The sequence below is a fragment of the Neophocaena asiaeorientalis genome, unplaced genomic scaffold, assembly GCF_003031525.2.
Source record: "Neophocaena asiaeorientalis asiaeorientalis breed wild unplaced genomic scaffold, Neophocaena_asiaeorientalis_V1.1 scaffold89, whole genome shotgun sequence".
NCBI lineage: Eukaryota > Metazoa > Chordata > Mammalia > Artiodactyla > Phocoenidae > Neophocaena > Neophocaena asiaeorientalis.
In genome coordinates, this window is record NW_020172592.1 from 4,772,315 (window position 1) to 4,844,403 (window position 72,089).

The window sequence follows — 72,089 nt, forward strand, 5'->3', positions numbered from 1 at the left end:
CAGAAAGACAGAGGTTGCACAAAAATTTACTTTTGGTAGGCAACTAACATTCTATGCCATTTCTACTTCTTTGCTTACCAAATATTGAGACCCCACTATGTGCCATGTTCTATTCTAGGTGCTAGGGATATAGCAGCAAACAAATCAACTAGGTCCTTCCCCTTACGGTAAGAAAGCCAGGAAAATGGGGAGGGTTGAAAGAGGGAGCAGGAATAGTGAGGGAGAATTAATTGGCATTTGTTGAGGTCCAAAGGCAAGAGAGGGTATGACTCTAAGAAACTAATGTGATCCTTTTGGAATTTATTACTAAAACCTCTTCTCATTTCACTTCACCTTCTCTAGTTGATCCTATCTATTCTAGATAAGATCTATTTGATCTTATCTCCTCCCTGGAACCTGAAGTCAGGGTAGTAAATAAGATAATTAAGAGAAGTTGTGGTGAAGTAAAACGAGAAACTATATTAGTTATAAATTACAAATGGAACAAAATATAAAACTGTAAACCAAAATATACCAAAAGATAAAGAAGATGTGGTATATATACATATAAACATACACACACACACACACACACACACACACACACACACACAGGAATACTACTTGGCCATAAAAAAGAATGAAATTTTGCCATGTGCAGCAACATGAATAGACTTGGAGGGCATTATTCTAAGTCGAATAAGTCAGACAGAAAAAGACAAATACTATACGATATCACTTACAGGTGGAATCTAAAAAATACAACAAAATAATGAATATAACAAAAAAGCAGCAGACTCACAGATATAGAGAACAAACTAGGGGTTGCCAGTTGAGGGGAGGGGTAACATAGGGATGGGGGAGTGGGAAGTACAAATTATTGAGTATAAGATAGTCTACAAGGATGTATTGTACAACACAGGGAATATAGCCAATATTTTATAATAACTAAATGCAGTGTAACCTTTAAAATTGTATAAAAAATAATTAATTTTTTAAATTAAAAAATAAAAACTATGTTTTCTAACAAACAAATAAATAAATAAGAATAAAAACATATACCAAAGGAAACCTTAGGAAAATATTTTTTTCCAATCTCAAGACAGAAAAAGACTTTGTTAAGTATGAAATAAAACTCAAAAGGCATTTTTAAAAGTCAATGATTTGATTAATAAAATTCAAAACTTCTGCATGGCAAGGATGGTCATAAGCAAAGTCAAAAGACAAATGAAAACTCAGGGGAAAATATCTACAACTAATATCACAGATAAAATTTCCCTAAAATATAAAGTGCCTATAAATCAATGTGGAAAAGATCAATACTCCAACAGAAAAATGGGCTAAAGGAAACACAAATGGTTATTTAAAATATGAAAAGATGCTTTACCGCACTCATAAGAAAAATGCTAATTTAAAGAACAATACACGATATTTAAAGGACAATACACCATTATCTGTTTGGAAAGACGGAAAATTTGATAACACACAAGGCAGTGAAGCTGGGAGCAAACTGGGGCTTAGTCTTCAGAGACCTACTAGACTCCTAACAGCACACCACTCAACCATTCCTAGGGCATGGCCTTTATCTTCATGGTCCAGAACAGTTGTGATCCAGTTATTTCAGATCCAAGAAACATATCGATACTTCCCTTTTAGCGAGACTTCCCAGAAGTACCACACAACACTTCTGCTTACATCTCAAATATCAAATTATTAGTCATAGAGCCACACCTAACTGCCAAGGAGTCTGGGAGCCTTTTAGCTTGATTGCAATAGGAGCAGCTAAATAGCACAATTTGGGAAACAGAAAATGGATTTTTGATAGGCAACTAACATTTTCTGACATGTCTACTTTTTGCTGACCAAATATTCATACACACTAATTCTCAAGTCTCATCTAGATATTGCATCCAGGTCATAGTTCCGGAATTCTGGGAAATGTGCACCTCCCATTTGGACTGGATGCCTCTCCAGGGTCCAGCAATCTAAGAACTTAAAGACAAGTTAACTGCTCCCAATTTACCCAATATACAAAGGTAAAACAGGAGCAAGATAACCACATTTAACACTGCCATTCAGAAAAGGGGAGAGAGGAAAACCTGCAGTGGTCACTGGTCTATAGCAATACAGATTTACATGGGGCAGAAACAGAGACTTACTTTCCTGGCAGTATCCGGTGCTTTCAGTTCTGCTTTCATGGAAACTCCTGGGCCCTCTAATTTTGCTCTCTAGGAGTTTCTTTCTTGCCCATGGCCTCATCCTCAGTAGGCATTAGGGAACATCAGGGAGCTAGTGACATCTCTTAGCTCACTTACTGTTAGTGGCACAGTTTTCTTCAGGAAAAAAATGTATTTCTCCCTCTCTGTCTCCATGCCCTTTTCCTTACTTCCTCTTCTGGACTGTCCTTGACATAAGAGGAAAGAAAATGCTGCAGTACCTTTTTTTCATCATTCCAGTTATTATTATTTAACTTTTAATATCTTTGCTTCTTACAGGAAAGAGAACATCAACTCAAATTTCCCAGTACAGTTTCTGTCAACCTCAAAAGTTTTTTACATTTAATTCAAAAGCATTTGTTGAACACCTACCATGTATGATGCACTAAGGATCCCAAGTTGGAGATCCTGGTCCCTATCTTGGCATGGTGGTTACAAGGCATAAACAACTGGCAGCACTCATCAAACTGTCTGCTTAAGATCTGCTCATTTTACTTTATATAAAATATACCTCGATAGAAACGTAGGCTATTCAAGATAAAAAAAAATGTTTAGTTTACTGTAGCTGGCATAATAATTTCAAGCAAGTTAAATTTACAATGTGAATTTGACTACTCTATGTGCTATTGTGTATAGAGCCCTGGATACTGGATAAAGTAGTTGGGCCCTCTCTATGGAACTTGAAATGTTAATATTTTGTAGTGTTGCAAACATCCATTATACCATTTCATTCGTTGTATAAATTACTTTTAAATGTGGCATGTATCAGTAATAACATCATATGCTTTTAGTTAGCAGACATGGGTTCAAATCCAAGTTTTCTCTGTGATCTGGGGAAAATGACCCAAGCCTCTGTTTTATCTGTAAAATGGAGATAATGTCCTACTTCACAGCATCGTCGTGGTAACTAAATGAAAAAAGTGCCAAGTCAGGGCAAACATTCCCTTTCCCACATTATCTCCTCCCAACATCTTCTGATGTCATCTTTCAGCCAGGATTCATTTACCAATTATGACTAACACAGAAAAATACTGGCCCTTTACAATGACTCATGTTATAAAAGTTTACAGTTCTCAAAGCATTTCACACTTAACACATATAATCATATAACTCACCCATTCATTCTTATTGAACATCTACTATGTCAGTACCTGTGCTAGCCTCTAAAAATACAGTCCTGTGTTTATGGAGCTTGCATTCTAAAGGTGAGAAAAAATTATTTATATACATATAGAAAACCAGGTGGGTGAAAGTTTTTTGAAGAAAAATAAGACAAGGTTAAAGGAGAGAATGGGCTGAAGAAGACATACAGATGTCCAACAGGCCCCATGAAAAGATACTCAACATCACTAATCATCAGGAAATGCAAATCAAAACTACAATGAGGTATCACCTCACACCAGTCAGAATGGCTATCATCAAAAAGTCTATAAATAATAAATGCTGGAGAGGGTGTGACGAAAAGGGAAGCCTCCTATGCTGCTGATGGGAATGTAAATTGGTGCAGCTACTATGGAGAACAGTACGGAGATTCCTTAAAAAAATAAAACTAGAGCTACCATATGATCCAGCACTCTCACTCCTGAGCATGTATCTGGAAAAGATGAAAACTCTAATTCAAAAAAATACATGCACCCCAATGTTCACAGCAGCACTATTTACATTAGCCAAGACATGGAAGTAACCTAAATGTCCATTGACAGATGAATGGATGAAGCAGATGTGGTATATATATACAATGGAATATTACTCAGCCATAAAAAAGAATGAAATTTTGCCATTTGCAGCAACATGGATGGACCTAGAGATTATCATACTAAGTGAAGTATGTCAGACAGAGAAAGACAACTATCATATGATACCAGTAACATGGGGAGTCTAAAAAGATGATACAAATGAACTTATTTACAAAACAGAAAAAGACTTTAAAAACAAACTTACGGTTGCCAAAGGGGAAAGGTGGTGGGATGAGGGATAAATTAGGAGTTTGGGATTAACAGATACATGCTACTATATATAAAATAAACAAGGACCTACTGTATAGCACAGAGAAACTATATTCAATATCTTGTTATAACCTATAAAGGAAAAGAATTCAAAAAAAATATATATGTATACTGAACCACTTTGCTGTATACCTGAAACTAACACAATATTGTAAATCAACTATACTTCAATTTTAAAAAAATAAAATTAAAAAAGAATGGAGATAAGACTGGTGTAGGGTTTGCTGTTTTACATAAGGATCAGAGAAGCCATCTCTATCAAGATGGCATTTGGGCAGAGAACAGAATAAAGCCATGCATATGGATATCTGGGAAAAAGAGTTCCAGGAGAGAAAACAGCTAACTCAGACTCAAAAGTGAGAACATGCCTGGCCTTTCTGAAGGACAAGAGATCAAAACAGCAAGAGTGCAAGTGAACATGGATGAAGAATCCTAGGTGAGGAAGAGATCAAAGGCACATAAACCAGATTACAGTTCTGTAGGTCATAGAAAGGATTTGGGCATTTACCCTCAGTGAAATAGGAAACCACTGGAAAGTTTTGATTAGGGTGTAAGGAGATCTTGCTTTTAAAAGGATGTGGAAAAGACTTTAATGCATATGGGAAAGCAAGAGGGCTACTGCAAGTCTAGGACAGTATTCTCAAATCTGAGTTGTATCCGCCACATACAGGACTTTCTAAAACAGATTGATCACACAAAAAGAAGTTCACAAATGTTCACAGCACCTTTATTCATAACAGCTAAAAACTGGGAACAACTCAAATGTCCTCTAAGTACATCCATACCATGGACTACTCAGCAATAAAAAGGAATAAACTGGATAAACACACAACCTCAATTGATCTACAGAGAATTACGGTGAGTTAAAAAAGCCAGTCCCAAAAGGTTACTCCCTGTATGATTCCATTTATATAACTTTTTAAAAATTAATTTATTTTTGGCTGTGTTGGGTTTTTTTCTGCTGCGCACCGGCCCTCTCTAGTTGCGTTGAGCGGGGTCCACTCCTCGTTGCGGTGTGCGGGCCTCTCATTGCGGTGGCCTCTCCCGTTGCGGAGCATGGGCCCCAGGCACGCGGACTTCAGCAGTCGTGTCTCCTGGGCTCCAGAGCACAGGCTCAGCAGCTGTGGCACACGGGCCCAGCTTTTCCGTGGCACGCAGGATCCTCCCAGACAAGGGATCGAAACCGCGTCCCCTACATCGGCAGGCGGACTCTCAACCGCTGTGCCACGAGGGAAGCCCTATATAACTTTCTTGAAATGAGAAAATCATAGATGGACAACAGATTACTAGTTGCCAGGGGTTAGGGACAGGGATGGGGTGTGAGGGAGGAAGGTTGGCTATTAAAAGGGCAACCTGAGGGATCCTTGAGGTGATGGAAAAGTTCTGACTGTATCAAGGTCAATATCCTGATATTGTATACAGACTTACAAGATGTTACCATTGGAGGAGACTAGGTAAAGTTTACAGGGATCTTTCTGTATGGGTTCTTACACTGCATTCAACTCTACAACTAACTCAAAACAACTAGTTTAATTCGAAACAATGGTTGAAGTAATTAAATCACACACACAGACCATTGGGGCTCATCCCCAGTTTCTGATTCAAGAAGACCTCAACACATGCATTGTTAACAAGCTTCTAGGTGATGCTAGTCTGGGATCAGCTATGACAGCCACTGGTTTAGTGAATAACACATTGGGGCAAATATTATTCCTATTTTGTGGAAGAAACTCAAGTCTATAGAGTAAGTGACTTCTTTACCAAGGGTAGTAGGAACTAAGCGGCAGGGCCAGGATTCAAATCAGGTCCTATCAGCTCAGTGTTTGCCTAAGCAAAATCAAGGTCAGAAATAATCTTATTTGTAAGGACTCTCTAGTACCTAGCACAGAACAGAGACCAATGCTTGCTAAACTGGATTGCACTGCCCTGAAATCTAAAATTCAATACAACGTAGGAGCTTAGTTATAAACATTTCACAAACCTTCAGAGATACAGACATTAAAATGGTACTAGTCTCAGCTCTTATCCTATGCCTTGAACAAATGCTTAAACTCTGTTCCTCAGCTTCCTCAGATGTGAGAAAAAGGAACTGCTCCCTTTCCACTTAATTCTAGATTTCTTCCTTTAAAATGTTCTGGGGTTTTATAAACAGCTACAAGTTAGCTCCTGAAAGAAAAAAAAAGTTACATTTCCTATCCATGTTAGTATTTTATCAAAGCGGACACTTGCCATAGCTCTATTTCAATTTCTGGAAACCCTAAATAAAGAAAAATGTGCACCAAAATACTAACTAAACAAAAATTCACTGACAACACGTTTAGGAGAAAGGATGAGGGCGTGGGGGAAAAGGCCACAACCTTAAAACAGTTCTACGGGGATTTAAAAGCTGCTCAGAGCTTTTAGCAAAATCATACCTGTACCAATTCACGGAAATGTTAAAGCAATTACATTAAGTGCATACCAAAAATGGTTTCCCTGCAGTTAGCTCTCCAGAATTCCACTTTAAAACCCCCTTATGCAATAAGCCTCCACAATAGTCTTGTCTCCTTGTCTCCTAAGCAAAGGTAACAAAACTTGAGGAAATAGTCTTAAATAGCTAGGACGGTTTTACATTAGAAATAAGGTATTTCTGGAATGATAGCTCCAGTTACCGGAGATTACATTCATGATCATTCTCTAACACTGGATGTTAGAAACATTCAATCCAATGGGCACCTCCCAAACCGTGTCATACCTTGTTTCAGGCCTACCTTCCTATAATTAATTACAATTCCCAAAACTAACTAAATAGATCTATTTTGTTAGAATTACAAAAAAAACTAAGTTTAAAGAGGGGGGGGGGCCTTCAAATACTGATAAAGGTCCCAGGAAACCAGGATGCGGAACTGAAAACTAGTTCCATTAAATGCCTTTTCTTCTATCAGAAAATAGGTAGGGTTACTATTCTGTGTAGCTCACTATGGGCTCTTGCCCAGCCACCTCTAGCTTCCTAACAGTACTGAGGGAAATCTTAGACTCACGTTTAACTCACAAATCATACACACAACTCGCCAATGCCACGCCCATTCCCTACCAACACAGCCAAAGAACTCTATTTCTTTTAATGAGAATGTTACTCCAGTGCAGTACAGGAAGTAAGGACTCAGTTTGTCACAGAGAGCTGTCTCTACTTTTACTACTTCAGAACATCTCAGAAGGAGTTATTAATTCACTGCAAAGGGAAACTGGAATCCATTTGTTAAGTGAATGGACAGGAATTAACTTGGAAATTTTCTTATTTTTTTAAAGTAGCATCTAGGCACATACATAGATTCCCTGTTTTGAAAAAGTACCAAAAGGCTAAATTTTTACCTAACAGTCCTATCATGTTCAATTCAAGAAGGACTCAAGGCATAACATTGTTAAAAAAAACATTTATTTTAATACAGTCTATCATAAATAAGTCAGTAGAGGTTCCACTCTGCCACAGACGCATCTGAGAAGTAAGAGCCCTGTGCCATCCAACTGGTGAACGTCTGAACGATGTCCCATCTCTTATCCCAGCCAGAGTGCACACCTTCCATGTTGTTCCTCTGCATTGATTGCTTCCAAAACCAGATGACCAAATAGTCCTTTATCCCCAAAGTAAGCTAAAATGTTTGTGAAGAGGAAAAATAAATTAAACCCCAAAGTAAAAACTTCTTAAACATAGCTTAAGAATTAGAAGATTTTATACATTTATGTTTGTGTTTACTCATCTATCAAATTCAGTTAGCAGAAGGATCAATCTCATTGGGCAAAAAAAAAACAAACATAGAGACCTATTTAAAGAAACATAGTTTTATTACTTTTTATTGTAGTTACCTATTATAAACAAAAAGGAAAACATAAATTGAGGTCAACCAAAATATTGATATGAAGGACTGATGAACCCAGAAAATAAAGCTGTATCATTATTAGATCCAGGAAAGAGACAAGAAAGAGGTGTTTTACTTCTAAGTCCTGTTGATTAAAAATGTAGTTTCTAGTAGTATGTCAACTTAAATAAAATTGCATTACAAAATGACAATCTGAGCATTGTTAATTTTTAGAAATTATTTTCCCTCTGCATATAAAACAAACCAACATGCATCTATTCCCAGTTTTCAAAAGTGTATTAAAATCTCACAATAAACCCCAAGTATTTTTGCATACAGTTAAGCTATGAAAACAAATTATTCATTTATCGAAGTCTCTTCCTCACTGGTAATGAGCATCTAATAAGATAAAGAGAAAAGAAAATCTTCCTTGGCTTTATAAAGATAATGGGAACAATCATTCTCTCAGTTACTTAGTATTCATATATTTTGCCTAAATAATGTTTTACTAAGATATTGTCCCTTATTCATTAAATTCTGCATTTTAAATAAGGCATTCATATCAACCAACCACGTACAATGCACCATCCTGAGTGAAAGAGGAGGACACTAAGACAAATGGGGACCTAATCCCAAGGAATCTAACAACTTAACAAGGGAAACAGACCAGTAAATCATGAACCATATTATCTCTACAAGTGTGATATATATAAATTTAGATATAAACAATAAACTTTATATTGCTAAATAAGTTTTATATTAATAAAACATTTACATTACTGAAAAGCCTGGCAGATACAAGTCTATTCCTTTCAGGGTACAGACCAGGTAACCCAGGAAGACCACTTAGTCAAGTCTCTCCAGTGCAAGCAGCACAGTATATGAAATTCTGTAACAGGATAACTCTTAACAGCATTCCTCAATCCCTTCCTAAATCACAAATATCCCTGGAAAGAAATCAGAAAATGTCCCTAATGACAGAAAAGAATGATCATCAGCACCAGCAATGACAAGAGCACTGAGATGACAGTAAGGTGAAGAAACAAAAAGCAGGGGGGTGGCTGCTTCATCCAGTCTGCAACTTTCAAGGGTCAACTCTTGGTGGGATAACTGAAGCCAGTACAACAAAAGGGTACATCTAGCACCACCTCTGGATCCTGGATCACCTGGGGCTCAAAAAACACTATTTCTCAGGATGCAGGTCTAGTCTAAAAACTGTACAGGAGGAAATGCTGTATCAGTTCCTGTTCCAAGACCACCAAGAGGTTAGGATCATTTAATTAAGTTAATTCAACATTTAAAAAGTGTTGCCAAAGTAGTTGGCAGCTACTTTAGGTACTTGCAGGACAACATAGAATGCAAATAAGCAACAAGCATAATACAAAGCAAAGAATGACAGACACAAAAGAATACTATAGGAACACAAAAAATGGTGCAATTTCAGTTAGGAGAAGGGGGAAAAGATTTAGGGAAGAGGTGACATTTGAGATTGGGCTTTTCTAGACAAGTGAAAACTGAATGGAAGAAGCATTCCAGGCTGAGGGAGAATAAGCATACAAAGGCATGAAAAAATACAGTTTATTCTGGGATTAGCATGCAGTGTCATGTAGCTAGAGCATAGTTCTCACAGGAGAAAAAAGTGGGGTAAATGAGGTGACATCGAAAAGATTAAAAATTATTATTAACAGTTTACTGCTCAAACATTACTTGTCAAGCACCGTTAATACTTTACACACAATATTCTTATTCAATCCTCATCGCAATCTTATAAAGTAGATAGTATGCCCAACTTATAAAAGAGAAAACTTATCTTAAAAAGGTTAATGGCCTCTTGGGAAGAAGTATTTGATGGTAACTTTCAGGGCTTGGAAAATGTTCACACAGCTTGACCAGGTAGTTCCATCTCTGATAATGTTTCCTAAGGTACTGTTTCCCTAAGGAAATAACTGGTCTGAGGTCTATCGGCTACTCAGTAGCAGATACATTACCTGAAACCCCATTTCACAAAAAAGAAAACTGATAGTTCAAAGAGTAAAGGCCAAAAAAAGGAGCTTGGTGGGGACCTTTGAAAGCAGTTTTAAGAAGCTCTACCATAAAAGGTTAAAGAAAGAGAAAAGTGAAGAAAGGAAGCAGTGAGTGAAGACCATTTACTGAAGAACTGTATCAGGGAAAAGAGAGTAACAGCACAAATGGACACAAAGAGGGCACACATGGCAATAACCCTTAAGAAGGAAAAACCCTTGCTTTGAGAAAGGAGAGACCGGCAAGTCAGAGAAGATGGAGGAAATTCATATCAGATGGCACTGTGCTAAGTAACAGGTCATATTACCTAGGGAGGCCACATGACCCAGTGGAAAGTGCGTAAGCCTTGGAGACAGACATACTCTACCACCTACTGACTGTGTGACCGGCTCTGAAGGACTGAAGTGACAATTAGAGATACTGCACATAAAGCACTTAAAACAGTGGCTGACACACTGTAAATGACTGTTAGTAACATGACTATTATTATTTCTGCTCATTCTAGAAAAGAGTGGCTTAGATTAGAAGTCTGAAGAAGCTGAAGACCTAGAATAGCCAGTGAAAAGTCTGCTAGGACAATCAATAAATGTCTTAAGACAGAGGGTAAAGCTGAAATCCCACAGCACCTGTGCAGGGGTCCTAGTCATCGAAGTGCCAGTCCTTTCTACAGAGCAATCCTGCCTGTTCCAGATTCTGCCTTCACACATACACATATACACACACACACGCATACATATGGATTTCACAAGTATATACATACACACACACATACGTCTGAGTATATGAATATATATACTCCGTATATCTGTGTGTGTTGTGTGTGTGGAAGTTTTCACAAGTGCTTATCCAACAACTACAAGGTTGTTTCAGAGAAAGGAATTTGACAATGCATTTTCAGAGTCACAAATGTTCATACACTTTGATAAGGAAATAAATCAAAACCTATGCACGTAAAAATGTTTGTTATATTGTTATTTGAAATACTAAAAAACTGAAAAACCTAAGTGATCAACAACTAGAAAATATATGGGCTATCAACTCTAACATTGGGTGAAAAAAGCAAAATTCTCTGTACTCTTGTTAGAATGACATAAAAGGCCGTATTTATCTGAATAAGGATAAGACAGGAATACAGGTATTAAAAACAGTTCAGCTTTTAAAGTGGTAGGATAAGTTAGTTCTTTTCCTTTTAAAATATGCTTCATTATGGTTATAACACCAACGCAGTATATACCGGGCTAGCCAAAAAGTTCATCTGGCTTTATCCATTCTTACAAAAAACTCGAACGAACTTTTTGGCCAACCCAATAAAAATTAGGAAGGGGAGAGAAAGCAGTTATCTGATAACATAAGTTAGACTGGTCTGCAAACTGCTGCAGTTTTCCAACAGCCCAAAACTACACCTGACTGATAAAGCTCTGCTACAATACGTACCACTATTTCTCTTTTGCTTGCCATGACTTAATACTAATGTATGAATATTTGCCCTGCAATGCTTATTTGTAAGAGCAGTACCTCAAAACAGTTGGTTCAGGCATTCCAGGATCTGCACCCCTCTTAAATCCTGAGGGAGATGGGGAGGGAAGAAAGAGAAAGAGAATAAAAACTAATTAAAACCCTAGCAGACAAAAAATTTACAATCAAGACTTTTTCTTTTTAAATCAATCTAGGGTAGCTAGAATGATATCCAGATCTACCAGAATTACCTAGATTTACCTGCGCAACAGAACAGTCTTGAATTTTCACTAGAGTATGTGATTATGTGCAGAACTAATCAGTAGGGAAGACAAACTACCTTATTCCTATAATACACACAATTAGCACAGCAACCCTTAGCACACACTCTTTCATTATTAGTCATTACCCACAAAAAAGATATCACAACAACCAAATCACAGTGGATGAACTACAAAGAGCACAGGGATTTTTTTTAAACTATACTTTTTTAAAGAAACAATTGAAGATATCTTATTTTATCCCCTATGAACCACTCTTTTCATAAAGCAGCCAAAGATTGGTGATAGAAAGAGGGGGAAAAAATTTCAAGTTATTTTTAATTAAATCAACACTCATTACAATTATGATTAAATAAAACTTTTACCTTTTAAAATATATCAATTAACTAGACAACATATATACTAATTTGCTGAAATAACTGATTAAAATTAGACTTGGCATTAAGAACTGTGGAGTATGAAATTTTACCCCATTTTCAAGACAACAAACTGGCCCACCAGTTTCACAGATGCTGGTAGAAGATACAAGATTCCAAGTCAGAAACGACAGGATTTCCCTGGTGGCGCAGTGGTTAGGAATCTGCCTGCCAACGCAGGGGACACGGTTTCGATCCCTGGTCCTGTAAGATGCGACATGCCGCGGAGCAACTAAGCCCGTGAGCCACAACAAGAGAAGCCACGGCAATGAGAAGCCTGCGCACCGCAACAAAGAGTGTAGCCCCCGCTTCCCACAACTAGAGAAAGCCCGCACGCAGCAACGAAGACTCAACACAGCCAAAAGTAAGTAAATAAAATTTTTTTTAAAAAATGTTAAGGGAGAAAGTTTAGTTATTAAGAAAAAAAAGAGGAAAGAAACAAGGACACTTCATTACTCCCAGCAACAGCTACAGTCAGAGTATTACCATTTAGGAGATGAACCCTGAGATTGGGGAACCAGAATCTTTCATAATGGGCAGTGAGCATGTCTCCCCTTTGCCCTGGAACTATTTTCCAAGGCTGTTCACCCTACCAACATCCTTAAAGATATGGAACAAAGGGTGGTCACTGCCTCTGCTCACCAGATTTGTAGAAATTCAAGATACTATGGAGAATTGTCTTCCAACAGGTAATTCATTAAAATCCTTTTGTTGGTAACTGTCCAAACACATTCTTTATCATCATGTCACTATCTGTCCGATTTTATAGCACTATATTCCCACTATACTCCCTGAAGCCCTAAAAGGTATGTTTGAACCTAAATTACACAAGAAATTCAACCTGCAGTTGCAGCTTTTAGTGAGAGCTAAGGTGGAGAAGTAAAGCATGGGAAGTAGGTTAGACATGAAATTAAGTTTAGATACAGTATAAGGAAAAAGACAATGATTAACAAGGAAGAAGCACAAAAAGATAGCCTTAACATCAATCTCCACCTGAGTTGGACACTAGGGTACCAAAAATCACCATAATGGTAGTCCTAGTAAAGAGAATATAGCTGGTGTGCACAGAAAAGAAAATGAGGTGGAAAAGGAAAGCATTACCTACTCTTCCGACCAAAACCCCTGATACACAGATTGTAACAACCAGCTACACAGATGTCACAACAAGCTACAGCTTTCTGGCAGTAGAAAAGCAATTTCAAAAAGGGGAGGAGGGAAAGGTACACGAAGACTTACAGAGCAACAAAGAAACCACAGGGACAAAGAAAGCAAGAGCAGACTAAAACCGAACCCGATATACACAATGGAAAAAGGAGATGGCACAAAGACGGGGAAGCATCAAAGCCCCCATACCTTCCTTAGCTAAAAGAAGAGTTCCTCCCAGTGCTTGACTAGCCAAACTGGGCCGTTCTACCATTAAGTGAAAGCTGAGGTGGGGATGAGTCTGGAAGAAAGAGGGGAATAACAGCCTGTAAGAGCAGGGTGTCCCAATTACTTGCCCTAACCTTTGATACCTATACAAAGTCACTAAAATCTGGCAAAGTAATGCTTCTTTTAAAAATGCGTTCAAAATCAGGGAGGGACTCCCCCGGCAGTCCGCTGGTAAAGAATCCACCCTACAATGCAGAGGACGCGGATTCAATCCCTGGTCAGGGAACTAAGATCCCACATGCCACAGGGCAACTAAGCCCGAGTGCCACAACTACTGAGCTGGCTGGCCTCAAATTACAGAGCCCACACACTCTGGAACCCACGCGCCTACAGAGCCCATGTGCCCTGGGAGCCTGCGCACCACAACTAGAGAAGAGAAAACCTGCACGCCACTACTAGAGAGAAGCCTGCGCACCGCAACAAAAGATCCCACAGGCCGCAACTATGACCCAACGCAGCCAAAAATAAATTAAATAAATAAATAATAAATCTTTTTTAAAAAAAGATTTATTAAAACTCTCCAATTGGAGAATATTAGAAAAAATATTTTAGAAATAAGGGCGGAAAAGGATCTGTTTAAGTCCTGCATACTGAAGTATCTCCAAGTTATCAGTTGCCTTGCAACTCATGGGGAAATGGGAGCCAAAGCTACCTAGAGAATGTCCAGCACAGTCAAACACTCTGTCAAGACTGAGTGAATGTACTTTATCTTACACCAAAAAAAAAAAAAGGCAAGAAAAACAAGAAGCAGCACCTAGTTAAAATCACAGGATTCTGAAATATGAACCTGGGTTTTAGAAGATATCAAACTGACAGAGCTGAGACTCTTTCCTTTCCACAATACTGCCTGAATAGGGCAGATTAAAATTAAAAGACTATCCAAGGCTAGAAACAGGATAAATTACCAATGTGCAGCCCTAGGTGAAAATATTTGCCTGAGCACTTACAAATCTTTGCACTACAGCATAGTGGTGAAGAGTATGGGCCTTGATGCCCCAATGCTTGAGTTCATAACTCCCCCACGTGACAGCTGTGTGGCCTTCAGCAAGGAACAGAACTTTTCTACGCCTCGGTTTCCTCACCAGTAAACCTGTTACTCCTGGTGAGAACGCAGAGGCAACCAACAACTATTGTCTTAATCATGCCTCAAAGCAATGGCATACCCACGAGGTTCACCGGTCTCTTTCCACTTAGGCCCACCTGGAAAGGTGAGGATTAACGCCCTGAAAACCTACCTAGTGCCAAAGAGTGAATTCGTCGTTTTCACATACGTCAGGTCGTCCTAACTCTGTCAGAAAAGTAGGTCACCTCTAGTTTACAGATGTAAAAACAGGACGGGAGACATTACGTGACATGTTAAAGACCCCCCCCACGAAAAAAAAAAAGTAAAGGGCAGAACAAGAACTCGAACTCAGACCGACCCCACTCGACAAGACAGCCTCAAACGGCACGCGCGGCGTGGTCGCGTTTCTCTCTCCCGCCCCAAACCAAAAATGGAGTCTCGGCCTCCGCACCCGCTTCCCTCCCGACTCCTCCCAGATTCTTCTCATACTGACCCAGGTAAATCACGAGAGGAATAAAGCCCCAACGGATGGCAAACTGGCCTCCCTTGAAAAGCTGCTGCAGCCTCTGCTTGGCCTCTTTGCTCAGCTTCACCATGGCGACGGCCCGGGCAACACACTTAGGGAAACTACAGCAACCGCAGCAACCGCGTCAGGAATCCGAAAAAGAAAGGAGACGCGCATGCGCCACACACACAGCCTTTACGGCAGGAGACGTGAACGTCGCCAGCGGAGGTCGTAATTCGTCACCTTTCCACCTGCCTCTCCGCGGCCCCGCCTGTGGAAGGCGCAGGCGTGGTTCATTCTCCTCGTTCAAAGGCCCAAGTTCGCTTTCGTCTATTTAGGAATCGCCCAGTTTCGCTGATTGCGGGATTCCTGCGGGCACTGGTCTTGGGATTCCTTCTGCCCGGAACGCCCTCTCTCTGCCCACAGTCTTACCCATTTTTTAAAGTGTATCTCCAAGTGTTCCTTACCTAACATAGAAGGAACATTAAATTCAAAAGGACCGGGTTTTAGTCCCAACTCAGTTATTCTGACTCGCCGTTTAATCTTGGCCAAGTTATTTAACTTATCTCTGTATCAGTTTGCTTCTTCAAGCTGAAGGTTGAACTGCAAGGAAGGTTACAAACCGACGCCCAACAGAGCCCCTATCCATGTTTTCTTTGACTCCCAGGGTGTTTGTTTTTTTTATTTATTTAGTTTTTACATTTTAAATTACTTGCCATTTTAAAGTTTGGGAAAGTTCCCATGCAAATCTGGACTTTTTCAGAGAAGTTGGCAAATCTCATTGCCCTCGTTGGTTTAGAATTGCAGTGGTTCTCACCCCTGGCTGCACAATAGAATCAGTGAGGCGTTGTAAAGGCTTACTCCTTGCTGGACCTACTGCTGCTGGGTACCAACTCCTACAAATTATCATTAGTTTGGGGGTGGGGCCTGGGCTTTGGTTTACCATTGAAGTTCCCAACTTCTGATTCAGTAACTGCCTGGCCGCAGTTGGTGTTTGAGTTTTTGACCCCAGGTCGAGACGGGCCCAGCCGCTCCGCGGCATGCGGGATCCTCCCGGACCGGGGCACGAACCCACGTCCCCTGCATCGGCAGGCGGGCTCCCAACCACTGCGCCACCAGGGAAGCCCCCGAGGACTTCTTGATTTCTAAGGCTGTAAGAGATTTCTAAGGCTTTGACCTTGATGCCTTTCCTGGTTCACCCTCAAGATACATCATATTTTCTTTTAAATTCTTTTTTTTTTTTTTAGTTTATTTGAGCAAAAATTTGTTTAAATCGAGCAGTTCCAAACCAGAAGTGCTCCGTCTTTTAAATTCTTAAGGTGCCCAATGGCACATAAAAATTTCCCCTAGCTTTCTGGATATTCCTGTGCTTAGCTCATCATCATGATAATAACAACCTGTCTACTCTGCCTGTGTTAAGTGTTTCAATACAAAAGTTACTGTATATGTAACACTTGTGGAATTGTTGAATGAATGTCATCAGGAACTAACAGCCTTGGTTAATTATGCTACTTAATCAGCCACAGAACAGGTATCTAAAATGCTTATTTGTAAATTTATGATTAGAGATATTCTTGGCAAAAGAACTGACATTCTCCTTCCAAGAGGGCAACTACACTCAGACAACCAATTAGAAACAAGTAATACTTACTGGGTGCTTACTATATGCATGCACTGTGCTTGCTCACATGCCTTAACTCGTTGAATCCTCTCAACTCTGTGAGATGGGGACTGTATTAACAATCTCATTTTGAGAAAACTGAGGCACAGGGAAGTGAAGTAAATTTGTCCAAGTTCATAGAATTGGTAAGTGGTGGAAGTAGTGTCTAAACCCAGACGCTTTTACTCCAGAGCTTGAATGTTAACCATGACACTAGACTGCGTGATAGAAGAGAAGTAAACACAGGACCAGAAGAAAAGAAATTGTATATTCTCAAAAATATTTTCCTCATGCTGTGATAGATAAAAGAATTCTTTCCATTGTACTGAAGCAACACATACGACTAGACCAAATGCTGGCCAGTGACCCAAAGGGATGCTGACTGGCTGAACCAACCAGACTCTCCCTAAATGAGTTTTGAACTCAAGATAGAAATAACAATTTGACCAAAGCTGGTAAGATAGAGAGAATAGAAGACATGAAGCGGCAGAAAGTACAAGTAGGCAGAAACAGTGAAGTCGAGAATATTGAGTTATAATGATATTAAAGCCCTCAGGTAAAGAATAACATGCTTTCTGAGGCTTTTTGTTTTGTTTTGTTTTTGTTTGTTTGTTTTTTGGCCTTGCCGTGGGGCTTCTGGGATCTTAGTTCCCCGATCAGGGATCAAACCCATGCCCCCCGCAGTGGAAGCGAGAAGTCCTAACCACTGAACCACCAGGGAAGTCACACATGCTTTCTGGTGACAGCGCAATAAGATAGTCCCACCTGGGGTTTGCTGTAGGCTGAACAGCCTTCCATTCCCCAGCCTTATTCCAGAGTTGGTAAGCCTGGCCTTGCCATGGTTCCTGTTCTGTAACGTAGAAGAAAGTGGAACTAATCAATTACATTATAACCCCCATGGTCTCAGCTAATTATAAAATAACAGAAGAGAAGTGAAGGCATGAAGGTGAAAAACTCAGGGGAAAAAATCAACTGTCAGGATTTCACCAGCAACATCCAGAGAAAAGATAATACTAACTCTGTCTTCTTAGGGAAAAAACCTCTAGAGAGGGTTAGATGGTTGAACGCTTTAAGTTGCTAAGAGGAAAGAAACCTACAGAAATATGGGTGATAGACATTTCTGACAGCACAGCCAGGCTTCACAGTAAAACAGGAACCACTCCTTTAAATGTCTATTTCCACATCTGTAAAATGGAAAGGGAATAACTACTTGTTATGGACTGAATTCTGTCCCCCTCCCCCCAGTTCATATGTTGAAGCCTCAACCCCCTGTGGAGGGATTTGGAGAAAGGGCCTTTAAGGAGGTAATTAAGATCAAATGAAGTCTTAAGAATGGACCCTAATCTGATAGGGCCTGTTCTTATAAGAAAAGAAAGAGACACCCTCGTGCACACAGAGGCCATGTGAGGACACAGTGAGAAGAGAGCACCTTGATCTAGGACTTTGAGCCTCTAGAAGTGTGAGAAAACAAACTTTGGTTGTTTAAGCCACCCAGTCTGTGGTGTTGTGTTATGGCAGTCTGAGCAGACTAATATACTACCTAACAGGGTTGTGTGTAAGGAAAATTAGATCGTGTTAATGTATTAATAAAAGTACCATGTATTGGGCACATCCCTGTGCCAGGCCCTTCATGGACATCATCTCCAGTCCTCCAAAACTTCATGCTCTTTGCACCTCTCACACTGCTTGGTGTGTAGTTGGTTTGTTGAATTTTGAATCTGAACATCATGGTCTTATTAACACAACATTTATAAGCCATAATTGTTTTTATGCATTCACTCATTCTGGAGTATTGAGTACTGACAATGTCCAGCTCCTTGTGCTATGGATAATTATGTGTGGAGACCCATAAGAAAATGAGGTACAGTCTTCCACTTAGAGACTCTGTGATCTAGTTAGAGAGAGTAAGACAAGTATATTAATAAGTTACTTGTCCATGTGACTAATCTTTGGAAAAACAATAACATCACATCAAGGTTAAACACAGGGACCCAGGGGCAGAAGCTCTGCATTTGAATCCTGGCTTTGTCACTTAGCTGTGTGATCATGGTCAAGTTATTTAACCTCTCTGAGTCTCTTTTCTCATCTGCAAAAGAAGATAACAATAATATCCACCTCAGTCAATTACTGTAAAGTTGAAGAGATAATATGCTTGAAATATGGGGCCTAACTAAAAGACTTAGGCAAAGGTAAGCTATTTCTATTATTGTTTGTTGTTTGCATCTTCGTTCTTACTGGTTTCTGTTTCAAAGATCAACCTTTTTCAGAGGTTTTTTCTCTAGTTCTAAGGCTACCTATCAACAGCCTTCCAGGAACTGGCTGCACCTACTACATACAGAGCTACAGAGTGCACAAAGACTAATACAACCTGCGACAGAATGTAAGCTCCCCAAGGAAGAGAGTTTATACTTTGTGCCCGTTAAATCTGAAAACAGTGCTGTGCCACGGAGGGAGCCTGACATATATCCATTGCTATAAAGAAAAGAACACAGGGCTTCCCTGGTGGCGCAGTGGTTGAGAGTCCGCCTGCCAATGCAGGGGGACACGGGGTCGTGCCGCGGTCCGGGAAGATCCCACGTGCCGCGGAGCGGCTGGGTCCGTGAGCCATGGCCGCTGAGCCTGCGCATCCGGAGCCCGTGCTCCGCAACAGGAGAGGCCACAACAGTGAGAGGCCCGCGTACCGCAGAAAAAAAGAACAGAGTTAGAAGTCACGTGGATCTGACAGCAGACTTGTCAACCTTTGAATCCAACTCTGCCATTTCCCCAAAACAAGAACTGCAAGAACTAATTGATAATATATCAGAAAAACTAGTTAATTCACCATGGTTACCAGGAAAACAGGGCCTATTTTCCAAAATGCAGCCAAATATATGCACCAAAATGAAAAAGAGGAAAAAAATTCAGCATGCATCTGGTTTTCCAGAAATGGTATATTAAAAATATATCAGTATTCAAACACCATGTGCTTTCTTGAGTTTTTAACTCTTACTTTGTCCTCTTTTTTTTCTGCTAGGGTGTTTGGGTGGATAGATAATTTCTTAGCGCCATGATACAGCTTGGGATTCTTAAGCATATCAAGCGAGCATATGCATGGAATAAATTTCTGCAAAGAAGAGATTAGCCAAAAAGCATCACTGGGACATCTACCAAGTGTAGGGTTCTGCCAGGAAAAGGGAGTTTCAGAAAACTGTCCTTCTCAGCTCCTGCCCACAAGGATTTGGGAATCTTATTTGGGGACAGAGTACACATACCCTTGAAAGACAAGAGAGTATGGGATAAGAGCCAAATGTGTAGGGCTGACAGTATACTGTTACAGAAATCTGGATGAGAGACAAGCCACAGAGGGCTGGAGATTGTTCGGGGGGGAACGTCACAGAACTGAGCCTGAGCTAGTTTCTGATGGCTGAGGAAGAAGGAGACAAGAATAAAGAAATGCCAGAAGGTGCAGGATTTGGAAAGAGAAAGTAATAAAACGATTTAGGTGGAACAGAAGCTCCAGGCAGGAAATAATGAGACCAAGTTATAAAAAGAATGTAAATGTCATGTTAAGAAATTTGGATTTTAGCCAGAGAGTAGCTAGAAAGCTACTGAATATTTTAGAGGAAAAAAAAAATTACAAGGTAAAAGCAATTTATTTTTAGGGTTTAATTTTTTCAGTTTTCTTAATTTTGTTGAAAAGGAAATAAATTCACATCGTGTAAATTTAAAAGGTACAAAAGGTACTCAGTGAAAGGTCTCCCTCTGCTTCTGTCCCCTGCTGCCCATTTTTATCCCTGGAAGCAAATCAATGTTACCAATTTCCTATATATTCTTCCAAAGATATCTATGCATATGTTTTGCAAATGGAATACAGTCAGATTTACTTACCTTAAAAATGTAATTTAAAGATTATTTTATATGAACACATAAAAAGATTTCTCATTACCTTTTTAAAAAATAGATGGATTGGTACAAAAGAGCATAATTCTATTTCTTTTACACTCTGCTGCTCAGATCTTCTCCTTGGAGGCAACCCAGTGTCTCTAGTTTCATATACATCCTTCCAGAGATATTCTACGCATATGGAAACAAATAAACACAAACTCACACATCCTCCTCACCCCTTTAAAAATATACAAATAGGATGCATAATATACACTATCTCACCTTCTTTCTTTATTTTAAAATATTTCTTAGAAACCCAAATAAAGTATTTACTTAAATTAATGGTATTGTACCCATCTCAACTTTCTGGTTTTAACAATGGATTATGGTTATGTATATCTTATCACTGGGGGAAGCTGGGGTAAGAGAGAGTTCCTGACCCACGGGAACTCTCTGTACAATTTTTGGAACTTCTTGGAAGTCTTAAAATATGTCAAAATAAAAAGTATTACGAATATTTCTTAGCAATTATTTCAGATTAGTACATCAATAGCTTCCCTCTTTATAGATGCATAGTCATACTTCTCATGAATAAAATATTTAACTTGTCCCCTGTGAAGCCAAATATCTCAGATTTCCTTTAAATTCCTGAAAATTAATAACCGTGTCCAACCGTGTGTACTCAGACTTTGACTTGTTGGTTAAGAGTGGGCTAGGTACCAAACTATGTAACCATAAAGACTGTAGTGGGAAATCAGGGGCTGGGAAATCAGGAGCACGCAGTTCTCATCCTAGTCTTCTGCTCACTAATGTTTGACTTGGAGTAGGTCACTTAACCCTCCTGTTTTGGCTCTCTCATCTGCAACACTGGGATTACCTGCCTTGGTTACCTTTCAATTATCTTGAGGGTTAGACAAGCTGATAAATGGAACATGACTTACTTAAGTTGAATCCACTATAAAAATAAAAGTTTGGCAAGTATGACTGTCACCTATATCAGAATCCTCTACCTACAATCAGAAATAGGAGTTATCTCCACAGACATAAAGAACAGATTTGTGGTTGTCGAGGGGAAGCGGGGTGGAGAAGGGATGGAGTGGGGGTTTGGGGTTAGCACATGCAAACTATTATATATAGAATGGATAAACAACAGTGTATAGCACAGAGAACTATACTCAATATTTTGTAATAACCTATATGGGAAAAGAATCTGAAAAAGAATATATATGTATATATATACACACACATATATATATTATATATATAATACATAATATATATATAAAGCTGAATCCCTTTACTGTACACCTGAAACTAACACATTGTAAGTCAACTATACTTCAATAAAAGAAAAAGAGGGCTTCCCTGGTGGCGCAGTGGTTGAGAGTCCGCCTGCCGATGCAGGGGACACGGGTTCGTGCCCCGGTCCGGGAAGATCCCACATGCCGCGGAGCGGCTGGGCCCGTGAGCCATGGCCGCTGAGCCTGTGCGTCCAGAGCCTGTGCTCCGCAACGGGAGAGGCCACGGCAGTGAGAGGCCCGCGTACCGCAAAAAACAAAAAAACAAAAAAACAAAAAAAAAGAAAAAGAAATAGGAGTTATCTCGTGGCAGATTTAGTCTCTTTGAATGCCAAAGAAAGGTGCGTCTTACCCCGTATTATTTTTGATCTAAAATAAAATTATTTCCTGAGCGCTTCTGTTTTCTAATCCAGTCACTAATGACTGTCAGAAGGGGTGCCACACAGTAATAATGATAAGCAAAACCTTTGCATTTAATAGCCATTCTGCCTCACTTCAATGCACAGTTTAATAACCCATCTAACAGGTTGACTCCTTGGTATTAGTACATTTTGCAGGTAAATCATCCTGTTGGACACATCAAGAAGCAATTTTAGTTAACACTCAGACATTCTAAAGGGGTTTCACTCAAGGGTGATATTCAAAGTATTGGCTTCCACCAATCAGAATAGCACCAAAAGACACACCCACACTGGCTCACCTGGGCTGGAAAGCAGAGTGCAGGTTTTATTTTTGTTTCTTGTTTTCCCTGAAAGGGAACTTCATGTTGAATTTCTCCAAGAACCAGACAATGTAGCCAACACCTATGTTTAAATTTTTCAAGCTAAACATTTTCTCCTCAGTATTCTATGGAGCAGAACTGGGAAAGATTCAATGCCTTTTTACTGAGGAAATGTGTGGCTCCTTGTGCAGAGTTGCTTGCTGCCTACAGCCTGCTCACAGTGGGTGCCTATTATCCCAGTGGCAACACCAGCTTATTTAAATTTCCATGGCCTGCTGTTCACTGGGACTGAACTGATGATACTAACCAGGTAAATGGTTATGCCCTGGGATCCAGGAGTTCTACTTCTCAGAATTTACCCTAAGGAAAGGATGGACACATTAAGGGAGGTATCAGCTCACTACGGATCATCCTAGCTGCACTCCTCACCTATAGGGATGGGTCCCCAGCAGCCAGCAGCTCTATCCAGTCTGACCCACCACTGGTCCAGCTGATTGGACAAAGCATAGATTCCCAACACAAAAAGAGCCAGTCGGAGTCTTTCTCCCAGAATTTGGAATTGGGACAAAGAGATTCCACTTCAGTGAAAAATAGACTCTTGTAAGATAGAGATATAATGTTGAAAGAGCAAAGGGACCCATCTTCTCCTACCATGGGGCTTGAATAACAGAAGAAGTTGGGCAATGGGAGAAAAATGAAGCCCACCCAGAGGGAAGCACCCAGAAGAGGCCCACCTGGCTACAGAGTCCATTCCTTTCCCTGGGCCCCTCGCCTTTCCTCCCTCTCTGTGACACTCCCTCTATCATCATCAAAAGTCCATCAATTGACTGACTGACGATAGGGAATTCCCTGGCAGTCCAGTGGTTAAGATTCCGTGCTTTCACTACTGAGGGCCCGGGTTCAATCCCTGGTCGGGGAATCCCACAAGACACACCGTGCAGCGTGGCCAAAGGGGGAAAAGAAAAAATGGCTGACGATAACGTGAATTGGTCTCTTGCAACTAAAGAATTTAACTGGAAAATAGCTCACCAAAATACTCATTGCAGCATGATTTGAGACTTGGAAGCAACCTCAATGTTCATCAGCAGAAGAATCATTGTCAGTGCTGCCATACACAGGTGTGCAGCCTTTTAAAACACAGATTACATAGACCGTGTAGCAACAGGCTTAAAGAGTTGTTAACTGATACAAGGATAAAGCAAAATTTTATGAGCACCTGGGTTACAGCTATATACAAAATATGTCTAAAGATGGACAAAGGCTGGAAGAGAAGAGAAAACAGAGCAGAAAAAGTAGATGTGGAAATAAGAGGTGATAAATACATAAAACTGAACATGGCACTGGGAATGGAAATGAAAGTAAGGTTGTGAATGGCCTATTGAACGAAACATTGACTGGAAAGGCGGCAATTCAAATCAGCTATGAGATTTCAAGTTTGAGTGATGGTATTTGGTGATAGTAACACAAATAGCAAAGAAAGGGGAAGGAAGGGAAGGGAGGGAAAAACAAAAGAAAGGAAAGAGGGAAAAGAGGAATATAACAGTCCTGGAACAAGGGCTCTGCTATTGTGGGAGAGTTAACATGCTTTGTTAGACACAGAATCATATCTGAACACAAACCTGAAGATCTGGTTTTCATTCTACAAATGGAAAACGCGAGGTCCCCAGAGGTGAAGGCCATCTAGCAAGACTTAACAGATCCAGGCTCTTAAAATTCAAGGCCAGTGAACTTCATATATACACTATACTGTCCATTGTTTCATAAAAATATACAAAAACTGGATTAAAGCCAAGATATAATAGGTTTGATTTGCAGACCTTTCCTCATTGACCTATTGATAAATTAAGTTCTCATTTCATTGTCAGATTCTTCCCTGAGAAACACTGCTATTTAAAAATATTGATTTCATAAAGTGATTATGGAGGTTGACAAGTTGTTCAGGTAACTGACCAAAGAGCATTTTAAAACGATTTCCTTTCTTTCTTTCATTTTGCTGCGCCAGGTCTTAGCTGCAGCACACAGGATCGTTGTTGCAGCAGGCACATGGGGTCTTCGTTGCGGCATGTACATGGGGTCTAGTTCCCTGACCACAGATTGAACCCAGGGCCTCTGCATTTGGAACACGGAGTCTTAGCCACTGTGCCACCAGGGAAGTCCCAAAATGGTTTCCTTTCTAATAAAGATAGGTCAAGAGTTAGAAATGAGGGCAAGACATAGGAATGAAAGTTCCTCCCAGCAGGAGGCACTATAGCACATGGAATCAGACTGCTGGGGCAAACCTTAGCTTTGCAGCTCTCACTAGCTACGAACTCTTGGATGAGTCTCAGGTGGTACGTAGTAGGTGCTCTATAAATGTCAGCTCTTATTATCAGCCAACTGAAAGGCAGGACTACTTGCCGTGACTGCTAGTTCCAGGTCAAGGCATTAGGGATGACTTAGGGACCTTTGGGCAAGCGTGGAAGAGTCCAGTTAGGCAGCCTAAGCCACAGCAGGGCCTGGACATGCAGGCAGACAAGTAAACAGATCAGATGAAATCTGGGCAACAGCTCACACTGGGTTTCCTAGAGAATGTTCAAAGTTGAGTTTAAGGGGCAGGATGCCAGGACAGGAAATAATTGGAGAATACTCAGCTTAACCCTAGAAGAGAACTGAAGCAGGCCAACAATGGTGGTAGTTGCGGGGTGCGGGGGTGGGGGGAAGGATATAGTAGAAAAAAAAAAAGTGCTCAGCACCATTCAGGACATAGGAAGAAACCTGGTTACCTGGTGACATCAAATGATAGGTTAGAGTTAGAAGCTTAGATAACACTTGTTAAAAACTGTGCGGGGTCTAAAGTTTTACCCCATTTCTAAGCTTGCAAGTTACTCTTTCATGGACACTGGTAAGAGGCATGAGCCTCTTGACCAGAGACTGAGGATTTTATTACATGTGGCAAAAGAAGTAGCCAGAGCTTTGTGTTGGTTTGCAGTGGTTCCCTATGTCCCCCGAATCCCACAATGATGACACAAAGGACCCATCCAGGATGCCTGCACATGCAGAGGGTTGCCATGGGAGAGGAACACTGACCTGGAGGGATTCACTGTTTTCATAGTGAGCAGTAGCAAACCTTTGTCTGGGAGGAGGCATTGCCTCTTCCCTGAAGGTCGCTTGCTGCACACATAACCCTGAATAATGGCCTGGACGAAGAGCCATCGGGGCCTTGCCTTCTTGGCGTACTCAGAAAGAACAGACGGGGAGGCCCAATGCCCATGGCACATTCTCTCTTCCAACAACCCTTTTAAACCAGGATGGAAACTTCAGTCAGGGTGAATTCAAAAATGAGGTGGAATTAAGTCAAAAGAAAGGAGACTGTAGAAGCGCAAAAGTGAGGTGCTGGAGAGAGCAGGTGAGTCAGAGGCTGGCTCTGGAGATAAGGAGAGACCCCAGACAGGTACATGGGCCTCATCCAGCATAGAAGTCAAAAGAAAAGGTAAGATCTGCAAGGGACAGAAGGCAGAGAGAGAAGGACTCACATTAAATGCCCAACTGAATTAGCAGATGCAAACTATTATATATAGGAGGGACAAACAACAAGGTCCTCCTGTATAGCACAGGGAACTATATTCAATATCCTGTGATAAACCATAATGGAAAAGACTATGAAAAAGAATGTGTATGTATATGTGTAACTGAATCACTTTGCCATAGACCAGAAACTAACACAACATTGTAAGTCAACTATACTTGAATAAAATAATTCTTTTCAATGCCCAGTTGAGAGGCTAGGACAATGAGACAGAGGCAGCCAGGTGGAGTAGGAAGTTCGGGCAGGGGGAGAACCGGGGCTGTGTGAAATCAGTCAGAGCACGCCTGCGCTCAGAGGTCTAGGGAGACCCTCGCAGCCCAGCCCCCCAGCCGGGCGAGGGGCCCCTTCCATGCACTGCCTCAGCACCTCCTGTCGACTCCACTGCCCCATGGCTGGCTGTGACCGCCCTGGGATTATAAGTCCTCCTGGAACGGGGACCGTGTAATTCACCTCCATACCCAGGGTCTGCAGCAGCGCCTCTCATGGCTGGCGTTCAATGTACACACTGTGAATTAACAAGTCAACCAGTTAGTCGGTGAGGCACTTTCCGGAAGCCTTACAGTGTCAGATTCTGCACGTGAATCATATGAGGACTGAGAACAAAGCGGCTGCTCGTGGAAATTGGAAAGTCACAGGTCCCAATTCCAGAAGAGTTTTGTCAGCGTGAAGGTACACACACCAGCCCTTCAGGCACTAAGGGTGGAGAGTGGGGTGAAAAGCCAAGGTGGCAACTCTTATTCCTTTTTTTCTTTTTTTTTGCAATACGCGGGCCTCTCACTGTTGTGGCCCCTCCCGTTGCGGAGCACAGGCTCCGGACGCGCAGGCTCAGCGGCCATGGCTCACGGGCCCAGCCGCTCCGCGGCATGTGGGATCTTCCCGGACCGGGGCACGAACCCATGTCCCCTGCATCGGCAGGCGGACTCTCAACCACTGCGCCACCAGGGAAGCCCCAACTCTTATTCTTTATGTCCACCTCCCACCCCTTGCCTTGTGGGTGTAGAGAATCACATCGCTTCAAAGAGAAGCACGATTGTTACGGCTGAAGCGAAAAGAAATGCCAACAGTTGACTTCAGGTATTTAGAAAAAATTTCCACGAGTGCTTTAGTGAAATCAGGTGTGGGGAGAAGAGGGGGACCAGGGTACAGAGCTAACACCAAAGCAGTGGAGTCTGGGAGAGAGAAGAAGAGGAAGAGGCCCTGCTTCCAGGAGACCCGGGCGAGGTCTGATGGGTGGGGAAGGAAGTCAGAGATGGGGGCCAGGAACCCTGACTTAGTGGAAAGAGGGCCTGCTCCGGGGCACCGGGTTGCAGGGATCCTATCAGGAGATCACTGTGCTCCTACCTTCCCAGCTCAGGGCCTTCGCACTCCTGTGCCCTCTCCCTGGAATGCTCTTCCCGCGGCTCAGCCCCTCATTGCCTTCAGGTCTCTTCAGAATTACAGTCTCTCAGAAGGGCATGCCCTGACCATCTGTCTAACACAGAACCCCCCTCCTCTATCTCTCTCGAGTCCATTTCCCTGATTTTATTTACTTTCCTAACATACACAGTACACGTCAGGGGATACATGGCTACCAGAGTTCCTAAGATCCTGTTTTCTGTTTCTAATAAAACTAAGGGAGATGAACAAAAGTATAAAAGGTTCTTCAACATCACTAATACATTTCTCTCTCTTCTACTGCATGTCTGCCACAGAGTAACATTTCTACTGGAAGTTCCCCTTTCAGGACGCCAAATGAAGAAAGCAACATTGAAATTAGAAGGCAACACAGTCAGCAGTTTTGGTTTTTAAAAGACAAGGTTGGGTCACCTCATCCGATGGGAAGCAGTGGCCATGTCACATCCACAGAGCTCGACCACAGAAGACCCTCTGTTTGCCCCTCCTAAGACAGGGAGATGGAGGGGCAGGGATTCTCCACCACTCAGACTTTTGAAACATAAGTGACCTCAGCAGAGAGCTAAGAAGCTGGCATGAGTAACGTCTTATTAAATAACCATTACTCCATCTTCTAATGGAAATCTCTCCCAGTAGCAAGTATGCGCAATCCCTCAGAAGAGAAAAATGTTCTTTTAATGGCAGAAAATTTTATATATCTTTCTCCCAGAGAACCCCTCTCTCAATGCCTTAAAAAGAACCAATTAATTAACAATATAAAACCCTGGCAACGAGAAGAGGGGGTCTCTCCAGCTCAGGCCACATGAACCTAAACAGCAGGCCAACATCTGCAAACCAGCCTACGCCCTTGGGAGCACGACGATGTAATCATTCCTTTTTTGCTGTAGGGCGAGGGCCTCTGTCAGCAGGGGCTTGCATCATGCCCGTGGTTTTTCCAGCAGAAGAAAACCCACTCATGCACCAAGACTTTGCTGAGCCTTTCCAACCTGTCATGTGTGAGCTCACCTTTGGTGCCCCAGGACACCCCTTAACAGAATTGGCACCCTTAATGCCCAAGAAGGTAGAGCCCTAATGCTTCGCTAGGGTGGGACCAGATGGTGGTCAAACCCTCCCCGACTACACGTGGGGCTCACTTCTATGCCCTGTGGGCTGATTACAAACTCCTAGTTTAAAAATTAAAGAGCCAAGTCATCTTGAACCCAGTCCTGCAAAGGGGTGTGTCTTGCCAAGGCAGAGAGAGGAAAGCCAGCAGAAAAGAGTGGTGAGAGTAGAATTCATCACAATTCACATTCAGTTGAATTCTGAGCCTCTTAACCAAAAAGGAAACTCATTTCCATCAGCGGCAACTCCCACCACTAATGGAGTGACCTGGGGCTTACTTGAAATGAAAGCCTCCAGCTGCTAACGCAGGACCTAAGGCATCAGGAGAGCTAAGTGGTTAATGCCACAGGACTCTGGGGAGAACCGGCTCCAATTCTCTCTCAAGTCAGGCAAGGTAAGGCCAGAAACTAGAAAGATACCATCACAGGAGGAAGAAGGAAGGCAGGGTGGGAAAATGGCTGCTTTTAAGCTGTGAGAGCTGCTCATTATCCTCTGCCTTCCCTCACTAACACACACACACACGCGCGCACACACGCACACGCACACACACGCAAGATGTGATAACTCTAAGTACCCCTTACTCCACCTGGAGCAGGAAAGAACAGTGTTAGTATCAATGTGGGGAAGTAGCCAAAACTTTGTGAAGAAAGAGGAGGAACCTCTGAGGATCAAGAGGGGAGACTTTCTCCAGGACCAGGTTATCCAACAAGATCAGAGGCCCTGGGCTTCCCTGGTGGCGCAGTGGTTGAGAGTCCGCCTGCCGATGCAGGGGACACGGGTTCGTGCCCCGGTCCGGGAAGATCCCACATGCCGCGGAGCGGCTGGGCCCGTGAGCCATGGCCGCTGAGCCTGCGCGTCCGGAGCCTGTGCTCCGCAACGGGAGAGGCCGCAACAGTAAGAGGCCCGTGTACCGCAAAAAAAAAAAAGATCAGAGGCCCTGGGATAAGGTAGTTTGGTGATAGAAAGTTCCATTAAAGACCAAAACCAAGGGAATTCCCTCGTGGCCCAGTGGTTATGACTCTGCACTCTCACTGCTAAGGGCCTGGGTTTGATCTCTCGTCGGGAGACTAAAATCCCATAATCCACGTGGTACAGCCAAAAAAAAAAAAAGCTAAAACCTAGTTCTCAGCTTCCCAGAGGATAGGAGAACCCTAAAGAGGAGGAAGTCACCCTTCGAGGGACATCAACTTTTGATAGAGGGAGTGTGAAAGGATGGTAACAGTTTTTGAAATAGATTGTGTTGTTCTTTTTTGTTTCTCCATACATTCATTTATTCATTCTTCCAACAAATAGTTACTAAGTACCTGCTGTGGGTCAGGCATTGCCGAAGGACAAAGAGACATAACAGTAAAAAAGACAGACAAAGTTTCTGCCTTCATGGACTTTATATTCTGCTGGGGAGGCAATCAATAATTTTTAAAAAGCATCACATACTTAGGTGGTGCTTTCCACGTGTCAGATCCATTTCTAAACCCTTTCCATATAGTAATTCATTTTATTTTTATCACAACCTATAGGGTAGGTGCTATTATTATCCCCATTTTACAAATAAGGAAACCAAGGCATAGGCAGGCTAAGTAACTTGTCCAAGTACACACAGCTAATAAGTAACAGAACAAGGATTTGAACCCAGGAAGTTGAATTTTAGAGTCCATATTTTTAATCGACATAGATTGGTACAGGTATGGGTATGGGTTTAGGTTTGGGTGTGGAGATGGAGAGGGAGATACAGACAGAGATAGAGAAGAGGACAGGAGACCTCTACGTAAATCATCTTGAAAGGGACTTAGAAGCCAGCTGAGAGAAAGATAGATGGATAGATAAATAGATACATGTTATCTATTTCTATTATAGATATATCTATTTCTATTTTATAGAAAGCAGTGTTTTTTTAAAAGAAAAAAAATAGAAAGCAGTGGGGGGAGGGGGCTGGGCTTGGAACAGGGTGGCCAGGGCAGGTGCCATTGGAGTTGACCAGGGCAGATTCCCAAGGCCTGGCCAAGCCACAAGCAAGTATGATCATGAGTGACCAGGTCCCAGGTCTTCAACAGCAAACCCCGGAGAAGACCAGGGCTAGAAATAGTCCCATTACAGTGGTCACTGTCCAAGCAAAGGCCAGCTGCAATGCAGAAGATCCATCTGTGTCATCTGCCTCCCTTCCTGGGCCATAAGCACCTCCCCACATGCATTCGCCAGGAGCCATGGAGAGAAGGGAAGGGGAGCAGAAACCAGAAAGACGGGGCCTTTCTACAAAAATAGACTCAACATTCCCCCTAAAAGCCTGTTTAAATGATTGAATCTGAGTAAATTTACTTGACTCGACTAAAATGTAAAGCCCCCTTGGCACCTCGAGCCCTATCTAGCAGAACATGGGCTCGTAAGGGAATGCAGATCAGCAATGGAAAAAATCTAGACTGACTCTGCTCTCGACTGAGCATTTGTGATGCTGCTGCCCCCCACTCGAAGGCTACTTTGGGAAGGAGAGGAGAGAGGACACAGGATGAACAGCAAGAGAAGCTAAAAGGATCTGTTGCTTTCCTTTAAGATGGTACGGTCATGGTTGCACAGATGTTTAGTCACGGCAACGGGTAGGAAGGAAACACATGTTTAAGTACATCGCTGGAGAGACCAAAAGGATTATGCACTGTTCCATTACCATTTTTCTAAAGCTTAAAGCATGATTTAGGAGAAGCTGTCTGTGGCATTGCTGCATTCAGTTACCCAGCACAGATTTGGATGGGCCTGGCAGCAATCTCCAGGCTTCCAAATGTGGGTCATAAATATGTGTTAATCAGAAAGGACATTGCAGTCAAGTGGCTTCACATATTTATCATCATTCGTACGAAAGGCATGTATTAGCAACCTCCTACCTGAGGTTCAGGCAGCCTGGAATTTATATGCAGAAATTAAGCAGTCATAATTTCTACCTCTTGAAACTTAAACTTGGCAATGTTGATTTGAACAATCCCATAAGTATACAACTACACAAAGCTCATCTGCAATTATTCTCTGTCCCAAACTGTCTTCCAAAGTGGCTGTACCATGTTGCATTCCCACCAGCAACGACTGAGAGCTCCTATTGTTCTACATCCTCACTACCATTTGGTGTTGTCAGTATTTTGGAATTCAGCTATTCTAATAGATATATAATGGTACCTCATTGCTGTTTTAATTTGCAATTCCCTAGTGATATAAAACAGGGAGCATCTTTTCATATGTCATCCCGTCATTTTTGCTGTATTCTATTCATTGGAAGAAATTCAACAGGTCCAGTCCACACTCAAGGGGAGGCAATTATACAAGGGCATGAAGAGCAGGAGGATGCGGCCATTGGGGACGATCTCAGAGGCTGCCCAACATAATTTGATTCAGAAAAGAATGGAGGAGAGGAATTTGAGACAAATAAAGACAGCGCTTTTGAGGAGTCTTTTTCAAGAGAAAAAGAAATGAAGGGTTAGTTGCAGAAGAATATGGAGTTAAAGGATGTTTTTATGTATTTGTTTTACAACTAGATCATGCTTATCAACAAAGGTGATATATTTGATATATTGAACATAAATACGAAATAGAAATGTATTTTATACCTTTATTCCTATATTTCCTAGAAGTCTTGTGAACAACAAGGCTCAGGTCTGTAGGCAACACCCCTGAGAGGGCATTTTTTTTTTTAACTTTTTATTCTATATTGGAGTACAATTGATTAACAATGTTGTGTTGGTTTCAGGTGCACAGCAAAGTGATTCAGTTATACATATACATGTATCTATTCTTTTTCAAATTCTTTTCCCATTTAGGTTGTTATGTAATATTGAACAGAGTTCCCTGTGCTGTACAGTAGATCCTTGTTGGCTATTCATTTTAAATATGGCAGTGAGTACATGGCAATCGAGAGGGCATTGTTTTAATAGTCTGTTTTGTACCGATGTAAGGGGTCAGAAACAAGCACACCTGTATCCCAGTGCTTCCAGGATGCTTACCTGTACACCCTCTGATTGCTAAAATCAGCCACATTTCAGCCATCACCCACTTCTATTTAGGCAAATGAAACCAATAGGCCTCCGCGAGAGCAGACATTCTCTCTTGGCTTGAAAACAAGCCTACAGCTGCTTGGAAAAGGCAGGCTGCTGGGCAGAGACCTGCATGTGGCAAATGGCCCAACGACGCCAATTAAAATGTTACCCAACTGGAACTGCCGTTTAAATCATAAATGATGTCTGCAGTTGCTTTATCTCCTGACTCTACAATGACACAATAAAATGCGCACTAAACACAGAGACAAAAGAAAATGGATGGGCCCATTAATCTGTGAGAGTGAATGTCCCAGCTCTGTGTGTGATGTTAGTCCATTGAGAACAAATGAGTCTTAGGACCTCCTGGGAATAAGGGTTGGGGGAGGGTGACAAATAACGTGCTTTCTTCCCTTTCCACCTTCAGAACCAACTCAAGATAAGATACAGAAGGGAAATGAAGGTGTTAGCTTTACTACTGACAAGATAGTGACTTCAGAGCTGAGTCTGCTCTACTCCCTTTCCCCGTCTGGACCGTGGGTCACCACTACCTTATACTGATCCTGGGCAGCGAGGGAAGAAAAAGAACACGAATCTTTGCAGCTCACAGCCTTCTGATGGACTGGCTCTTCTTTGAGAAAGATGAGCCATTGGATATCACCTGCCGTAACATACGTGCGGGCCAAAAATTTAAAATGAGTAAAATGCATGACCATGTTATTGCAGGGTTAGTAAGAAATACTATCTTTTATTCAGTTTGGACTATTGAAAAAGCACAAAGTTTAAGGGAGTGACACTTAATGTTCCCGAGTGACTATACGCTGAACCAAGAAAACCCTCAGTGGATTCCAAATGGTCACTTCTTACCCCTGTCTCCCCCTCCCATCAGAGAACATTAGAATCTTGAAAACAGGAAACAGGTGGAGGACAGATGCCAACAAGCCTACCCCGGTTTGCATGCTCTCCAAATTCATGTTAGAACAGGATTTTATTGAAATGCCTTCCTCTGCTGGAAGGGAATGAGGAAAGGGTGGACAGAAGCTCAGGGCATTATCCCACAGATGTTCCTCCACAAAGAGACATGGCATGGGGAGCCGGGGTCGGGGGTGAGGCCTCCCCTCTAGCAGCAGCAAAACTAGCCAGAGAAGTGCCCAACACCTCCCGGGGGCTCGGGATGCCTGTTCTACAAGTAGTTCATCGCGTGTGTGAAAGGCAGGCCAAATACACACCAAGAAAGGAAATACAGCAGGTTTTATCAATTACTGACAGTGCACCAAGCTCTAGGCCATGTACCGGGAATACAGGGATAAATTCATACTCAAGGTGACCCAAAAAAGCTACATTCTGGGATAAGACCCCACCACTATCATCACTATGAGCCTTGAAGAGTTTTATAGTATGAATATTCAACTACTGCAGGGGCTCAGTGGCGAATCTCTTTCCCTGGAGTCATTTCCCACTTACCTGAATACGTTCCAGGCACTATGCTGAATTCAGAGGACCCAGGAAACTGGGAAAGCAAGTCTGCATGGAGCTTACATTCCATGATCAAGACAAGTCTGCTTTTGGAGAACACCCTAAGGTGGGCTCTACTCCACCAGAAGCTCTGTATGATCTAAAAGTCCCTCTACTCTATGATCCTTCTTTAACTCTCTTGGCTTCTATATTGTGAAGCCAACTTCCTGCTAGTAATGCTAGACTCAGCCTAGGTATACCCCTCCTCCAGGAAGCCTTCCCTGATCCCCTTAGCAGGCTGGGCTTCGTGGCTTTGTGCTAGGCCCTTGGCACGTTGCATAGGCTTTTATCACTTTATGTTTCTTGAGGGCAGGGGCAGTTTCTCATTCAACTTTGCAGCACGGATCACGGTGCCTACCGCTGAGTGGGCACTCAGTAAATATTTGTTGCCCTATACAGTCCCTCCAACCAAAAGTGCTCTCAAGTGCTCCAGTACCTAGCAAGCCTCAAATCTCAAAATTCCAGGGAAGGATTAAGGATAAAACCAAATATAAAAGCAAGGCTTGGGGTTTCCCTGGTAGCACAGTGGTTAGGAATCTGCCTGCCAATGCAAGGGGCACGGGTTCGAGCCCTGGTCTGGGAAGATCCCACCTGCTGTGGAGCAACGAAGTCTATGCGCCACAACTACTAAGCCTGCCCTCTAGAGCCCACGAGTCACAATTACTGAAGCCCGCGCGCCTAGAGCCCGAGCTCTGCAACAAGAAAAGCCACCGCAGTGAGAAGACCGCGCAAGGCAACGAAGAATAGCCCCCGCGCCCCGCAACTAGAGAAAGCCCACCCCACGTGCAACAACGAAGACCCGACGCAGCCAAAAATAAATAAATTCATTTAAAAAAATAGTTTTTTTAAAAACAGCAAGGCTGGGGACTTCTAATGGCTTGCAGACCCCCCTGGGGGAGAACATGGGATACTTGAGGTGGGGAAAGGGGAGACGGGCATAAATATCTAACATTATTAGGGTGCCAGGAGCTCCGTCGAACCTGCCGCGAGGTAAATGGACACCACACTTAGGAAGGGCTCTGAGGCGAAATTTCGGTCGGTCGGCCCGAGGCCCGAGCTAGGGGAGACCCGGGCGGCAGCCGCCGCCTGCCCCGCTTGCCCCAGGCCGCCGGCAGGGGACGCGCGAGGGCCTCCGCGAGCCGCTGGCGGGGCGGGTGCTGGGCCTGGTGCTGGGCCGGGTCCCGAGCCGGGCGGGGCGCTGGGGCAACTTTTTGGTTGGCTGCCGCTGGGTGCTGACCGCCCAGGCCCCTCTTAAACTGGGTCTCTCCCTTCCCCTCCCTTTTCGGCCTCGGCGCACGACTCGGTAAGTGGTTTCCAACCAGCTCGACGTTAGAGCCCGCCACGTGGCCTGGGGGTCTCTCCAGTGGCACTTACCGGGCGCGCGCGCCCCTCCTGTCCCCGGGCCCGCTCCGTCGGGGCGGAGCTCGGCACCCCCTCGGGAGAGGCCTCCCAGCCCCCAGGGGAGCTCCTATGAGGGCCCCTCTGGGGCGGGGACGTCCTCAGTGTGCCGGGGACCCTTCCTCCCCGGGAATGACCCTCCTGGCGCCTAAAGACCCCCTTTTCCTCCCAAGGACCGAGGCGCCCGGCACCTTACAGTCTGTACCTGTGACCCCGACGCCCAAGGGATCCAGGCCACAGGGAGCTTTAAGCTCCTTTGCAATGAAAAAAGAAAACAACAAACAAACAAAACTTCGAGAATGAAACTGACCCAGGACGGAGGCGCAGGGCCCGGGATGGTGTCCGTGTTCTAGGCGCACGCGGGGCCCCCGGTGGCTCTGACGACCCCGGAACGGCCAGTTTAGGAAGCGGGTTAAGATCACGCGCCTGAAACACTTTTAAGCTTCAGAGCGGAGCAGTGTTAATTCCGGTGTTGGCGAGAAACGGAGGGAATTTCGCCCACACAGACTCCCCTGCCACAAGTGCCTTCCAGTTGCCACTTCTCCCGGCTGTTGGGCTCTTTAAAAGGTCTGGCGTTGAGTCTTGCGGAAGCGGTTAACTACTGTGAGCCTTAATGAGGGAGCAATTTTCTCCCCCAACTTTTCAGGACTGACAGTGCGTTATGCAGCATGGGACCCTCTTCCAACATTTTCAGGCTGTGAGGCTCATCATGGTTGTCTGTCCTGGGAAAAAGTCGGCACCGTTGGGGTTTTGTGTCTGCCAAGATAAACAGGAAAGGTTGCCCTAGAGAAAGTTTGTCTGAAAAAAGAGTTTCTAAGTTTCGGTGTGGCTCTCTTCGGCATCAGTGGGCATTTTTACTGTGTTTTACTGCTATACGTTCCTATAGAAAGGATTACTCTCTAAATTCCATAAAATTTGTAGAGATCTAAATTTAGAGTTGAGTGAATGAAATGAAGGAATCGTTCTAGGTATCATTGGTACCGCTTAGTAATCTTCTCTTGAAATGTGAGGCTTGTGGGGTGTTTTACATATTTGCCTCAGTGGTGAAAGACCCTTTTACTGATCAGAAAATAACTAATTTTACTAATTAGGAAACCAAATGGGACATCAATTTTATCCTGCTTTTAAAGAGGAAACAAGGAGCAGCGTTGCAAACTGTCCTAGGCACCCCCTTTCCAGCCATATATATGGGGTGGGAGCACACAGTTTTCCCTGCCCCGACTACCTGGATCTCTGGTGAATGGCACTACCACAGAGAGAAATGCAGTGCTCGGGCTTTGTTTTACAATTGGTTTAGATGTTGGGGATTCCTGCTGAGCCAAATGGTTGCCTCTGGGAGAGGGACATGGGCTGAGAGAGCCAGGCAGCAGGTCAAGGAAGCAGCAGCCTGAGCCAGTGTCTGTTTAAGGACTGGAAACTGAGCAAGTGCTGAGGACTGTTGTACACTCCCTGGGCTCTGCCTCTGGGTAAGCAGGTCTCAGGCTTCCTTTGGTTTTTTTTAATGTTAAAGTTTATTTCCCTCTTTCCTAGGTAAATACTGTTGCTAGTAATGTTTATTTTTTCCAAATTGATAATGTTCCATGCAACTGTAACAGGGAGATTAGAAGGTTGGTGACTGCTGGCTTTCTGTAAAATGGATTCCCAGAGTATTGGCACTTAGTTCACTACTTAATTTTACTCCTGGCTGGAAATTACAGGAGATTCCCAGTGTCAGGAAGTTTGGAGAATGTAGCTGTTTTAAAGGAACTCTACTTAAAGGTAGCTTTTTATTCATCAAAGGTAGCTGGTAGGTAGCCCAATAAAAGACTCTTTACCAAACACACACATATACACACACAGAAAACCATAAAAAGTTAGCATATGATATTCTTAACATTGTTTTTCTCAATTTCCTACCAGGCTCAGTCCAGTTCAAGACGCTGGCAAACAGGTATGGACCAAATGGAAAGAATTTGGCTTGAGTTAATAAATACGAATAGAATTCTTGGCCAAGGATGAGAACTCTAATCTGATTGGATATCCTGCTCTGATGGGTTAAAGGATTTACCTGAGGCCAACTTGATAGGTAGAAATTTATTAAGTACAATCACACCCCTCCCCACCTTTAAAAAGTATGTTTTAAATAAAATGGTGGGGGGGGGCTCTATTAAATAGGTAATACTTTATTATGCCCAGAAAAATGTTGTTGTGGGGGGGGGGGATTTTTAAGGGATTGGCATCTAATCTTTCAAGATGTTTATCTTTGGCAATGGTGGCCATTTTGAGTTAGAATCTTCCAGAGGCAGAGGGTGAATTGCTAGCATTAGTAAAATAGGATTTTGAGTTGAAAAAAATTGTTTTTCATTTTTATGTCAGAACATTACTATACCTGTGTTGACAATGTGTAGTACATTGGGGAATTCATTTTCCTTAACCTGCACTGCTTTTGTGAACATAGTCTAGACACTGTATTTTCTTAATAGCATCTTATTTAGTAATTGCTGCTCTAATTACCTACTGTGATACTTCTCTTACAGGGCTGCTGCTTGAAAGCTTTTCGAGGAGACGAGGTGTATTTGAACATGTGACAATTGATATATACAGAGTACAGGTTTTCGCTTACTGTCCCTTTCATGGTGGTAGCAGGGGAGGACTTTTGAAAAGGTGCCAAATATCTGCAAGAACATATATCTGCCCCATAGAGAATTTCTGTAGAATTTAACTCCATTTAAACTATTTAAAATCATTTTCCTGCCAGCCAGCCCCAGCCTGCAGCTCAACCTAGTAACTAGACTAGCTATTCTATCAATACAGCTATCTTAAGAAAACTGTCAGCTGCTTGAATTTACAAAGGTTAGTTCTAAATCCCCCACTTTTGACTATTCAAAACATTGTATGTTTCAAAGTATCCTTTTAAAAACTTGTTTTTTTGTGCTTACAGTTTTTCCTATAATAGATTATTATAGATTATTTTGATGATTAAGTTTGACCCCTTTGACAGATCAGTGGATTCCTAAGGATCAGGGAGGAGTTTGTTGCATAGGGTTTGGTTGGGGGTGGGTGTTGAAGAACTCTGCGCTTTGATTATGGTGCTGTTTGCCTTTGTCAAATTTTGGAGTGAGTTTTACTGAATGTAAATTCAACTTCAATAAACATGGCTTTAAAAACTTACCCTTTCTGGCATCTTAATGACATTTCCAATGAAATCTGTGGGAAGACAGTCTTAGGTCAGTAACTGAATGATTTACTGAGATTAGAGTGGCAAAAACATCAAAATTACCTTGGGGTCATGTAAGTGACTCGTGCACAAGTAAATACTCAAGAAACAATCTGTATATCCTCACCTATCAAGGGTGTACAGGTTCTCTTTATGGATGGTTCAGGCAACAGCACATACTCATTGTCTTAACAGCTGCATCTTCAATCCCATTTGGCAGGGTGTGAGCGGTCTGGCACTTTTCTCTGCATCTCTTGACAATGTATACTAGTGGCGACATGGTAGCAGAAAATGAAGTGAGAAACTTGTTACCCAACAAAATTTAGAATGGCTTTGGCCGATACTGGCTAAAACAGGGAATTAAGTGAGAGAATTAGGGAGTAAGTGAGGTTCTGGGTGCTGAGTAATTGGGTTTGGGTTAATCTCAAAGCTTGAAGCATAAGTCACATGGATTACTTTTTCTCTGGGGATATTCAAGGGTGTTTTTGAAAAGAGGGATGGGGACTTCCCTGGTGGTCCAGTGGTTGAGGCTCTGAGCTTCCACTGCAGGGGACACTGGTTCGATCCCTGGTTGGGGAAGTTCCACATACTGCGCAGTGTGGCCAGAAAAAAAAAATTAAAGCAATAAACAGTTAAATAAGATGTTATTTCCTTAAAAAAAAAAAAAAAGAACGATGGGCCACCCTTGGGCCATCTTGCCTGTAGGATGAAGCAGTGCCTTCAGATGCCTCCTTGTGCTTCCAGGTGTGGTACCTAACCTGCTCCACCTCCCCCCAACTCCCTTCCCTGTACCGTGGCAATACAGAGTTATCTAGCACCTTGATTAAGTACAGCCCAGGGTCACCAAAGTGAGTTGCAGCCAGTTCCAGGGCTGCAGTCAACTTGCCCTCCTTGGCATAGCACATGCCTGCATGTTGAGAAGAGCTAAAGCAAGAGTGAAAAGATGGCCAGCATGACTATTAAAATTACCAGGCCATTCTTTTGTGCTGAGGTGCAAAAGAGGAGAAGTGAAGCAAATCTGGAGCTGAATGAAATGTTTTCAGAGGATTTATTAGTTCCAAGGGAGGAGTTATGGTCATGAAGAGAATCTTTATGACTATAAAAGAAAATGTGATTGGAATATAATTCTATTCAATGGTCATGGTTTCACTGAAAATGTCAAATCTTATGTAAGAGCTCTAGTCACTAACCTCCCCAGATGTGACTTGCCTGGTATTGGCAGTAGTGCCATCACTATGTCAGTTCAGGTAGATTGAGTCATATAATTAGATTCAAGAATGTGCATACTCCATTTTTAAAGACAAGTAGTTTTTGTTTCTTAAAAGCAAGCAGGTCTTGGGACTTCCCTGCTGGTGCAGTGGATAAGACTCCGCACTCCCAATGCAGGACACCCAGGTTCGATCCCTGGTCAGGGAATTAGCTCCCACATGCATACTGCAACTAAGAGTTCACATGCCACAACTAAGACCCTGTGCAATTAAATAAATAAATATTTTTTTTTAAAAAAACAGGTCTTTATAGTTCAAGTGAATATTCCAAACTAAGGTATGTATTTTTTTTTTAGGTTCCACAAACAAATGTTTATATAATTTGGTAAATATCTACTATGTTTCCCTTGTGTGTTAAGTCCTGTGATGGATGATTCCTGCCTTTATGGAACTTACACGGTGTGGTTTATCTGTGACACTTTGTAAGATGAAGCTGGTTAGAATGTGCCTCCCTCAACTTCTCTTTTAAGGAATAACTTCACTCAGTATCTGAGTCAATATCTGAAAGATTCAATTGTTAGGACAAACTATAAAGAGACTATTATATCTATGTATACCCCCACCACATTCCCAGAATGATTTGGGGTGGCTTATAAACAAATGGCAAACAGTACAATAATTAGAGGAGGGAATAAAAGCGCAGCAAGAACAGAGCAGGGTATAAAACCAAACCATTAGACCTCATGCTTTAGGCTCCCGCCAGTTTGGCTCTGAGCTTCCTAGGAGCCAGAGGAAATCCGGTTGGCAAATTTGTCATTTGGCACTTGAATATAAATTTTAAATGGACAAGGTGGAGGGGGCAGGGTCATTTACATTCTAGGCTCCCTGGAACCCAAGTGAGAAGATGCTTTTTCTCCCTCATGATCTGAAGTACCTTGAAGGAAGAAGTAGAACAGAGAAGGTGTCCAGGTAACGAAACAGGGGGATCTAGAGATAGTAAAGACTGAGGCATTTGACCAGGGTAGTAAGGTCAGTCAACCAGTGACCCCTGTGAGCCAAGGTCAGAGATAACACCTCAAGAGGAAAGCCACGTTGAGAACAAATAAACAGCCAGAGATGTGTATGAAAGGCTTATTTTAATTTTGTACTCATAAGGATTGCCTTTCCAAAATTTACCTTGTGTTCATAAACTGAAAAGTTCTGATTCTGATATTTTGTTATAAAATTGTGACTTATCTGGGACTATGCAACCATGGCTAGAAAGCCCCCTGCTTGAGTTTGTCTGTATGGCAAGGGCCAATTATCTTGAGGTACCCTCCCCAGTTGCCATCTGCATTTCCAGAACAGCTGCACATCAATCTGTTTCAGAGGTAAACAGACAAAATCCAGTCAGTTCAGGTTGATGTATGTCACCATGATTTGTTTCTGGAAAACAGATCAGAATGTTGTAGTTGATGGAATGATTTTCCAGTTGGACAAATGCTCTGGCATGTTACCCCCACTACCCGGCAGAAGAGAGCCCATTGTATCATTTATAGGCTTCCTATAGTGGAGAAATATGTGGAACTTTGGGAATCATCACAGATGATTCCCAAACTGTACTCCAGTACAGTAGCCACTAGCCACATGTGGCTATTGAGCGCTTGAAATGTATCTAGCGCAAACTGACATGCTGAGGTGTAAGAAACATCAGCTTTGGAAGAATTAATATTTTTTAAAGATGCATCTACAATCATTTGTATTATTTTTTAGATTCCACAGATATAGAAAACAAAACTTGTGGTTACCAAAGGGGAGAAGGAAGTGGGAAGGGACAAATTAAGGGTATGGGATTCACAGATACAAGTTGCTATATGTAAAATAGATAAGCAACAAAGATATACTGTATAGCACAGGAAATTATACCCATTATCTTATAGTAACCTAGAGTGGAATAAAATCTGCAAAAATACCGAGTCACTATGTTATACACCTGGACCTAACACAATACTATAAATCAACTATACTTCAATAAAAAAGAATGTAAAATCTCAGTTTTATATTGATTACAAGTTAAATGATAATATTTTAGAAATATATTATTAAAATTATATAAATTGATTTGCATTATATTTCTGTTGGGTAGTACTGGTCTAAAACACGAAATATTCATGGAAACATGGAGATAGTCATTCCACGATCCAATATAAACATGTTGCTGTCCTACTATACAAGGCCTGGAGGAAAAGCAAGAGTAAAATTTGTGCTTAAAATGCAGAATTTACAGGTAAGCAGCTAATTTTTCAAGGGCAGGAGGTGCAGGTGTAGGGAGCCAGTGGTACTTAGAAGACTTGATATAAATTCTACATAGAAGACGACATAAATTCTACACTCAAGCCGCTAGCACTTCTGGAGGTTTTAAATAAAAGACTTCGGGATGGATTTATTAAACACTTGTTCTGAGACTCGCCTGTGCAAGTACTTGTGTGTTCATTGGGATAATCAAGGGCCAGGAGACGTGATGTGCTACCTCCTCAAAATACAGCCTCCTTAGTGAAGAATTCATGTGAGGAGCAGTTCTGGTTTCCTGACCTAGTTGGGTGTGTGTGTGTGTGTGTGTGTGTGTAGTAACGTAGCCTTTCAGATTTTTTCTTGGAAAAGGAAAGATTGGGGGAGGTGGCACCATAAGTAGTACCAGAACTTATATACAGCACAATTTTTTTCAAAGTACCTTATGTTAAGCAAAATGTTCACAAAATTCTCTCCTTCCCTTGTTTTCACTCAACTCAGCTCTAAGAAGCATGTCTGTGTAAAATTCCCTTTTGTAATTTCCTTACTATGAATGACTTTTGGTCATTTTTGTCTTTTAACAATAGGTGGATTTTTTCCTTTAGGTTTCACATTTCCTTTAAGCAGTGGTTCTTAAGAGGGGGTATGGGGGGAGGAGTATTTTACCCTCCCTGGGGACATTGGGTAATGTCTGAAGACACCTTTGATTCTCACAAGTGTGTGGTTGGGGGCTGCTCCCTCCATCTAGTGGGTAGAGACCAGAGATGCTGCAGAGTGTCCTACAATGCACAGGACAGCCTCGACACCAAAGGAGTATCTAATCCAAAATGTCAACAGCGCCGAGCTTGAGAAACCCTGTCTTAGAAAATCATTCCCAACAGCACCAACCTGCTACGGTGGTACTGAGTGTGCTACAGGCTATTCCCCAAATGTGACTCCCCCACGACCCCCAGAAAGGTTCTCTGTACTTTGAGGCCTGAGGAGCCTTCATTGCTAGCCTCATTGTTCTCACTGCTAAGTGAATTTCTATTCCCACAGCATTTACAAAGAAGCAATTCATTATTTAAAGCAAAGAGCTATATGGGTTTTCTAGGCTCCCCAGAAGATTGTTTTAGTGTTGATTGATTGCTTCTAAGCAGCCAGAAACTCAAATTTTACTCATCACAAACTAGTGGTGTTCTTAATCAGAGATGGTCAAACTGGATGTCTTGGCTTGATTGCTGAGACGAAGCCTGCCCAAGTCAGCTGAGGGATCCTCAGATCCATGGCCTGACGCTAGACCCCAGAAACCACCCAAAGGTTGTTACCATGATTGAATTCAACAGATAGCTTCAGTCCTCGTGAGGGGCACACAGCCCATCAAAAGGACGTTCACAAACCAGCTGTAGAACAAAAACCCAAGGAACTGAGACCAAACGTCACTGACCGTGATCTAACTCTAATTTTAATACTGACCAGAAGATCCTGCCTAATTTTAGAACCCAAAGAACAATAAAAACCTGAAAACGTTGAATTGTGTTGGCAAAATTAAAACAAGCCCCTTCAAGTTGTCTGGAGTGGAATCTGAGTTGTTAATGGGCACACCACGAGTCAGACCCCAATCAAACTCTGGCTAGTAGCCATCGCCCCAAAGATGCACTTAAAGCAGTTGATGCTATTGCCAAAGGTGATGGTGACATAATTGCTCTCAAATGTAGCAGTGGAACAAGATAAGCACCCAGTAGCAACTCGGGGAAATCACCGGAAACAGTGAGATGGGGCCAGTGTTAGTAAGGCTCTGAGTGGTCAGAGGCGCTGCCTACCTCTCAGGTTGAAGTGCTCTTCTTCACTGTCTTCTGAGCATGGGCATTTGTAACCTTACACTTCCTTGCGTTAAAAAAATACAGCACAAACAGGATGGAGGTGAAGACCAGCATGCCGAACACGCTGCGGGGCCGGCGTGGCCAGGACGAAGTGGATGAGGTCCGTGAGGTAGTTCAGGGAACACTGCACACCGTTCACAGCCCCTCGCTCTGTTTCCAGAATGTTCTCCTGAAGAAGCTGGGTCACAGTGAGGTCAAAGGACCAAAGACCTACAGGGCAGCAGTGTGGGGGGAGAAGAAATGGAAAGAGATGTCAGAGACCTCGGGCAGGATTCTGGCTCTTGCACTGACTGGCACGGTCACGCTGGGTAAATGAAGCTTTCGGTGGCTCAGTTTCTCAGCCGTGAAATGGGACTCTTTAGATCCCATCTCACTGGAGGATTACATCAGACGGTCCTGTGAAGTGGGCAGCATCATGCCTGGCACAGTCAATAAGTTGTGGTAGTATAAATTGTATTTTTGAATCACCATCGCCACCATTATCACTAGGTAGCGATATAACTTCATTTTAGATGTATCTATTTATGTCTCCATTCCACTCCAAAAATAGTTCGGACAGAGAGCAGTCTTGAGCTTCACATCCTGCTCCAGTTCCACGTGTTTCCTCTTCCCTCCTGATCTGGCAGAGGAGGAATGAGCTTCCTCTCCCCTCCCCCACCTTTAACCACATTAAGAGGCTACATTTGATTACACTTCAGAAGCAGCCTCAGGACCTGCCATACAGGCACCACATAAGTCAGAAACCAGGTGGCAATGCTGTCCTTGAGGGCCAGTCCCGGGGGCTCTTGTGCCTGCTCCCAGCTTCTGCCTATAGTTGGTTTCCTTCTGGACTCTCCCTGAGATCCAGTGCTGGCCCTGCAGAGGCCTCTCGTTTGCCTCTGTCCTGATCTCTGGACTGAGCTCTGAACTCAAGAATTATTTGGGTTGAATATGCCATGTCCTCCAGTGTCTGCCTTTGCAGAGCGTTGGCCAGGCCTTCTGTCCTCCTAGGCTGCCCTTGTCACCCTGCAGTAGCCCGCACCTGGGACCCTGGCCCAGGCTCCCCACTCTTCTCGGCCGTCCCAACCACCCGGCATGGCCTCGAAGCCTCAGGGTTTGGTCTGCCAAAGGACTCTGACCTGGAGCTCACCTATAAAACCCACACGCCTGGCCCCTAACAAGCAGTGCGGACGGGTCAGAGGTATTTATAAAACGCTGCAGCTGTACAACATGCAGCTCTGGAAGTGAGGGCTGATTCTGCACTGACAGAATTATTGGTAAATTGAGGGCATACGGAGTCGCAGTTCTTAGATTTTCAAAAGCAAAGTGACTTGGTAATATGTCAAATCCTGCTGTAGCCAGAGTTCTGTAACTTCCTTTCCACTAAGAATGGAAACAAGTATATACTGAGCCAATGTCTCGGGTGAGCTCTGTGTCTGGGGATCTGTGGTAGACAGCAAGGTGGCCACAGGCCACTGGTCCTGGTGAGACACACGTCATCACGGCCACCAGGCCTGACCATGCTAACCACACTAACACAGGGACGATACTATATCTTTGGGGGCACTGGTACTTTTTATCGGGTGCAGTTTTGACCACACCACCAACCCTGGAGTGATTTGTAATTCTGCTGGGAATAAATGTGAATGGCATTTGCTGGCAGTGGGTGTGCGGGATTCAGTCAGCATCCGTTTCACTCGGCATTGTGGTTCTCGATCTCACTGTCCACACCACACTCCACGCTCACACAACAACGCTCGTGAAAGCACCGCAATCACAGCCAAGATATAAAAATGATGATGACTGAAGATGAGAGTTAATATTCATTTTTAACAAATAGCTCCAATACCTGTGCCTTTGATCCTCTCCTTCCACCACCCGCCACGACACTCTCTCTGATGGGTAGGTACTATCATTACTATCCCGTCTTACAGACAAGGAAACAGGGACACAGGGAGCTTAGGTAACGTGTGAACATCATGGGCAGCCTGGCTCCACATCCTGAGCTATCTCCCTTGTGAGTGTCAAAGGTGTTGTGGTGTGTCTGGCATCCTTATCAAGGGTCAGCAAAAAGAACTGCTATTGCCATAGAGAAAAGCCCGAAGTTTCTCTCGTACTGAATGTTTCTCCAGACTGTAGGCATTGCCAATGAGATTTCACGTTCTCTAAATGTGATGTTTCCTTTGTGTCAGGAAGAGCCAGTTGGACTTCTTTCCCCTCCCCCCCCCTTAGAACTAGTTTATTATCATAATACTATGTGAATTGTGTAAATCTTAAATGGCCAACCTGCTCTCTGTCGTTCATGCAATTAAAGGCTGGGAAGTACAAGCCAAATAGCCTAATAAAAGATAATTCACCTGTCAGGTCCTTCACTTAAAATATTTTAGAGGTTGGGTCATCTCCAGATGAAAGAACAGGTTTCTAAATCAGCTATTTGGAATTAGGAACAGTTCCTTTCTCATACATGCACATTACATCAGAGGAAAGAGGTTCCCAAGCTAGCCTGTTGTTTTATAACCGCTGGAATTAGACTGACAAAACTCTCATTTCTCCTCTCCCAATATTCTCAAGATTCTGTGGACCAAGGGCTTCTGGGTCTCCTTGATAGAAAGCAGAAAGGTATCCCCAAATCCCATGCCCCCACCCCGCTGTGGGCCCAAGGGTGAGAAGGGGAAGCTCTGAGCCCCAGGAGGGCAGGGACCTTGCAGGAGCCCAACACCTGGAGTTGGGGCTGAGGTTCACAGCAGAGGCAGGCAGGGAGATGCTGAACGAAGGGGGAAGAAGACGGTTCAGCCTTTGATCCTCTCCTTCCACCACCCGCCACGACACTCTCAGCTCCCTCATTTTTGCTCTGGGGATGGGGGATCCCCTGGCTCTGAGCTGTGGCCTTGAGGTTGGACTGAGGGGAGGGAGCAGGGCTTGGGCAAAGAAATGATGCTCCTGGGTGGAAACCGGATCACAGGGAGTCCATGTCTAAGAGCAAGGCCCAGACTCTTCCCAGACTGGGCATCTGCAGGTCGAATCACTCGGGGCCAACATGCTGTTAATCCCCATCAGTGTTGATACCCAATATGTTGCTGCTGAATTCATCAGGCATAAAATGACCAAAACAATTTTTTAAACACCCTAACCAAATCATATATGTCCTCACTGCCAGGTATGAATGACATTTGGTTGGTGGCAGAGTTCCAAGACCAAGTTCTCAGGGGAGACAAGCTTGCAGATATTCAGAGTCAGGCACCCTGTCTCTGGGAAAGGATTTCCCTCCCCTTCCCGAGGCAGCTAAGGAAAGCTCTGGCGCCACCAAGCTGTCTTCTTTCCCCTCTCCCCATCCCACTTCTAGCGGGGAAAGGACCCAGGTCAAAATACTCCTTCAATGTGGATGCCATTTGTAGCATTTACATGCTTGACTCCTGGAAATAACTATTTTCACTTCCCCAGATCTCCACATCTCCACATTTCGGCTTTTGCACAACTTCCCATCCCGCCTAGAGCACTCTTTCCTCTTCATGTCACCTGCCGAGCTTGCCCTTCAGGGATCTCTTAATTGTGCCTCCTCCTGGAAAGGCTTCCCGGGCTCCCAAGACCAGATTTGGTATCCCTCCTATGTGTCTCCAATCCTCTGTCCTTCTCTAACATAGCTCCTGTCACTTTGTGTTGTTGGCCATTGCTATTTGCTCACTCTTTGGTCTCCCATCCAAACTGTACACTCAGTGGGGCTAAGACCTTGTTTGATTAAACCACTCATGTATCCCCAGTGTCTAGGACAGTTCTTGTCACATAGTGGGTTCTTAGTGAATGAATGATGAAGACTGACAACGACACAGTGGTGAGACCATGAAATGCTTCTACGATTACTTAGCAATATCACAGGCTGCAGAATCCTGTGCCACACATGACCCACCGCTCACAATTCCTGCCAGGATCACACCCAAGAAGAGCAAGGTGATGGAGATGTAAGGGAAGTCCCAGAATTGCTCTTGAAAGAACCCAGACTAAGGCAAACAGTAAATTCAGGAAGGTGGATGTTGACAGGAGAGGGAAGACACGGGAGAGAGTGAAAGACAAAATTGCACATGCTTGAGATGTGGTAATGAACTCTTGGAAAGAGTGGTGGATATTTCCTCTGGTTATTTTTCTGAAGAAGCAGATATTCATGAAAAGGAAATGACAAATACCTTTCCATCTTCCAGGACAGAATAGGCAATGATTGCAAACAGATTTTTAAAGTACATAACAAGTTGTAAGAAGTATTTAGCACAAATTAAGACAAACTCCAAAAAGGACTAGAAGAGCCAAATAAGGCCATGAAGGAAGGAGAGAGGGTCAGGTAGGCTAAATCCACTCTGGCCCAAGAACTGTGGGAAGGGTGAATTTGGTTATAGAAAAGAATTTATTGCCATAGCAGGGTTTTTTTGTAAAGATAACAATGACAATGAAAAAAAAACCAACATTGCCTTAAGTTCTACTCTATGCAGAAGGAAATAGGGTTTTATGTAGACTATCTTATCTAATCGCTTCCCTGCCATCAGTTCTGTTATTTTTATCCTTACTTTACAGATAACGAGACACAGCGAGTTTGAATAAATTAGCCACACATGGTCACACAACTAAAAGTGATAGATGGGAAGATATAGCTCGCCCTATCTATCTGTCTATTTACCTATCTATCCATCCATCCATCACTTAAATATGTATATCTGTTTACCTATCTCTATAAATACTTATATTTTATCCATACAGTGAGATCTGGTGAGCTTTAATTGCAAAACAACTTGAGAGAAAATATAATTATAAGAAGTCCAGGACCTGCACAGCAGGGGGAAAGGCATCACAGCCTGAGGGGGGCCTCGGAGTGTGGAGTTCCGGAGTCTGGACAGTCGGAAAAAGAAGCCTACCCATCTTTCCTCAAGAAACTATACCAAACTGAATTAGAATTTCCTCTTCTTAATTCCAACTATCCAAAGTGATAATCTCACTTGTCCAGTTTAAGTCAGGTGTCAATACCAGGCTTACTCAATCACGCCTGACAGGAGACCATCAAGAAGGAGGATTTTTCTTGTCACTTAAGAGCACAATTTGGGGACCATGGATCAAGAATGTGGGAATAATGGGAAGCTATCTAAACTGGCCAAATTGGAAAAATCAACCCTAGCTTTCAGTTCAGTATTAGACATCACAACTGCAAGACCCTCATCTCTATCTGTTTTTAGGATTCTTGAGTTTATTGATTGAGATAAAAATATGATTTCATTTTCATTTGTCTTAAACTTAGCTTTTGTTTGAAACTGACTTTACCAACTCAACTTCTGTGCTTACCTGAAATGTCTGTGATTTGCAACTTAGTTTCACATAATCAACAATAAAGCAAAATTGCTTAAAGATACAATTTTTGAAAAATTATTAGTCGACTGGCTGTATTTTTTCCATGACTGTTCTCCCATTTGGTACTGTATTACATTTCTCTTTAAAATTCTTATGCTTAAAATAAAGTAATAGGTAAAAATAACCATAAATAAAGTGATCATCCATTTTTAGAGATATACCAATCCAAAAAAAAAAGAATTCCAGAAAGAGAAACTGAGGTCAGAAGCAATGCCTGGGCTGTGTTGCCCAGGCAGATGGGCAACATTGTCCATAGGCAGGTATAGCTCTTATCTTGAGAGAATGGGGTCATATTTACTGGCAGGTTTACTTTTCTGTCATCCTCATCCTGATGATAAGCAATTTCTGATTTAAAAAACACCGCTGATAGCAGGGATGGCCAATTTATCTATTGTCTTGACCAAAAAACAGCCCATATTCCCTGACATAGTTGTCTCTCTAGCTTAGCGTCCTTAGGAAAGAGACTTATGATAAAATAGGAAGGAGTATGCCCTAAGGACCATGGAATAGGTTTTGCAGGCTGTAAACTGCACGGTCCCCAGGGAGTGCTGCTCAGAGTGGAAACTCACTTAATGGAGCCCCTGGAGTTGTGTAGTGTACAATCTGTGTAACTGTACACGGCAGACCCCCCTGCTTCCACCAATGACACCAACCATATGAACTGAATAACAAGTGGCACTATTGGAGCCTTCTCACTTCTCACTGTTTGAGGCACATTTGCAGACAGAATATTAAGATTATAGTTAGACACAAGCTCTGAAAAGAAGAAATGAAGCATTGACATAAAGGAGGGGAAAAAAAAAAAGCAAGAGCTGTCTCTGAGTTTGCATTGCCTTGAATGTTCACAGCCTCCTGTCGCCTTTCTAGGAAGTGCCCCCGTTTGTCGCTGGGGTTTTACAGCCAATTGGGGAACTAGTTGAAAAACCCTGAATAGAAATAGAAACTCTACAAGAAGTGAAACCAAGCTCCATCCAAGAATGAAACCACAACCGATCACATGAGATGCCCATGTCATCACCTGGCCCATGAACAGGGGAGCAGATATATTGATGATCTGGTCCAGCCGCCAGACAGCTGCATTCATCCCTGTAAGTGACAGGACGGAAACACTGCAACTCAGTGCATGAGTCTCTCCTCCTGGTGAATTTAATGTCGTGTATTTGCTAGATTTGTGAGCCCGCACTGGGTGAATGGCAGTGAAAACAGGAAAGATCCCTTTTAGTCTGACTCTAGATTAATCATAGGATTTTCAACCTGGAAAAGACCTCTGAGATCAGTTCTGTTGGAATTTGAACAATTAACCAATGAGTAAACTGAGGGCTAGAGAGATTAGGTAACTTGGAGTTATTCCAACTCCTGTCTCAGCACTCTTTCTATCACATCCCACTGTCCAAACAACAACAGTATTAATAGCCATTATTATGACTAACACATTGACAGGGCAGAGAGGGAAAAAACAGGGGACAAAGGATAGAAATAGTTGAATACTCTTTGCCACACGCATAGTTCTAAGCCTTCTACACATATTCATCTCACTCAATCCTTGCAACAACTCTAAGGGGTCCGTAGTATCTCCCTTTTACAAATTAAGAAACTGAGACATAAAGAAGTGAAATTAATTAAGGTCACAGGGAAGGTAAATGGTGGAGCTGAGATTCAAACCTAGGCAGTCTGACCCTAAAGCTTATTCTCTTAACTATTCCACCATCATTAAAGAACATATTTACAAGATGATTTTTAAAATTAGAATAAACCTCAGATCTGAATCTGTGCTTTATTTTAGATTTCTTTAAAATTAATTAACAGCAAGCAGGAAGATTTTCTTTTACCCAGAGACAGGACACTTTCAACACCATGTCACCTGGCTTGTACCCACATAGCTGTTTTATTTTGGGTGTTGTTATTTAAGCCACAGTACATCCAAATAAGTGTAGTTTAGAAGAAAACATGATTATAAGGGGCTTCTACACATTGTAAGGAGTATATTTTAATAGACTCCTCTGTAATAGCTTCCTTTATCTTGGCTATCAACTCTCATGAACGTTTTCTAGCCAAGAGTACCAACTGCACAAATATAGGGTAAGACAAGATCTCCTGCTTTAGTTTGGCAATTTGAATATCTCACAGTGAAAATGATCCAAGTTTTATAAATGGAAGAAAAAATTAAAAGATGCCAGATTCTTCCATTTAGCTCCATTATTGAAAAAAATGATTCTACCTCTCATTACTAGTGATTAGGTGATAATCAAGTCACACTTGGGGATGAATTTTCTGGAGAAAGTAGAAGCTTATCACAGACAAAAATTAAGAAATCTTTTAATTCACTTATTTTTCAAATCTAAAATGACCAAAGAACCTCTGTAATATATTCAGAGGGATTTCTCTCCCGAAAGTATGGTCTATATATCCTTTTGATAATAACAGTCTCATCCATTTCTTACATGCTTCCCACGTGCAGACATAATCCTTCCCAAAAATGAGCTGGCGGCAAGGTGGGGGGTTGTCCTAATTTCTCTCATTCTACAGATGAGGAAAGTAAAGTCTAGAGAAGTTAAGTAACTTGCAGCTGGTAAGAGCCATGGCTGGTTTTAGCTGCATTCAAATGCAGGTCTCTTTGACTCCAAATACCTTCTATTAAAGGCTACTTTCCTGCCTTTCTCAGAGCGCTAATTGTCTCATCAACTCTGTTCACTAAATCAGGCCTACCTCTCAGCAGATTAGAGAACCTGTGATGCCCTGTTATATCCACAGCTCACCAGCCAGCTGGCCTCTGTTGTCACCTGTGAGGCTTACAATCCAGTCCTTCTGAATGGTGTTGGTCAGTGCTGTGCTGGCCAGGTTCGCCAGGGCTGCCAGGGCGATCACAGCTGTGAAGCAGACCACTGAAGGAAGGAGGGTAAACGGAGTTTGGAACCCAGGGATAGACTTTCTCAGCCCATTGTAATACATACAGTTACTTACCTGACAGTTTGAAGAGCATCTAAATGAACCCAAAGACTTTTGAGAGAAAGAGGTTCAATGCAGGTTTGAAGCCAAATGTTGTTGTATTTATTCTCAGCGTTTTCTTCTTCCCACCCCAGTAGCACCAGATCCGGTGCTAATTTGTACCTTGCAGACAGAGACTGCTGTTCTATTGCCTTCATGACTGTGAGATTTAGACTCTGATTAACAAATTAGGGGTAAGGAGAGCACTGGTGAAAGATTAGCCAGATCCCAGATCAGTGAGCAGGGCCATCCAGAGATGACTCACTGAAGGACATTCTGGTCTTGCCTGTGACATTCACTCTCACAGCACAGGGGGGAGATGGCAGACACTCACAGTGAACCAGCCTTGCCATACTTGCTCCAGGTCCCTTCTGTATGAGAACACAAGCATCAGGACCGCACAGCCGGTGGTGATAGAGGCATTCTGAGTGAAGAGCAAGACATGACCAACTGCAAAGGGAAACAATATTTATTCTTGGTTTTAAGAGACAGGTTACAATTACATCATCATTTAATGCAGAGTAACTGCAGTTGACCAAACCCCTGTGCCAACCAGGGTTATCATTCCCATCAGCAATCATAGGCTGAGTAGGAAGCAAAGAGCAGGCTTGTGTGCTCACTAAAGGCAAAGCCTTTACAACCAGAAGAAGAAGAAGAAAAAAAAGCTGGGTTTTGCAAGCAAATGAAAGCATGCTTTGAGAGTAAGACGATATGAAAAGCAGGATATTAGATAAATCAAAGCACTTACGTTTTTCTACTGATATATCACACTCTTCTTTAATTTGTGACTGAAGTTATCAATATGGCCTAAGGACCAACAGTCCAGATTTTAAATAAGTTAGCCTTTTCAGTGCTGTGCTTTCAGAGAATGCCTTGCCCAACCTCCTAGGTGAAATGAAAACAATCAGGCTGACTGGTAATCAAAAGACTTGGAAAAACTTAGGAAATCCTACATTCTTCTTGGGTAAAGGAAGGTTAAAGAGATATTAGAGGGAAAAGCTAAAAATGGATTGACATTTGAACAAATAAGTCTCCAGATAGTAATTCCCAGTTTAGACAGATTACTTGGTATAAAGGTTATCTTTTACACATAGAAATTGTCTTTAATAGAAATTACATAAGTATATTATACATAGGTAATACCAGAGTATTAAAATGAAACATGTTTTTAGGAATTTAATATTAAAAATCTGTGATGGATAAATATCTAAAAACTACAATAAAATATTTTAAATCTAGTACCAGAGAATGACAGAAAGCTGGATACCGCTTTTTCTAGTTTTTAAAACTTATGCCCTGTCATTATTAAGTTCATATCTGTATTTTATTTCACTAAGTAAACCAAAAAAGCTAGTGAGGTCATAATTTACCATATCCTTATATATGTATTACCTTTTTTTCTTGGTTTCCTGTTGATCCAATCACCAATTAATACCCTAAATATTAATACAGATCCAGCTACCACTAAGCCAAACACTGCTATTAGTAGAAGATTGTATCCATATAATTTTATCAGGACCACAGATATGGCAAAGTGCCACATTCATTCTCCCTGAAAGGCAGTAGAAGCAAAGCATGTTTTAATCATTGACCTAAAAGATGGAACAAAATTAAACTCCAGAAAGATGCATTTCTCTCAAATGACATGTAATATGCAGAATTTAAAACCAGAATGTCCAAAGTTACACTTTTATGTAGTACAAGTATAACTTTTTTTTTTTTTTTTTTTTTGCGGTAGGCGGGCCCCTCACTGTTGTGGCCTCTCCCGTTGCGGAGCACAGGCTCCGGATGCGCAGGCCCAGTGGCCATGGCTCACGGGCCCAGCCGCTCCTCGGCATGTGGGATCTTCCTGGACCGGGGCATGAACCCGTGTCCCCTGCATCGGCAGGCGGATTCACAACCACTGCGCCATCAGGGAAGCCCATCATTTTTAATGCAATACAATTATACTTTAAAAAACTGAACAGAATGTTATTTTAAAATCTTAAAACACCAAAAAGTCAAGAAGCCCAGGAGAGAATGTCAGATGCACACTTGGAGAACATGAGAAGCCCAAGAATTAAGCCTAGGTTACCCTGAGGTATCTGCTGATTCAGAAGAAACAACTGTGAAACAGAACTGCAGTTTTAGCAGCCTCAGAAAGTCAGAAGATGGAAGTCTATGCTCACCAAAGACAAAGATAAAAATAGTTCTTACTTTAGGCTGAGCTATAACTCCACCCTTAGGGTAAGTCAGAGTAAACTACAAGTAAGCTAACCATTGCATGGACTTGTAGTCCAGGTTTACCTCATCTGATGACCCAGAAAACCTCAAGCCTTGAGCTTGAATTAAACTGGTTCCAAATGCCAACTGCTCACTATGCATCTGGGAGAAGCATTAAAATCCTCTCTAAAAGAAAATACTATCATCTTAGGCTTCAAAATACTTCTACAATATTTTTATTTATTTGTTTTTTGGTATGTTTAATATTTATTATAATAATTTTTAAACACAATGCCCAGCACACAGTCAAAGATAACCAGTCATATAAGGAAATGAAACACTATGAGCAAAATCTACAATAAATAACATACAATAGAAACAGACCTATTGAGACTTCAGATATTTAAATTACCAGACACAGGCTGTAAAATAATAATGCTTACTCTATTTAAAGAAATAAATGCCAATTCCGACAATCTGAGCAGGGAATTGGAAACTGTAAAAAATGATGTGGTCAGTTTGAAAAAGAACTAAAGAGAAATTCTAGGACTGAAAAATATAGCAATAGAGATTAAAATTTAAAATTCAATTGATAGGTTCAATAGGATGTTACAATTAAAGAAAAATTAGTTAACTGTAGATATGTATGAAGAAAAACCCACAATAAAACACAGAAAGACAAACTGAGGGAAACATGGTAGGAACAAAAATGAAAAAGGAGAAAAAGAAACATATAACAGGCCAGACAAATAGAAAACACAAAATAACATGGTAGATTTAGCGTAAATATATCATAAGCTACCAATAAGTATAAATAAACTAAATGTTCAAATTAGAGGATAAAGAGTGACAAATTGGATTCAAAATTACAGCTAGATGCTATTTACAAGAGACACATTAAAACAAAAGAATAAGAAAGATTGAAGAAAATGACAGATAATTAACTGAAAAGAATCCATGTCACTGAATTGATACAAAAGTAGGCTTTAAGGCAAAAAAAGATTACTGGAAATAAAGAGAATCATTTCATAATGATAAAGCCTTAATTAATCAGGAAGATATAAAAATTCCAATTTTGTATGTACCTAACAAGGGCTCAAAATATATGACTCAAAAATCTGTAGAGTTAAAAGAGGAAATAGACAATCATTGTGGGAGATTTTAACTCACCATCTCCCTCTTGGTAATTGATAGAATAAACAAAAAATATAAATATATAGTAAGAATATACACTTATATATATCTTATATGTTATATATGTGTGTGTGTTCTACGTAAAGGTTATAAAAAAAACAGTGTACTTGACAACTTTAGAATACACATGCTTTTTAAGCACATGAAACATTTGTACAAATCAACAAAATGACCAGATAATGGATCTTAGAGCAAATCTTATTTTCAAAATACTGAACCATACAGAGAATGTTCTCTGACTTCAAGGCAATTAAGCTAAAATCAATAAGAAAGAAAATCAGAAATTCCTCATATGTTTGTAAATTAAGGAATTCATTTCTAAATAATCCATAGGTCAAGCTGGCAATCAGAAAGGACATTATAAAATATTTCAAACAGAGTATATCAACTTGTCAGATGCTATTGATATACTGTTTAAAGAGAAATTTATAGTTTAAAATGCATATATTAGAAAAGAAAGGCTGAGTTTAATGAGCTAAGTATCTATATTAAAAAGTTAGAAAAGGAACAGCAAATTAAACCCAAAGAAAATAGAAGAAAAGCAATAATAAAGGTAAGAGAAGAAATCAATGAACTAGGAAAATGAACATACAATAGAAAAGCTTAATAAAGCCAAAATCTGGCTCTTTGGAAAAAGTAATAAAATAAACTGTGGTTTATTATGCAATGAAATACTACACAGCAATAAAAAGTAGCAACCCAGGGCTGTTTGCAAAAACATGGGATTACATACATAATGTTGAGCAAAAGAAGCAAGATAAAATAGAATATATATGGTAGAACTTCATTTATGGAAAGTTCAAACTAAACTTGAAATTAACTCAACTATATCATTTAGGGATGCCTACATCAGTGGTGAAACTATAAACAAAAGCAAGGAAGTAAATGCCAGAAAAGTGGGGCTCCTGGCTGCTTCCCTTTGTGAGGAAGGGGTATAATTGAGAAGGACCCTATGAGGGACTTCTTGGGTGCTGGCTACATCCTAGCTTTTGACTTGAGTGGTGGTTTCATGTATTCACTTTATAAGTATTTGTTATAATTGTTCCATATATATATGGATATATATACATGATGCACTTTCCTCTATTTGTGCTAGAGTTTGTAATTCAAAACATTTTTTAACAAAAATATACACACATTTTGCATCAGTTATTTCGAGACATTCTAATTGTCTATTACAGTTCTCTTAACCATTCAAAATATATTAATTTCATTTTGATTCATCTTACCCGTATCGATAAGGCACAGCTTACATAAATCAAAAATCTTGGACTGATGAGGTAGGTCAAAGTTGCTCCTAAAACACATATTTCCAAATGATAAACATTATGAAATAGTAAAAAAAAAAATTATATATATATGTATATTTTTTTACTATTTCATAATGTTTATCATTTGGAAATATGTGTTTATATTTCTTTAAAGCAAATTTTGCCTGTTAACTCAGAGAAAGTGAAATCCTGTTTGGCATGAGTTTGCTTTCAGACACTAGCCTGGTGCGAAATAAAAACACAGGCAACAGAAAAGCACATGGTTTTGTTCAACAAGTGAGAGGATTCTCAGGGCTTCTGCTTTGTTTTCCTTTGATTTATTTGCCATTGAGTGACCACTAGGGAAATATTTAACCATATCCCTTTTCTCGCGTCTAGAGATGGAGTCAGAGAAGTAAGCAAGCCATTGCACTGAGATATGTGCTTTAAAGGAAGTAGCCCAGAGTGTGATGAAGAACATAGAAATGGCAGCCACTCAACCTGGGAAGGCAGAGCAGGGACTTCAAGGGGACGTTACCCCTCAGCAAAATCTGAGGGCCAAGAGGGAGTCACTAGGAAGGAGGTTTGAGGGTGGAGCTAGCTTTCTAGGTCAGGAGAACCATGGGTTCGAAGGTCTGGAGAAAAGAGAAAGCAAACTGCAAACAAGAAAATCCAGAGGCTGGGGTGTAAAGTACCAAGTCAGAGAGAGTAGGAAGTGGGGAGGATGAAGCAAGTGCAGGGGAGATCCCTTCTTTCCAGAAAGAATAGGAAAGAGAGGCCAATCATTAAAGCCACTGGGCTCCTCTGTGGATGCCCAGCTGCAGGGGCCTCATCTCTGCAGGGGCCTTTCAAACATACCCACTACACCTGCTGAGCTGTGGGTCTGTCTCAGCTCTTCACCCAGGAACCCTCTCCTGCTTCCCTCCTGCCCATCTTGACCATCACTCTTTATTCTCACCTTTCTGACACCCTCACCAAAATAGCACCTGATCCCCATCTGTGCCAGCCACTGACGTCCCAGTCTTTCTGGTCTCTCGCTGCAACCTCCAGTGTGTCTTCTTCATTTTAGAGAGCCCTGCTAAAGCCCTTTTCATCAGCTCCCACCACCCTCCACCTACCTGCATTGCTATAACTTCTATACAGGCTACCACCAATTTAAACAACCCTCCTCCAGAATAGCCCTGATATAGTAACAAGAATTCCTTGCTTCCTTCCTTCCGTCCTTCCTTCCTTCCTCCCTTCCTCCCTCCTCCGTTCCGTCCCTCCTTCCTGCCAGCCCTCGTTTATGTATTCACACATTCAAAATTTAATGAGCATCTACTATCTTTCAGGTATTCTGACAGGCACTAGAGATAAAGTGGTAAAAAAAAGTTAGGGTTCTCACTCTTCTGTTATCCAGGGATAACAAACAACAGACAATGACTTATAACCTAGTGTGATGAGTTTCCTGTTAGATGGGGTTGGGTATCACCCAGTCACTCCACAAGCCAGTCATGGAGGAACTATGGCAGGTCACTTAGGAGGCTTTCTGGAACCCAAAGGGCAACAGAAGGCACTGAGGAAGGCTGTCAAAGTTGGACATACTATCTCCTGACATAGGAGCACCACCCAGCCACGCAGCTCAGTGCTGGAAAACTAGTGCCTTGGGTCCTTCACATGTGCAGATATCACCAACCCTGTGGCCTTTCCCCAGGTGCACCTCCACTCTTCACTTCACCACCTCAGCAATGCCTGAGGCATCAGCACTTTGCTATCCACATCACAGCCCAGCAATGGACAAATCTTCCAGTGATGGTTACTGCACTGAAGAGCAGGGTCTTTGGCTGGTAGCCCAGTCTGCTCTAGGCCGGCCCTACTGGCCCCCAGCTACTAGCAAGAATTTGTTGCGAGCTGGCCCCTCACATCAGGAATTCTCTGGATTGTTATTCGATCTTCCATCTGGCCCAGTGAGAGGAGAGGTTCTGGCCGGGGGTACATTACTAGCCATTGGCTGATCTCCCTTCAAATACGTTATCACTAAACATAAGCGGGGCCTTAGGCTGCCCACCCTCACACTGTGTTTTTCTCGTCCATTTACTTTCCTACTTTCCTGATTTCTCTTCTCTATTGGAACATTTCCCACCCTCACTCTGCGCTGATAGCCTGTTTGCTAAGCCACTAAAGATATAAAGGCAGTGGAAGAGGACTTCCTTCACTTCCCACCATTACACCTTCCCACCTGCCCACACCTGTGGCTCCACCTTTACCTCCTGTTTCTATAGGCGCCCAGCAAAGCCACTCCTCACCACACCTCTCTCTCCCATCCTCCAGGACACTGATCCTTTTTTTTTTTTAAGTGATGTGCCCTTACTATATTTAAGTTAAAGAGAAATGTTTCAGACTTCCCTGGTGGCATGGTGGTTAAGAATCCGCCTGCCAATTTAGGGGACCCAGGTTCAATCCCTGGTCCAGGAAGATCCCACATGCCACGGAGCAGCTAAGCCCGTGTGCCACAACTACTAAGCCTGCGCTCTAGAGCCCGCGAGCCACAATTACTGAGCCCGCATGCTGCAACTACTGAAGCCTGTGCACTTAGAGCTCCACAACAAGAGAAGCCACCACAGTGAGAAGCTCGTGCACCACAACCAAGAGTAGCCCCCGCTCGCCACAACTAGAGAAAGCCTGTGCACAGCAATGAAGACCCAGTGCAGCCAAAAATAAATAAATAAGAATGCAAAAAAAGAGAGAAATGTTTCATATAAAACACTGGAGAGAATCACTCAAAATATTTATCCTAAGTGTTAAATCTAAGTTTGGAGGTAGAATAGTCACGTGGCTTCTATCAGCAATGGGACGTCTCCCAGGGGTCACCGCAGGGAGACAGGCAAGCCATAGGCTACAGTGCAGCCCCAATAAGATACTTGAGTCAGGGACCCTGGGAGGGGGGATGGGGTTGGTGCTGGTTGACATAGTAGAGGAAAGGGGGCTCTTGGGCTGCTCCAAGCCAGCCCTGCCACAGAGCCCTGGTGTAGCAGTCAGTGTCACAGTCAGCCACATCCAGAAGGTACCCAGAAACAGGGGACAGCCAGCCATGATATACCTCAGCACAATGCCAGCCATTAACACCAAATGCTAAATCATCAGACAAATGTGCCATTGTGGTCTTGAGGGACATTTGGACATGCAAAGACCTTCTGGCCCAGGCCAGGCAAGGCTATGACTGCCTCCCAAGGACACATGACTACGGCTCCCAGTGATGGTTAGGCGGCTATTATTGGTCTGGGGATTCATTTTAATCCATCTACAATGAGTGTGCAGCCTTCTTTCTAAAAGAAAGCCTACTTTGGGGCCAAGGGCTAGGGAAGAGGACAGGAGGGAACTCTAGTTAGGACTATTACTTGCTCTGATCAGGACTTCCATTTAAACAGCCCAGATGTCGAGATTATCTCATATTGGCCTCACACAGGTTGGGGAGAAAGTAGAAGTTAGAACAATTGCTGAAAGCTTCTGGTTTTCTCTTTATTAAGGCTGATGACTCAGACTGAATTGGGGCTTTTTGCAAGAGGCAAGCACATCTTTCTTACACAAATGAGAGAACATGTAACTCACCTATCACATAGCCTTGCAAAGAGAGGACACTAGATCAACTGTGGCTAAAAATAGGATGAGCGGTAGTATATATTCTATCCTGCTGCCTAATGTCCATCACAATGAGGACAAGCTTTAAAAGCAAACTGTATATTGAAATGTATTATAAAACATGAAAGTGAAACAAAAGATAGATTTCAAGGATGGTTAGAGTTTCTATTTCACTGGACTAAAGAGACCCTGTCCAGGAAGACAAGAAAGCTAAAGTCTCTTTGGGCACCATTTACTTTCCTGTTAAACAGCAACAGGATATAGTGAAGAATGAATTTTGGTTCTACTTTCATTTAAAATCATTTCTGTTACCTAGTAAAGCAGAACCATATCCTCTCTAGAGAAAAAGAGCATGTGTTTAACAAATGGGAAATAGCTGCCATTTCCCCTTTTTCTTGTTAACAGAACGTCAATCTTGCTCTGAGAGACAGTGTCTCCCTAGCCCAGGGGATGAATCACAACTGATGTAAGTCACTTATTGTGATGGCATTTCCCAGACCCCCGTAGCTAGGATTGGCCTCTGACTGTTCTAGCCACTGAGGTGGAAGGAGAAGTCTCCTGGGGGCTTCTGGGAAAGATTTTGCTTTCTTTTTCTTTTTTTGCCAACATCTATTATTTATTTTTTTAAATTATACACATACTAACAGGTGTGAGATGATACCTCTTTGTGGGTTTTTTTTTTTTGAAGTATAGTTGATTTACAATATTTCAGGTATACAGCAAAGTGATTCAGCTACATATATATATATGTGTATATATATTCTTTCTCAGATTCTTTTCCATTATAGCTTATTATAAGATACTGAATATAGTTCCCTGTGCTACTCAGTAGGTCCTTGCTGTTTATCTACCTTCTATTTAGTAGTATGTATCTGTTTATCTCAAATTCCAAATTTATCCCTCCCCCCAACCCCAAGATTTTGCTTTCTGATAAAAGAAGCAAGTGCAAGAGGAGAGCTTGCTTTTGCTCTTCCCCACCCACTGCTTTGCCTTTGACTGTGGCTGTGATGCCTAGAGCTGTAGCAGTGGCCTCGCAGTCATAAACTGACACTGTCAGAAGCCAGTGGGCTGAGGGCGACAAGGCAGATGGGAAGAACAGCCGGGGCCTTGAAGGCATCACTCAATTGCTGAAACAACCCTGACTGGATAACTTGTACACTTCTTGTTTAGTAAGTAATGAAGGTTCTTTGAGATTCAGACCTTGCCAGTTGAGTTTTCTTTTGCTTGCAGCCAGAAACATTTCCAACTGATACATAGACCTCTAATGACTGGTTCAATGACTGCCCATATACCCAGTATCGAAATTTCACTATTGCTAATGTGTACCATATTTGCTTTATCTCTGTGTGTATGTGTATTTTCAATATATGTTGAAATTAAGTTGTCGATATCATAACTTACCCCTTCAGCACCTATCTCCTAAAAGTAATCACATTTCCTTTCATGACTACAAGGCCATTCTCTCTCCTAAAAATATTACTAATTCTCTGATAGTATCTGAGAGCTAGTCCATATTCAGTTTCCTTTATTATCCCCCAATCATCTTTTTGTAGTTGGCAAAAACTTCCATTTAAATGGTACAAATGGGACTTGGGGTTTTGTTTTACTTTTTCTTCTTCTTTGAATCAAAAAGAAAGATCGGGACTTCCCTCATGGCGCACTGGTTAACAATCTGCCTGCCAATGCAGGGGACACACATTCAAGCCCTGGTCCAGGAAGATACCACATGCCGCAGAGCAACTAAGCCCATGTGCCACAATTACTGAAGCCTGTGCACCTAGAGTCTGTGCTCCGCAACAAGAAACAACGAGAAGCCCGCGCACCGCAACGAAGCATAGCCCCTGCTCATCTCAACTAGAGAAAGCCCGCGTGCAGCAACGAAGACCCAATGCAGCCAAAAATAAATAATTAATTTTTTAAAAGATTAATTTAAAATATATATATAAAAAATAAATTAAAAAAAAAAAAAGAAAGGTTCATCACCCCCTCCTCCTGCCACGACAGAGTTTCATTCTTCAGCCCATGATAGCTTCTGAGCTCAGGAGAGCCTGGCAAGACTTGAATAAAGCTTTGGAATTAAGACTGTAACAAATCACCTCAGCCATACATCCTTAAAAAGCGTTGTAAGAATTCCCATTTGGAAACTTATTTGGGCTTGGGTTCCTGGTTCCTAATGTTCTTATCGATCAGACTTTGAGTCAAAAGACTATGGACACGAGTGTGGAGTCAAGCTCTCTGTGCGGCAGGCTGCTCTGATTTGGGGACCTAACTTTATTCCCCCTCCCCAAATGACCCTCCACATCCCACTCCACAATTTACACGTAACAGTGGGACAAAATGAACAGGGGATGGCATTTTTTACCCCCAGTTGTAGTAATTACAATACTAATTGTGTATTTGAACTACTCAACCTCCTTTATAGTCGACACTCCTTATAAACATAATTAGGAAAAAATTCAGATGCACCCACACTCTGAGAGAGATGGGTAAACAAAGCTAATTGTTTTGTGACATGTAAATTAATGAAATCAACAGTGGTTTTTGCAGAACATTGTTGCGTAAAGGACAAATGTTGCTTGATTATCTTTGTTTATTTTTTTTAACCTCCAATTTTACTTAATTAAAACCATTATGGGAGATTGGTTCAAGATGGCAGAGAAGGACGTGCACTCACTCCCTCTTGCGAGAGCACCGGAATCACAACTAACTGCTGAACAATCATCAACAGGAAGACACTGGAACTCACCAAAAAAGATAACCCACATCCAAAGACAAAGGAGAAGCCACAATGAGATGGTGGGAGGGGCGCAATCACAATAAAATGGAATCCCATAATTGTTGGGTGGGTGACTCACAAACTGGAGAACACTTACACCACAGTAGTCCACCCACTAGAGTGAAGGTTCTGAGCCCCACATCAGGCTTCCTGGGGGAGCATGGGGGTCCGGCAATGGGAGAAGGAATTCCTAGAGAATCAGACTTTGAAGCCTAGTGGGATTTGATTGCAGAACTTCGACAGGACTGGGGGAAACAGAGATTCCACTCTTGGAGGGCACACGCAAAGTAGTGTGTGCATCGGGACCCAGGGGAAGGAGCAGTGACCCCATAGGACACTGAACTAGACCTATCTGCTAGTGTTGGAGGGTCCCCTGCAGAGGTGGGGGGCGTGGCTGTGGCTCACTGTGAGGAAAAGGACACTGGCAGCAAAAGTTCTGGGAAGTACTCCTTGTTGTGAGCCCTCCCAGAGTCCGCCATTAGCCTCACCAAAGAGCCCAGGTAGGCTCCAGTGTTGGGTAGCCTCGGGTCAAACAACCAACAGGGAGGGAACCCAGCCCCACCCATGAGCAGTCAAGCAGATTAAAGTTTTACTGAGCTCTGCCCACCAGAGCAACACCCAGCTCTACCCACCACCAGTCCCCACATCAGGAAACTTGCACAAGCCTCTTAGATAGCCTCATCCACCAGAGGGCAGACAGCAGAAGCAAGAAGAACTACAGTCCTGCAACCTGTGGAACAAAAAACACATCCACAGAAAGAGAGACAAGATGAAAAGGCACTGGGCTATGTACCAGATAAAGGAACAAGGTAAAACCCCAGAAAAACAACTAAATGACGCGGAGAGAAGCAACCTTCCAGAAAAAGAATTCAGAATAACGATAGCAAAGATGATCCAGGACCTCAGAAAAAGAATGGAGGCAAAGATCAAGAAGATGCAAGAAATGTTTAACAAAGACCTAGAAGAATTAAACAACAAACAAACAGAGATGAACAATACAATAACTGAAATGAAAAATACAATAGAAGGAATCAATAGCAGGATAACTGGGGCAGAAGAACAGATAAGTGACCTGGAAGACTGAATGGTGGAATTCACTGCCATGGAACAGAATAAAGAAAAAAGAATGAAAAGAAATGTAGACAGCTTAAGAGACCTCTGGAACAACATTAAACACAACAACATTTGCATTATAGGAGTCCCAGAAGGAGAAGAGAGAGAGAAAGGACCCGAGAAATACAAACCATCCTGAGAGACTACTACAAGCAACTCTGTGCCAATAAATTGGACAGCCTGGAAGAAATGGACAAATTCTTAGAAAGGTATAACCTTCCAAGACTGAACCGGGAAGAAATAGAAAATATGAACAGACAAATCACAAGTAATAAAATTGCAACTGTGATTAAAAATCTTCCAACAAAAAAAAGTCCAGGACCAGATGGCTTCACAGGTGAATTGTATCAAACATTTAGAGAAGACCTAACACCGATCCTTCTCAAATTCTTCCAAAAGATTACAGAGGAAGGAACACTCCCAGACTCATTCTATGAGGCCATCATCACCCTGATACCAAAATCAGACAAAGACATTACAAAAAAGGAAAATTACAGACCAGTATCACTAATGAATAGAGATGCAAAAATACTAGCAAACAGAATCCAACAACACATTAAAAGGATCATACACCATGATCAAGTGGGATTTATCCCAGGGATGCAAGAATTCTTCAATATACGCAAATCAATCAATGTGATACAACATATTAACAAATTGAAGAAGAAAAACCATATGATCATCTCAATAGATGCAGAAAACGCTTTTGACAAATTTCAACACCGATTTATGATAAAAACTCTCCAGAAAGTGGGCATAGAGGGAACCTGCCTCAACATAATAAAGGCCATATACGACAAACCCACAGCAAACATCATTCTCAATGGTGAAAAACTGAAAGCATTTCCTCTAAGATCAGGAACAAGACAAGGATATCCACTCTCGCCATAATAACCCAATCAAAAACTGGGCAGAAGACCTAAATAGACATTTCTCCAAAGAGTACATACAGTTGGCCAAGAAGCACATGAAAAAGCTGCTCAACATCACTAATTTTTAGAGAAATGCAAATGAGAACTACAGTGACGTATAACTTCACACCAGTTAGAATGGGCATCATGAGAAAATCTACAAACAACAAATGCTGGAGAGGGTGTGGAGAAAAGGGAATACTCTTGCACCATTGGTAGGAATGTAAATTGATACAACCACTACGGAGAACAGTATGGAGGTTTGTTAAAAAACTAAAAATAGAATTATCATATGACCCAGCAAACCCACTACTGGGCATATACCCAGAGGAAACTGTAATTCAAATACACATGCACCCCAATGTTCATTGCAGCACTATTTACAATAGCCAGGTCATGGAAGCAACCTAAATGCCCATTGACAGACAAATGGATAAAGAAGATGTGGTACATATATACAATGCACTATTACTCAGCCATAAAAAGGAATGAAATTGGGTCTTTTGTAGAGATGTGGATGGATCTAGAGACTGTCATACAGAGTGAAGTAAGCCAGAAAGAGAAAAACAAATATCATATACTAACGCATATATATGGAACCTAGAAAAATGGTACAGATGAACCGGTTTGCAGGGCAGAAATAGAGACAAAGATGTAGAGAACAAACGTGTAAACACCAGTGGGGGGAAGTGGCAGGGCGGGGTGGTGGTGTGATGAATTGGGAGACTGGGATTGACATATATACACTAATATGTATAAAATGGATAACTAATAAGAACCTGCTGTATATATATTTTTAAAAAGCGATTATGCTCAGAAGAACTTGACAGCTTCATATCACTGATGTCAATGCGGCAGTATTGCCTCCGCAGGGGCAATGTGCCCCCTTTCTCAAGTAGAGCTTACTAGAATATGTGTAACTGGAGACTTACCTAAACGACTCTTCTCTCTCTTCATCTGCCTGGTGCTTGCGGTTCTAGTCCCTTTCTCCTCATTTCCAGAATTTTCGGTGTCATTTAACTCTCCCACCATTACTACATGTTGGGAGAAAACGATTTCAAATAATTAAAAATAATTTTAACTGGTCATAAAGTGGTAGAAGTCAATGTGTTTTAACTTAATTTCATTGGATTCCTCAAAAAACATTAATATTTCATTCATTTTAACTGCAGAAAGTTAATTGTATAATCTGTTAGAAGGGCCTTATTGCATATGAATAAAGTCATAGCAATTGCTTGTGAAAGTTAGAGGTTTATTATTAATGCTCAAAACCCATTATTCTGGGGGAAACATTCAGCCAGCTCTAATCAGAGACTCACAAACTTATCGCACTCAAAAAATGGTTAAAGATATGTTTTGACTAAATTATCTGTAGCACCATTCAACCCAGGAACAATGGTGTAAGTAGTTCCTCCCTCTTTAACATGTTATTTTTCCAACTTTTTCAAAAGGGCACATTTCTTAAGCTTGAAATAACTAATGCAAGTCATAAATAAAAGCTTTGTTATGTTTTCACAAACATATCCCCAAGAAACAAATGCTTGCTTCTGCTAATGACTATTTTACCTCTAAAAGGAGTGAAAGCAAGGAATTTCTAAAATTTTAACATTCTGCTTACCGAACATAGACAACAGGAAGGTTTGGATGCCCCCACTGGACTCCCAGAGACCGTGTAGAAAGGATGAATCACAAAGCAGTGCCGTGAACAGCTTGGGAACCACATCCGGGCATTGCTACCATGGGCCACTGTGCAGAAAGTGTTAGACATGCAAATGTTTCCTGTGGGCTGTGGAAAGAGAGGCCAGCAGTTTCTGTCACCCGTGACCTCCCAGCACAGTGTGCTCTGACAAGGCCCTTCTGGGGCTGTAGGGTGCTGCACCTTGCCTCTCCTGCCTCAGCCTGGGCAAGGACAAGAGATGTCCAAAACACCCCTGTCGTAGAAAAACCTAGGACACACGCAGGAACATTCGTTAAGATTCTTTTTTGTTTTGTTTTGATTTTGCTTTTGGGGGGGAGGGTTGGCCAAACCACATGGCATATGGGATCTTAGTTCCCCAACCAGAGACGGAACCTGTGCCGCTGCAGTGGAAGCACGGAGTCCTAACCACTGGACCGCCAAGGAATTCCATCGTTAAGATTCTTAAAGAAGAAAGTTTGATTTTGTGCTTGGAAATATGTCAGAAATCACTTAGAGGCAAACAAGAGCTGGCCCTCTGCAGAGTTGAGCAACCACCCGTCTCCAGATGCCTCCATGCTTAAAGTGCTCTCTTGGGGCTGGGGCTTTCCAGGCCTTTCCAGGCAAGGCTGCCCAGCATCTTTCTCTTTCTCCCTCCAGGCTTTGAACCAGTGGTGCTCACCTGTGGTGTCTCATTCTCTCGGCAAACCGTGCTGGCTGGGCCCTGCACACATGAATCCTAGGAAAGGTTAATGGCAAGCCCAAGTCTGGGGATGGTCCTCTTGGATTGACTGACCCTCTTTCCAAGAGCGATGCCAACTTAACCAAAAGGATTCCATTTATAATGGGAATTTCAGGACTCAGTATTTTTTCTTGGGTTGAGGAGGGTGGGATCAGGGATGTTTCTTGTTCTTTGGTTCAGAATGGGTAATATTTAGTAGCAGCTCTGGCCCAGCAAAACCTCTTTTTTGTTATTTCTGTCCCAAGAACTTAGAGCAGGGTTCCCCAACCCCTGGACCATGGACCCGTACCGGTGCGCGGCCTTTTAGGAACCGGGCGGCACAGCAGGAGGTAAGCGACGGGCCAGCGAGCGAAGCTTCACCTGCCGCTCCCCATTGCTCCCCATCGCTCGCATTACCGCCTGAACCATCCCCCACCCCCCACCCCCATCCATGGAAAACCTGTCTTCCACGAAACCGGTCTCTGGTGCCAAAAAGGTTGGGGACCTCTACCTTAGAGCACTGAGTAAAAACTCCTTCAGATCCTCCTGATTCACTTCAGTGATGACCTATAATACTTCTCTCAGACAAGCTCAGATTCTTGGGACCATCTCCCTGTTTAGTCCATACATCTTGCTTGCAGTGACTGGCAGGGAGTTAGTTGAGAAGTCTACGATAACAAAGCTTTTACTGTATAAATGTTCTACCAAAGAAAACCAGAAAGATATCATAAAGCATTCAATCTGACACATTCCAGATAAATTATTCAAATTTTGCTGCAATTGCTTCAGCCTAAAATAAATGGCTTTGTGTGCAGAACTGTGTATGATACCGCACATTTGTCAGAACTCCTTCCCCTTCCAAAAGTGCTGTTGCCCTGGTAACTGGGGAGCTTGGCAGAGCTAAGAGATCCTGCTGGCGGCAGGGGTAACATAAACCCCATGAGGGCAGGGTTCACGTCCGTTATATTCACCGCCCTCTCTCAGGTCCCAGATACAGGGCCAGGCACAGAGAGGGCACTCGAGACATGAGCCCACTTGCTGTATTTACAAGTGTAAGAATATGGCAATAGCATCAGGCCCTGAGCTTGTAGGGCAAAGAATAAAAAGGACAGGTCACCACTTCCTCTTTCATGTAAGCATGTGTGACATCACATGGATGAAAAACGAGCAGGAGGAGTTGTTCTTTTCAAAAGGAAAATATTCCCAAAATATATGGAAATAGTAACAGAACTTTGAGACCATAGGTGGCTTCCCTGAGCAAGATTTGGCAGGAATCAAAAAAGCCAATTTAGCGCTCTAGGCAGAAACTTGATGGTACTTGGGAATGCGAGGAGAATTTTACGGTACCTCATCAAGTGGCATACACACACACACACACACACATTATATTACAGATGTATATATACACATGAATAAACATACATAGTATATACATAAGTATATGTTTGTGTATTTCTATCAAAGATCCCTGTGCTCTACCTCAAACTTTCCATGATGAAATGAGATACTTTGGTCATCAACAGAGAAATAATAAAATAATTCCCAAAGTCTGGGGAGAAGGGGAAGCTGGGGAGAAAACTCTTCCATATTTAGAATAAGACGACCGGCTTCCTAAAAAGTATCTTTCTCTACATAAACTACAAAAATCATTTCAAAATTTACCACTTTATGCTTTCCACACCTTTAACAAAACTGACATATCCGAAGTCAATATTGGAAGAGAAAAGGGATTATTTACTCACCCCCAGAGGAGCAGCATTTCTCTCTTTTAAAAGATGTTTCTACTTGTTGGTGGTGGTTTAAGTAAGAGGAACGGGTAAGTGGGAATCATAGGGAGATGGGTTTTTACTCTCCAAAGGAGAATACTTTCTCCCTCACCGTACATTGCCAGTAGAATGATGCACTTGATTTAGTGCCCCAGCGGCAACTGAACCCTTAAATTAAAGGCTCAAAGGAGTTCAAGGAAGAAGCGATGGGGAACCAGATTAGACAGGTCTCTCCAAAAACATACACATTTAGTTTAGACCAGTCGTATTTTCCAACCCAAAGCACTCTTCCTACAGACTCTGGCAGTCAGCATCCTTCCAAGCACAGGAAATGCTGACATCTGTGCGCAAGCACATCTGCAGGAGTCACACTGCCTGGGCTCAGACCCAGGCTCCACCCACCAGTCATGTGGCTGCAGTCAGGGTCACTGATTTCTTCAAGCCTCCGTTTCTCAGCTCTAACATGGGCATAACAATAGTATTTACCTCACAAAGTGGTTAGGAAGATGAAACAAGGATGACGACGCATGAAGGGTCTTAGGAGAGGGTCTGGGATGAAGTGAGTGCTCAAAAAACACAGCTATTGTCATTCTGACTGGCAGTATTGCATATTCAGTTATTATCAGGAACAGCAGCATTGTTGTACTCAAGGAGTTTGGTCTGACTGAAGGTGAAAGTGTGAAATGGTGATCAATATGAGGGAGAAGGTGTAACTGAACCAAAACCTGGGTCAGCTGGCCCGCGCATGCAGTAAAGTCAATCTACTGGCACCAGGTTGTGGTGAAGGAAAGGGCAGTGTTTATCGCAGGGCACCAAGCAAGGAGTCCAGGTAGCAAGTGCTCAAAAAGCCCAAACTCCGCCGGAAGGCTTTCAGGGAAAAGTTTTTAAAGACAGGGAGAGGGAGAGGGTTGCAGGGTGCGTGATCAGCTTGTGGACATTCTTCCGATTGGTTGGTGGTGAGGTAATGGGGAGTCAACACCATCAACCTTCTGGTTCCAACTGGTCTTGGCTCTTCGTGCTTGTGGGCAGCGTGCAGTTAATTTCTTCCACCTGGTGGGGGTTTCAGTATATGCAAAACAGCTCAAAGGATTTGGCTCAGAATATTATCTATAGCCTTTGAGGAAGAACGAAAGGTCCTCGACTTTGTTTAACGGCTAAATTATTATTTTGTCTTGCTTGAGTGTTTTCCTTTGCTTCTGCATTTTCTCACTTCTTTAATTAAATATATTCTTTGGAACTCTGGGAAGGCCTAGGAGGCTAAAGTTTTTCTACAAACAAGAGGCAGGTAGAGGACATGTGCCAGGGGCGGGGGCAGGGGTGGGATGGGGGTGGTGTCCGGCTGTCCCAAGGAGGCCCCATAGGGTCCTGCTGAGTTATAAAGGCAACAAGTACTTTGAAGATAAAAATTAAACCCACAAACACACTCTCACTCCTTTCCCTCTGTGCCAGACTGTCAGCCCCTACAGCTTTGCGATTAATCTAGGTATTGCCCTGAGATTAAGGTAACAAGCTGAGTTCCTCCATGCATGATCCATAGTGATAGACACAAAGCCATCAGAGTGACACAGAGCACAATAAAAAGGTAGTTTTACTCTTTTAAACTAATTCTTAAATAATTAATGCATAAGTAGATTCTCCTCATAAAAATACAAACAATACAGATAAGGACAAACTCTCCCTTGACCACTATCCCCAATTCTAGAGCCCTCCCCAGAGGTAAGCACTGTTATCAGGGTGGAATGCATCCTCAGACTTTGTCCATAGAAAATGTACACTATTCATTTTGGTTCACATAAATGGACTCTCTGTACTACTGATTATTTGGCAACTGCTGTTTTAATTCATGAGTGTCTGGAATGTTGCCATATTTGTATATATAAACAGTTCTACCTTATTCATCCTTTTCAATGTGTGTCTATTCCCAGTAACTGAGTGGATAGCTTTCACAGGGCTGACGAGACTCCATCCCTTGCCCCCTTCTGTCTTTTGCAAAAGCAGTTACCTCGTGGGAGGAAATGTCACTGGCTTGAGAGTTTGGAGATGTGTTCTTTGGTTCTACCACTTCTGACTATAAGTAGACCTAGAGAACTCAGTTCCCTTATCTATTAAACAAGAGAACTGGATCACACAGTTCTGATACAGCTACAATAATCCATGTTTTGGGTATTGAAACAGAAAAGCTGTTCCTCAGAATGAGGAAAGTTGTGGGAGTGGGCAAAAGCTGATGATTTCTAAAGAAGTTCTTCCTG

The 72,089-nt window shown here is 42.3% G+C and overlaps 1 protein-coding gene, 3 long non-coding RNA genes and 1 other non-coding gene across 5 annotated transcripts; 2 read left to right on the forward strand and 3 right to left on the reverse strand.

Moving 5' to 3' along the window:
* Positions 1–7,594: 7,594 nt before the first annotated feature.
* On the reverse strand, positions 7,595–15,379 carry TOMM7 (translocase of outer mitochondrial membrane 7). Its single transcript, XM_024738498.1, has 3 exons — positions 15,199–15,379; positions 11,575–11,623; positions 7,595–7,830 (listed from the first exon to the last, which is right to left on the reverse strand). The coding sequence occupies exons 1-3, from the start codon at positions 15,299–15,301 to the stop codon at positions 7,815–7,817; spliced, it is 168 nt and encodes a 55-aa protein (XP_024594266.1). The 5' UTR covers positions 15,302–15,379; the 3' UTR covers positions 7,595–7,814.
* A 20,192-nt stretch (positions 15,380–35,571) lies between these two features.
* Positions 35,572–38,789, forward strand: LOC112395302 (uncharacterized). Its single transcript, XR_003002350.1, has 3 exons — positions 35,572–35,636; positions 37,631–37,661; positions 38,248–38,789. It is a non-coding gene; the product is annotated as an uncharacterized LOC112395302 (long non-coding RNA).
* LOC112395301 (uncharacterized) lies at positions 35,823–53,487 on the reverse strand. Its single transcript, XR_003002349.1, has 6 exons — positions 53,363–53,487; positions 52,949–53,064; positions 44,206–44,475; positions 39,055–39,194; positions 38,883–38,917; positions 35,823–36,487 (listed from the first exon to the last, which is right to left on the reverse strand). It is a non-coding gene; the product is annotated as an uncharacterized LOC112395301 (long non-coding RNA).
* LOC112395363 (small nucleolar RNA SNORD93) lies at positions 37,717–37,787 on the forward strand. Its single transcript, XR_003002366.1, has one exon. It is a non-coding gene; the product is annotated as a small nucleolar RNA SNORD93 (small nucleolar RNA).
* Positions 53,488–66,635: 13,148 nt separating the features above from the next.
* On the reverse strand, positions 66,636–68,676 carry LOC112395303 (uncharacterized). The gene is made up of 3 exons (XR_003002351.1): positions 68,586–68,676; positions 67,297–67,424; positions 66,636–66,712 (listed from the first exon to the last, which is right to left on the reverse strand). It is a non-coding gene; the product is annotated as an uncharacterized LOC112395303 (long non-coding RNA).
* Between the last annotated feature and the right edge of the window lie 3,413 nt (positions 68,677–72,089).

Bases quoted from the DNA above. Each gene is read 5' to 3' on its own strand.
- TOMM7 (XM_024738498.1), bottom strand. From the start codon at position 15,301: ATGGTGAAGCTGAGCAAAGAGGCCAAGCAGAGGCTGCAGCAGCTTTTC. The intron at 11,624-15,198 runs GTCAGTATGAGA...CATCTCCCTCAG, and splicing joins TCCTCTCGTGATTTACCTGG to GATTTAAGAGGGGTGCAGAT.